General features: G+C 38.7%; 4 protein-coding genes, 1 long non-coding RNA gene and 2 other non-coding genes across 10 annotated transcripts; 4 read left to right on the top strand and 3 right to left on the bottom strand.

Annotated features, from left to right (window-relative positions):
* Window positions 1-23,924: 23,924 nt before the first annotated feature.
* On the bottom strand, window positions 23,925-29,152 carry LOC121756568. Of its 4 annotated transcripts, none has more exons than XR_006040964.1 (11): window positions 28,811-29,152; window positions 28,613-28,731; window positions 28,303-28,395; window positions 28,135-28,201; window positions 27,591-27,743; window positions 27,412-27,504; window positions 27,073-27,131; window positions 26,611-26,655; window positions 25,878-25,949; window positions 25,696-25,777; window positions 23,925-24,857 (listed from the first exon to the last, which is right to left on the bottom strand). It is a non-coding gene; the product is annotated as an uncharacterized LOC121756568 (long non-coding RNA). The 4 variants fall into 4 exon arrangements; XR_006040962.1 differs by having other exon boundaries at window positions 25,696-25,783; window positions 28,811-29,151; XR_006040963.1 differs by having other exon boundaries at window positions 25,696-25,783; window positions 28,613-28,701; window positions 28,811-29,151.
* A 10,705-nt stretch (window positions 29,153-39,857) lies between these two features.
* LOC121756497 lies at window positions 39,858-43,240 on the top strand. The gene is made up of 7 exons (XM_042152051.1): window positions 39,858-39,937; window positions 40,292-40,358; window positions 40,445-40,503; window positions 40,590-40,679; window positions 40,872-41,011; window positions 42,484-42,541; window positions 42,815-43,240. Exons 2-7 carry the CDS (start codon window positions 40,292-40,294, stop codon window positions 43,016-43,018), a joined length of 618 nt encoding a protein of 205 aa, XP_042007985.1. The 5' UTR covers window positions 39,858-39,937; the 3' UTR covers window positions 43,019-43,240.
* Window positions 43,241-43,908: 668 nt separating this feature from the next.
* LOC121754306 lies at window positions 43,909-44,701 on the bottom strand. Its single transcript, XM_042149686.1, has one exon. It carries the CDS (start codon window positions 44,646-44,648, stop codon window positions 44,073-44,075), a length of 576 nt encoding a protein of 191 aa, XP_042005620.1. The 5' UTR covers window positions 44,649-44,701; the 3' UTR covers window positions 43,909-44,072.
* Window positions 44,702-50,235: 5,534 nt separating this feature from the next.
* Window positions 50,236-51,556, top strand: LOC121753832. The gene has a single exon (XM_042149090.1). It carries the CDS (start codon window positions 50,391-50,393, stop codon window positions 51,375-51,377), a length of 987 nt encoding a protein of 328 aa, XP_042005024.1. The 5' UTR covers window positions 50,236-50,390; the 3' UTR covers window positions 51,378-51,556.
* Window positions 51,557-51,626: 70 nt separating this feature from the next.
* On the top strand, window positions 51,627-51,847 carry LOC121756704. The gene has a single exon (XR_006041077.1). It is a non-coding gene; the product is annotated as a small nucleolar RNA U3 (small nucleolar RNA).
* Window positions 51,848-52,552: 705 nt separating this feature from the next.
* Window positions 52,553-52,633, bottom strand: TRNAL-AAG. Its single transcript has one exon. It is a non-coding gene; the product is annotated as a tRNA-Leu (tRNA).
* Window positions 52,634-62,297: 9,664 nt separating this feature from the next.
* LOC121756241 (26S proteasome non-ATPase regulatory subunit 8 homolog A-like) lies at window positions 62,298-65,754 on the top strand. Its single transcript, XM_042151735.1, has 6 exons — window positions 62,298-62,492; window positions 63,396-63,474; window positions 63,579-63,681; window positions 64,164-64,427; window positions 65,013-65,124; window positions 65,250-65,754. The coding sequence occupies exons 1-6, from the start codon at window positions 62,388-62,390 to the stop codon at window positions 65,388-65,390; spliced, it is 804 nt and encodes a 267-aa protein (XP_042007669.1). The 5' UTR covers window positions 62,298-62,387; the 3' UTR covers window positions 65,391-65,754.
* The last annotated feature ends 6,335 nt before the right edge of the window (window positions 65,755-72,089 follow it).

Raw genomic sequence — 72,089 nt, 5'->3', positions numbered from 1 at the left:
CTGCACATTTTGCCAGTACACGGGCCGGATGTTATTCTAGGAATGGATTGGCTGGAGTCCCTGGAAAGGTCGCTGCGGATTTCGCAGGCAAAACACTGGAATTCAAACACGGGGATAAGTCGGTAGTGTTGAAAGGAATGCTGCCGCCTCCCCGCCGCTCTAATCCCTAGTTTTTATCCTCGCTTTCGTCTTCGGGTGACGACGTGGAATGCTTTGAGATACTGCTACTACAGCCCGAACAGCCTGCATCAGAACCGGAGAGTAGAGACGAGTTTCCAGCGGGTCTGCCGCCTGGGGTGTTATCAGTTTTGGAGCAGTTTCGGGGCGTTTTCGGCACTCCAGTGGGGATGCCACCGGTTAGACCCTTTGATCATCGTGTGCACTTACTGCCTAGGACACGACCGGTGAATGTGCGTCCTTACAGATACCCTTACTTCCAGAAAAACGAGATAGAGAGGCAGGTCAAAGACATGCTTGACCAGGGTATTATTCAGAGAAGCAACAGTCCGTTCTCGTCACCAGTGCTCCTCATTCGCAAGAAAGACGGCACTTTCCGCTTCTGCATCGACTATCGTGCGCTGAACAACGCCACGGTGCCGGACCATTCTCCTATCTCCACGGCGGATGAGCTTTTTGATGAATTGGGTAAGGCTCGTGTGTTTACTAAGCTGGATTTGCGATCGGGTTACCATCAGATCAGAATGCATGATGAGGACGTATTTAAGACCTTTTTTTGCACCCATGACGGCCACTTCGAATTCTTAGCGATGCCTTTTGGGTTGACGAATGCACCTTCTACTTTCCAAGCGGCAATGAATTCGATTTTTTAGCCCATGTTAAGAAAGTTTGTCATTGTGTTTTTTGACGACATACTAGTTTACAGCCCATCGTTGGAGGTTCATGGTGAACACTTGTCCGCCGTTTTGAATGTTTTGCAAGAACACAACTTCTTTATCAAGTTATCAAAGTGTTCTTTCTGCAGCTCCACCGTCGAGTATTTGGGTCACTTGATTGGCGATGGGTCCCTTAAGGCCGACCCCAATAAAATTAGTGCTATGATGGCTTGGCCTACACCGAAGAATGTGAAGCAACTACGCGGGGGCCTAACAGGGTACTACCGTCGCTTCATAGCCGGGTACGCCGTGATCGCGTCCCCTTTGACGGATCTATTGAAGAAGGATGCTTTTGTGTGGACTCCGGAGGCAGATTCTAGTTTCTTGGATCTGAAGGGCGCCATGACAACGGCACCTGTGCTTCGTCTGGCCGATTTCGATAAGACTTTCTGCGTAGAGACGGACGCCTCTGATACGGGTATTGGCGCGGTTTTACTCCAAGATAATCACCCCATTGCCTTTTTCAGTAGAAAGCTGGGTCCTCGCCGCCGCGTCGCTTCTACATATCATAAGGAGTTGTACGCCATAATGGAGGAAGTTCAGAAATGGCGTCAATACCTACTAGGGAGAGAGTTCATTATTAGGAGCGATCAGAAGAGTTTGAGGGAATTGCTCCAGCAGATAGTACAGACGCCGGATCGGCAGCTTTATGTGCGAAAACTCATGGGCTAAAAGTTCATTATCGAGTATAAGAAGGGGAGCACGAACCGAGCAGCTGACGCGTTGTCACGCCGCGAGGATACCGACCAGCCCGACACGCAGGAAGCCGCAGCATCGGACGCCGAGGAGGGCCCCGACGCAGAACGGAGTGGCGCGCTACTCGCGGCAGCGTCGCACCCTATTCCGCAGCTGTTGGAATTGCTTCGGCGGGAAACCTGTTCATCCCCGGAGATGAGGGAAATCACGGCCGACATAAAGGAGGGGCGGGCCCCACCACACTTAACTTTGGTGAACCTGCTGGTGTACTACAACCGCCGTATATTTGTGGGCTCTCGATCGTCGGCCCGGATGCCTATATTGACCGAGTATCATAGATCGCAGTCGGCAGGCCACCCCGGGTTCGAGCGTACGCTGCGTCGCGTGGCGGCGGAATTTTACTGGCCGAAAATGAAGAAGGAGGTAAAGCAGTTTGTGGAAGCTTACGTTGTGTGCCAGACGAGGAAGTACTCTACCCAGAAGCCTGCAGGGTTGTTACAACCGCTACCGGTTTCGTCCCAAGTGAGGGAGGACGTTTCCATGGACTTTATTACGGGCTTGCCTCAATCCAGGGGCTACACTGTAATCATGGTGGCCGTGGACCGTCTGTCTAAGTATGCACATTTTGCCCCATTGCCGATGAATTTTGATGTGCTAAAAGTCGCCCATGTGTTTATTAATACGGTTGTTCGCCATCACGGTTTTCCAAAGTCGTTGGTCTCTGACAGGGACTCGGTGTTCTTAAACCAGTGTTGGAAGGATTTGATGCGGCTTAGTGGCACAAAATTGAACTTTTCAACGGCTTACCACCCGCAATCGGACGGTCAGACGGAGGTCCGGAACAGAGGATTGGAGCAGTATCTGCGAGCTTTCACTACCGATCGTCCATCCAAATGGTCAAATTTTTTCCCGTGGGCGGAGCTGGCTTTGAATTGTTTCCATCATGCGGGCTTAGGAATGTCTCCATATAAGGCCCTCTATGGCTGGGACCCGCCGAGCTTGATTTTTGCGGCGCCATCGAGGTCGACACCGCTGGAAGCGGCAGACTTGATACGCCAACGGGGGGCGTTATTGGTGGAGTTACGCCGGAATTTGGAGCGCGCACAACAACGTATGCGCGAGTCTGCCAACAAACATCGTCGTCATTTGGAGTTTAAGGTAGGCGACTTGGTCCTTTTGAAGCTACAGCCGTATCGGCAGCACTCGGTGGCTCGTCCGCAGGCGGCCAAGCTGGCACGTCGCTACTATGGCCCGTTCGAGGTGTTGGAGTGTATTGGACCAGTCGCATATCGGTTGTACTTGCCGGAAGGGAGTAGGATTCACAACGTCTTTCATGAGAGCCTCATTCGCGAGTTTGTGGCAGGCGGTGACTCGGGACCAACCATGGAGCTGCCATCGGGGTTTTTTGGAGGCAGGCCGGTGGTCTATCCTGTCCGGGTATTGGACAGGCGAGTATTGTGGCACGAAGATCGACCCCTTGGAACATGTTTTGGTTCGTTGGTCCGATGGGATGGAGTCACCAACGTGGGAACCACTTGAATTGGTGCAGCGCACGTTTCCGAATGTGCTCCTTGGGGACAAGGAGATTGTTATGGAGGGGGGAGTTGATACGATCCCCGTACAGGATCCGCATCAGCCGGTCGAAGAGTCCGCACGCGAAACCGAAGGGACGAAGGAGACGCCGACAATTATGGAGAGGGACATGCAGCCATCGATCGCCACAACCAAGGGAAGAAGAAACCGACGGCCGCCCGACTTGTTCGGAGATTACGTTCCAAAGTAGTATTAGGAGTATTTATTTCCTTTTATTTGTTACTTATTTTTGGATATTAGCTTATTTTGGTTATTTATTTATATTGAACAGTCGAACGTAATTATAAGCTCCGTTTCGGGTTTTCTTTGTTGGTTCTTTCCCGAAATGCATTAGGATTAGGAGTCGAACCAACCCTAGGGTCCCTAGTCTGTAAATAGGGCTATGTTTATTAATTTACTCATCAATAAAATTCACATTATTTTGCCCAACCGAGAAAGCTCATACTTCTAACCCTAGTTGCCGCTGCCCGACGGAGAATAGCCGCGCACAGCCTCAACTAGAAACTGCCGCCGATCCTGCTGCAGGACGCCGGGAGAGTCTCTGATCGCCGAGCCAACCAGCCGCCGATCTCTGTTAAGGACTAAGACCTTAACAGAACCCCACTGATTATTAGAAAAATAAATTAATTAGCAAATTATGTGAAACTTAGATAAGATAATTTATAAAATCAGTAAAAAAAAGTGAACTACAAAAATGGTTTATGAACAATATAAGATGCATATTTGCGATCCTTCATAAAAATAAATTGCATATGGGGTATCTTGACAAAACCTCTAATTCATTGAGGTACATTTTTTTAATCACATTCTCTATATGTTGTACCTTCTATTCACGAAAAATGAAACTCATTAAAATAATTTTAGAAAATGTGTAGGATCATGTACATGAAATAAAATAAATAAATAAAGTTACCGCCAATGTACATGAAGAAAGAGAGAAAAGGTTGAACTATTATGGCTCGTTTAATAACTTTGTAATACCTAAAAATAGATATGTATCTTCATACTCCATCTAAGTAACACATTTTTTTTGTTGGGATAGCAATTTGGCCTCTATGTACCCATAAATAGGAAATTATAGTACCTTTCTTACCCTTTGCCAATCCTTCTTCCCATAAGCGTCAACCTTCTTCCTCCGTCCCTAACTCTTCTCCACGCAATTCACACCAACAACTCCGAAAGTTTCATTAGGTGTGTATTTTTTTGTTGTCATATCTGTGTTTGATATTTTTTAGGGGAGAGGGGGACCTACAGCTCACCGACGACAAAGGGTTTCCAGTTAGGGGGAATATTTCTGCGAGTTTTTTTTTTGTGATTTTGTTGATTGCAACGGTAATTAGCTCCACTTAAGTCAAGCTACCAGTCGTCATGTTTTTTATGTGGTTGATTTTGAGCAATATGTTTCTCCCTTTTAGATTTATGGAAGAGGTGAATTTTTTTTATGCTACATATGTTTTCCCTTTTAGCTTCATATTGGAAGGAAACCAGCTTTACCTTTCACAGAACAATGCAAGAGATTCTTCAATTTCAGTCCAGTACAAGTAGCCACTACGAGGAAAACTTGGGGAAAAAAGTGAGGGAGGCCTTCTCTTCTTGGTTGTTTCCCACATATAGGGTAGAGCAAGGGCACCTTAGACCATGTTTATCAGAGAAAATCGGGTTTATAGGGTACTTTACGTTTAAAATAACGTAAATGTACCCATTTTGTTATCTCTTCCATATATGGGAAAAACGTCACCCACATTGGCGTGTTTTTAAGTAAAAACGCCACCCGGATTGGCGTGTTTTTAAGTGAAAACGCCACCCGTACTGGCGTTTTACAATTTTGAACCGTATGTCGTCGTATTTTATGGAAATACAGGTAAGTTAAAAACGCCGACGGGGTTGGCGTGTTACGGAAAAAACGCCACAGCCATCTGCGTGTTTTATGCCTAAAAACGCCACACATGTAGGCGTGTTTATACCCAAAGACGCCTATGGAGTTGGCGTCTCAACCATAAACACGCCTACCCCGTCGGCGTGTTTGGCTGGAACCAGTTATCAGTGGAAACTCTCCCATAAGCGCGAACCCTAATCACTTTCCCTTCTCCAAATGCGAAAAACCCTCCCCAAGGGGAAAACTCGTTAAGAAAACCTTTGCTCGGGTCGACCCGGTGGTGGATTTGAGCGTGGAGATTTCGATTTTGGCTCATTCTTCCAAACATTAGTCTTCCTATTCGGTTAGTATGTTTAATTTTTGACTCATTCTTCCAAACATTAGTCTACCAATATTTGATGGATTGTTATGCTAGTATATATTGTAGCGTAATTTATATAATTATTTGATGGATTGTTATGATAGTATATATTATAGTATAATTTTTTACCAATATTTGATAAATTGTTATGATAGTATATATTGACGTGTACTTAATCGAAATATTTTGACCAATTTTTTGCTCACTCTACATAATGATGAATGTGAAAATAAAACATATTTATTTGTGTTTTACATTATTGCAGATAATATGACGTGGTGTGTCAATTTATATTGGGGTGGAAAGATAATTCCCGGACCAGTTATTTCATATGATCCTCCTTTTGCAAAATGATTCATTATGTTGGATGAAAGTATTTCCTACGATAAGCTTGTGGAAACAATTTGTGAAAGAATGAGGATAAGCATATTTGAAAACAAAGGTCAAATAGTATGGAGACGTAATATATTCTATGGATCTTCATTCATGTTTATAGGTATGCTACTAGAAGAAGTATGCATGCCACTAATGTTTAGTGAGAGTATGGCTACAGGAGGTCAAATTGAATTATATGTTGAGTATTCGGCAATTACTCAACAAAATAGTCATCATCTCATAAGTTATGATGTTGGTACGTCTACGAGAGGCCAAGAACCTTGTTTCGCTGCAACACAACATTTTGATGTTGGTACGTCTACGAGAGGCCAAGAACCATGTTTCGCTGCAACACAAGATTTTGATTTTGGAGGCGTGCATTTAGGGGACAATGACAATTGTGATGTGGTTGAGGACATAATAGGTCCCGATAAAACTGACTTTCTTGATCCACAATCACCTTATGATTCTGAAGATGTCGACCCGGATAGTACAGACTCAGATATGAGTATTGCTACCAAAAAGCGCAAGTTTAAGAACAGGCGCCGTTTACTTCGAGACGCCAACAACGAGGCTTTGCAGTACCTTGATGCCGTGGAGTTAGAAAAATGGAATTTGGCGTATGACAAACACAAAAGATGGGGTGAGGTGACCACTAATATGGTGGAATCTTACAACAATGTGTTGAGAGGTGCAAGACAACTCCCAATTAAAGCTTGCATTGATATGATATTTTGGAGGACAATAAAATGGTTCAATGACCGGTCAATTGCATCAATACAGTGTGCCACACCACTTACCCCGTGGGCGCATGAAAAGGTGTGCAAAAACGATGTAAAAGGTCAATTACATAATGTGAGAGCACCAAACACAATTGCAGGGCTTTATGTGGTTCGAACAAAACGTCAAATTGGTGGAAAGGGTGGTAATAAGTGGAAGGTAAAGTACTTGGAGTCATTCAGTAATGCCCGTACTTTTTAAGTACTAATTGTTACAATAGCTATCTTAATCTTTGTTGGAAATGGGAACGACGAAATTAATTAAAGTTTTCCGTGAACTTTAATTAATAAAAAGACATGCGAGAATGTAAAGTATATATATACTTGGGCTTCTCAAATAAAATTTGAGTCCAAATGTTTTTATAAAAATGACTTTGGGCCATGACAATCGAAAAAGTCCAACAAATAAATAATTATACAAATTTGGGCTCTACAACTAAATGAGCCCAAACAATTTAATTAAAGTTCTGTGAGATACTTTTGAGCCCAATTTCTTCATAGACTTCTCTTTTTTTTTCAAACCCAATCCCTCCTTCACATGAAATGGAATGCCAACTCCATGAGCTTCCATCTTGAAGGGGCTGGCAGCGGAAGCGTGCGTTCAAAACTGATCACATGAATTTGATCTATATAGCAGATTATTTAGACAAAATCTATTCGCGTAATTATCACATGTATCATGCTCATAACTTGAATTAAAACATGCTTTAGCACATAAAATTCCTAAAACATGCTTACTACGGAATTAGCCAATTTACCTCGTTGATTCAATCAAGAATCGATGATGGCTTGCTCCGTCTCCACGTGAAGATCTTCAATACAAGACCTCGGATCTTCTGACTGGTGTCCCGGACTATACGCTGATATTTGTGTGGGCAAATCTCACCAACGTACTAGGACTCGAATAATGGAAGACAGAACTCAGCTCACGGAAGGAGCACAATTTTCGAAAACTCTCTCAAGAGGGGGGGACGAAAATTTTGTAAAATAATTGTCGTGTTTTCTGTCTCCTTTATTCTCCTATTTATATAAGTCACACATTGGGCCCAGTCAGGGATCTAAGGAAGAATCTGGAACAGGCCTCACCCAATTAGCTTTTTACTAATCAAATTGAACCCACAATTTAATATAAGCTTATACTGGAATATTACGAGCAGCCACTACAGAAGTAATATTGCACTGCCTTCCAAATCCGAAATTACAAGTATTCCGGGTTTCCTTTAATTGTATTTAATTTATTTCCCGCGCTTAAGATGGAAACATCCATTAATTAATTAATGTCTGCTATAGACTTAATTAATTAACATATTTCGAATTCCAAGAGTGGACTTAGCAAGAAACTCTTATTTATTATTCATAGAGTAATCAAACTCCAACTAGCTAGGTTCCGAATAATAAAACCTCGTTTCGAGCTCCTCTTGTGGATGTTATCAAACGAGACTCTCCTCGCGCACGTTTCAACATAATAGCAATCCTAGCACCTCTAGATAATGATCACCACTGCCCAATATACCTGGATCGTTGGGTTACGAAAAACTCGCACCTTTGGTAAGTCAAAGTAGTGGATCCTCAATATAGTATGCTCAATGCTAACGTACATTGATTAAGAAATTAATTTTCAAGACCTCGTCTTTCAGTAGATAGCATAAAGACTCGTCTTGCTGTTAGATCCATTCAGTGATATACCACACCAACGTCATCTTATTTCAATAAGGTTTAGAAATAATCGGACTGACATTGCAACCTTTCGCGATAGGTAGTCTAGGCCTATCTAGGTTGTGAAATTCTTATTTTTCTTTGTTTAGAACTTACCGTGTTACCTTAAATTGGACGACGCCCACAACCGGTCTACTAAAACAAAGACTTAGACTTTGTTACGTTTGCTCATACATTTAAATATGCAATAAACAACCATTAAATGTAAAACATAACAACATTATGACAAAAATAATCTGTTGCATTTATTGGAAAATAACCATTAGAGTTTTACAGTATCCAATCACTCGAAAGGTGATTTCTAGTATACAAAACCCTAACAATCTCCCACTTATACTCAAAACAGCTTTCGAGTATACAAAATAGTAGTGTACACGTCTAAATTTCTCCCACTTATACTGAAAGCGAGTTGAGGTCTTGAATGAGTCGAACTGTCATCCCTTCAACGTGGCTATCGAACGGTTTTACCGCCAAAGCCTTTGTAAAAGGATCTGCCAGGTTGTTCTCTAACGCAATCTTGACCACTTTTATGTCTCCTCTCTGCACTATATCTCTAATGATATGATACTTCCGCTCTATGTGTTTGCTCGCTTTGTGAGCTCTTGGTTCTTTCGAGTTTGCCACAGCACCAGAATTGTCACAATAAATGGTGATGCTCTTGGGCAGATTCAAAACCACACCTAAATCCATAAGGAAGTTCTTGAGCCATACAGCCTCTTTTGCAGCCTCCGAAGCGGCCACATACTCGGCTTCCATGGTCGAGTCCGCGATGCATTTCTGCTTCACACTCTTCCAAATTACGGCTCCACCTCCTAAGGTGAACACATATCCTGAAGTAGATTTTCTCGAGTCCTGATCAGCTTGAAAGTCTGAGTCAGTATATCCCAAAGGACAGAGCTCGGCTGCATTGTAAACTAGAGCATAGTCCTTAGTCCGTTTAAGGTACTTGAGTATGTTCTTTACGGCAGTCCAATGTCCTTGGCCCGGATTCGACTGATATCTTGCCACCATGCCAACAGCAAAGCAAATATCTGGTCTAGTACAAAGCATAGCATACATGAGACTTCCAACTGCCGAAGCATATGGAATCCTTCTCATTGCTTGTATCTCAGACGGCGTTTTAGGACACATCTCTTGAGATAAATGGATGCCATGTCTAAAAGGTAAGAAACCTTTCTTGGCATCCTGCATGCTAAATCGACTAAGTATTGTTTCGATGTAAGATTCTTGAGATAAGCACAACATCTTCTTATCTCGATTCCGAAGAACCTTGATCCCGAGGATGTGTCCTGCGTCTCCCATATCCTTCATCTCGAACTGGTTTGATAACCATGTTCGAACTGATGACAACATCTTTTTATTGTTTCCAATTAGAAGAATGTCATCTACATATAAAACTAAGAACACCACATTCCCCTTATCAACTTTCTTATACACGCAGCTTTCACTTGGGCACTTTTCGAATCCAAACTTGGAAACAGTTTGATCGAAACATTGGTTCCACGATCTGGATGCTTGCTTGAGGCCATAAATGGCCTTCTTAAGCTTCCAAACCATGTGTTCTTTGCCCTTTATGGCATATCCTTCGGGTTGTTCCATGTAGATGGTCTCCTCAAGACTGCCGTTTAGAAATGCAGTCTTAACATCCATCTACCATACATCCCAATCCATATAAGCTGCAATAGACAACAGTATCCAGATCGATTTGAGCATGGCCACTGGGGAGAAGGTCTCATCATAATCGATGCCTTCCTTTTGGGTATACCCCTTGGCCACTAGTCTTGCTTTGAAGACTTTAACTCGTCCATCGGGTCCACGTTTACGTTTATATATCCACTTGCTCCCAATGGCAGTACAACCTTTGGGTAGGACGGACAAATCGTAGACGTCTTTGTCTATCATAGATTGTAGTTCCGAATCCATTGCTTTTACCCATTCGCAATGATCGATATCTGCCTGCGCCTCTGCAATGTTCCAGGGATCTAATACATTGCTGTCCGAGGAGTGATCCATAGATTCTCCCAAACCAATGTATCTGTCGGGCTCATGTGAGACCCTCCCACTGCGGCGCGGCACTACAATATTTTGAGTAGAAGTTGAAGTTTCGGGAATTGTTTGTACACTTGGTACTTGTTCTTGGTTAATGGAACTTGTGACTGAAGTTAGCTCATCAAGAGCCACTTCACTGCTGGGTTTATGATTCATTATATAGTCTTCCTCTAAGAATGTCGCGTGAGTGCTCACAATGACTTTCTTATCTCGGAGACTAAAGAATTCATAACCTTTCGTTCCTTTGGGGTATCCTATAAACAAACATACCTCCGTCCTAGATCCTAGCTTAGTTGGATCCTTTTCCAATACATGAGTCGGGCAACCCCAAACCTTGAGATGTGCTAGATTGGGCTTACGCCCAGTCCACAACTCATATGGAGTTTTAGGTACGGATTTTGATGGTAAATTGTCTAAAATGTGACTTGCGGAAAGCAAGGCATGTCCCCAAAACGAAATAGGCAGACGTGCATAACTCATCATCGATCGAACCATGTTTAATAAGGTCCTGTTCCTTCTTTCAGCCACGCCGTTCTGCTGGGGCGTGCCCGGCGCAGTCAGTTGGGATTGAATTCCCACTTCCGATAAGTAGTCCAAAAATTCGGCACTGAGGTATTCGCCTCCACGATCAGATCGTAGGCATTTGATATTCTTCCCATGATACTTCTCCACAAGAGTCTTAAAGTCATTAAACTTGTCAAAAGACTCTGACTTGTGACGCATCAAATAGACATATCTAATTTTCGAGAAGCCATCAATAAATGTGATGAAGTATCGAAAACCACCTCTTGCCTCAGTTGACATTGGTCCACATACATCGGAATGAACGAGCTCAAGTACTTCCTTGGACCTATTGCCCTTAGCCTTAAAAGGCCTCTTGGTCATCTTGCCTTCTAAGCATGACTCACACTTATGAAAAGGTTCCTCCTCTAGACCTTTGATAAGATCTTGTTGAACAAGAGAATGGATCCTCCTTTCATTGGCATGACCAAGTCTAAGGTGCCACAAGTACGTTTCGTTCATTGAATTTGAAGGTTCTTTTCGTTTCTTTGAAATTTTCGATGTTGTATTGAGTTCTGATTTGCGATTATTAAACTGTGTAGAAGTGATTGTGTACAGATTGTTTTCCATGATACCACGACAGATATAAGAACCATCTTTCTTAATAACGCAGTTGTCATTAAAAGAAATCGAATATCCATCATAAACCAATTTAGAAACTGAAATTAAATTTCTTCTAAAAGAAGGTATCAACAAAACATTCTTCAAAATCAAAAATCTATCACTACTAAAACGCAAATAAATGTCTCCCACTGCAACGGCCGCCACTTTGGTAGCGTCGCCCAGCTGGACTTCGATCTCACGATCATGTAGCCGTCTTGTCACCTGCAATAAGTCAGGATCAAAACAAATATGATCACTGGCTCATGTGTCAATAACCCAAGTGCAAATTGATGTCGAAGTCAAACAAGACTCGACAACTAGAGCCTGGTGCATACCTGTAGCCTTGCCCCTTTTAGGACAGTCTGGCTTCCAATGCCCCTTTTCTCCACACTTGAAACACTTCCCTGTGAGCTTCTTGTTAGCCCTCTTCTTCTTCTTTCCCTTAGCTATCCTGGCCGGTCCTGAGTTCGGTGCCTGCCTTTTTCCTTTGCTAGGCTTTAAGCCAGAGGAACGAGGCGCCGAAATCATCATGGCCGCCTTAGCCTGGACCATAAGGTCCTCTGCCGACTGGAGTTCAGTCAACAGCTCTGCCAAGGTGTAATTCCTTTTGTTCATCTCGAAGTTGAGCTTGAACTTTTGGAAGCTAGGGAGAAGACTTTGAAGGATTATTGTTACTTGGGACTCGGGATCGATTGTCCCTCCCAAGACCTCAATTTGGTTGAGGTGGCCCATCATCTCGAGGACGTGGTCCCTCACAGACGAGCCTTCCTTCATTGTCTTCGACATGATACTCCGAAAGGCTTGAGACTTCGCCGTTCGATTCTGAGTACCAAAAAGATTTTTGAGATTCTGCATAATCTCAGCGGCTGTTTCCATGGCTGAATGCTGATGCTTGAGTACTGAAGACATAGAAGCCAACATGTAGCACTTAGCCATCTCATTCGCCTTATGCCACCGTCTGTGTGCATCTCTGACTCCTGCCGCAGCGGTAGCCGCCGGCACTGGAGGTCGCGGGGTGGTGAGCACAAAGATGTACTCATCTGCTGTGAGAACGATGTCCAAATTTTGTTTCCATTCTATGTAATTTTGGCCCTAGAGTTTATTTTCTTTGAGAATTGCGGAAAGAGGATTGAATGACATTGACGATTTGATTTGCACTACAAAACAGAGTATTTTACTATTGTCATAAACTTATGTAAGAAGTTTGATTAGATTAACCATAAAACTTTTCAAAATCTTACAACTGTAAAATTAAAATTTTGTACCCTCCAGAGGAAGTCAATACGCATTAAAAACTTACAATTTTACTGGTCACACCGACGAATAGTCCAGAGACCACAGAGTGGCATGGCCGCCTAATGTTGCCTAAGCGAGACCACCAAATTTAGCATTACAGAGTCTCATTTCTACAACACACTCCCATAACAATGCTTGTGTGCTGCTAACAAGATCAAGCTATCTCATAAACCCTGTGTGAACTTCTGAATCTCGCAGTTTCTTAGGATTATTGTCCCCACAGAGCAGGTGGCGATAATATTGGAAACTACATTCTAGTTCATACTATTTATATTTGAGAAGTCCGCCCTCATGAACTTGCTATTTTCTTAGGATTATTGTCCCCACAGAGTAGGTGGCGATAATATTAGAAAAAAGCTTCATAAATTGCAGACCAATTGATGGAGACCATATACAAACGTTGAGTTCGTAATTATAGCTTAGATATTTTGGGTTATGGTTTTACTTTAATTATCCTTAGCCTTGAGGCAGTTTAAGGCTTAATTAAATTCTGTTGGTATTTAATCTACTGGATAATTAAATCTTTTATTAATTGGTATCTTCCATTAGGAAATTATTGTTCTAGAATATAATTCTTATTCATATCTACTATAAGGTATGTCTAAAATAAATAAATTATTTAATTCTTAATAAGACATGAAAAATTAAATTCAAATTAATTCCATGTTCAAGATTAGGAAGAGATATTTCATTATTTAATGTATTCATACATATCTATCCTTTTTAGGATCTTAGATATATAAATATTAGGAAACTATTAAATTATTCTTATCCATATCATCTAGAAATCAAAATATTATTATTTATTTCCATAGATATAGAAAATAATAAAAGTATTCCTTAAATCTAGATAAATATTAGGAAACTATTAAATTATTCTCATCTATATCATCTAGGAATAAAATAATATTATTTATTTCCATAGATATAGATAATAATAAAATTATTCCTAAAATCTAGGTAAATCTTCCAAAAAGATTTTATTTCCATTAAATAATAATATTTTAATGATATCTTTTAATAAAATAATTAAATAATCATTAAAATAATCTTTCATCGTTATCTCATCGTACGAGGTTCGCACGAACGATGAACGACGAAAATCCGACAAGTTCTTCGTCGGACCACGACGCACGAAGCGTCTCGCGCAGGTGGCGCGCCAGCGTCTCGGCCGCCTGGCTCGTCGGCTGTCGCAGCTTCTCAGCCAGGCGCGTACACGGCGGCACGCGCCTCTCGGCCAGGCGCGTACACGGCTGTCTCGGCGTCTCGGCTCGTCGGGTGCCGACGCTTCTCGGCCAGGCGCTCGCACTGTGGCGCGCGCCTCTCGGCCAGCGTCTCGGCACCCGGCTCGACCCTCCGAGCCGTCGGGTGTCGCGAGCTCTTGGCCAGCGGCGCGCACGGTGGCGCGCCCGCTCTCGGCCAGCTCGGACCTTCCGCCTAGGGTTCGGCCTGGTGTCTCGCGGTGTCTCGGTGGCTCTAGGAAGAGCCACCACTCCGCGCCAGTCACCGCCGTGTCGACCTTGACCCGGGTTCCGTCTGGTGCGTGTGGTCTCGGCCGGCGGCGCGCACGAGTCCCCACTCGTTCGCGCGTCACCCCGTGATCACGGCTCCCGGCTCCCACTGTCTCGACATCCCTATCTCGATCGCACGTGGTGCGTTCGAGCAATTCAAGTTCTTTGATTCGATAGTTTTTGAGTTCATCATGCATAATTAATTAAACAAAATACCAAGAACATGCTTCGCAATCAAATAACACATGCATACATCAATTTCGAGAAATTTAAATCCAAATAATCAGAGCCAAAGACTGGCTCTGATACCAACTGTAGGGGCTGGCAGCGGAAGCGTGCGTTCAAAACGGATCACATGAATTTGATCTATTTAGCAGATTATTTAGACAAAATCTATTCGCGTAATTATCACATGTATCATGCTCATAACTTGAATTAAAACATGCTTTAGCACATAAAATTCCTAAAACATGCTTACTACGGAATTAGCCAATTTACCTCGTTGATTCAATCAAGAATCGATGATGGCTTGCTCCGTCTCCACGTGAAGATCTTCAATACAAGACCTCGGATCTTCTGACTGGTGTCCCGGACTATACGCTGATATTTGTGTGGGCAAATCTCACCAACGTACTAGGACTCGAATAATGGAAGACAGAACTCAGCTCACGGAGGGAGCACAATTTTCGAAAACTCTCTCAAGAGGGGGGGACGAAAATTTTGTAAAATAATTGTCGTGTTTTCTGTCTCTTTTATTCTCCTATTTATATAAGTCACATATTGGGCCCAGTCAGGGATCTAAGGAAGAATCTGGAACAGGCCTCACCCAATTAGCTTTTTACTAATCAAATTGAACCCACAATTTAATATAAGCTTATATTGGAATATTACGAGCAGTCACTACAGAAGTAATATTGCACTGCCTTCCAAATCCGAAATTACAAGTATTCCGGGTTTCCTTTAATTGTATTTGATTTATTTCCCGCGCTTAAGATGGAAACATCCATTAATTAATTAATGTCTGCTATAGACTTAATTAATTAACATATTTCGAATTCCAAGAGTGGACTTAGCAAGAAACTTTTATTTATTATTCATAGAGTAATCAAACTCCAACTAGCTAGGTTCCGAATAATAAAACCTCGTTTCGAGCTCCTCTTGTGGATGTTATCAAACGAGACTCTCCTCGCGCACGTTTCAACATAATAGCAATCCTAGCACCTCTAGATAATGATCACCACTACCCAATATACCTGGATCGTTGGGTTACGAAAAACTCGCACCTTTGGTAAGTCAAAGTAGTGGATACTCAATATCGTATGCTCAATGCTAACGTACATTGATTAAGAAATTAATTCTCAAGACCTCGTCTTTCAGTAGATAGCATAAAGACTCGTCTTGCTGTTAGATCCATTCAGTGCTATACCACACCAACGTCATCTTATTTCAATAAGGTTTAGAAATAATCGGACTAACATTGCAACCTTTCGCGATAGGTAGTCTAGGCCTATCTAGGTTGTGAAATTCTTATTTTTCTTTGTTTAGAACTGACCGTGTTACCTTAAATTGGACGACGCCCACAACCGGTCTACTAAAACAAAGACTTAGACTTTGTTACGTTTGCTCATACATTTAAATATGCAATAAACAACCATTAAATGTAAAACATAACAACATTATGACAAAAATAATCTGTTGCATTTATTGGAAAATAACCATTAGAGTTTTACAGTATCCAATCACTCGAAAGGTGATTTCTAGTATACAAAACCCTAACACATCTTCCATACTCTTTATCTTCCATCTTCCACATTCAATTCTAAAATCAAAGGTCACACATTAATCCCTTCATGTATCCTCTCCCCTAACTCCTCACAATATACTTTACAACAAGAACAAAGAGAGAGAGAAGAGGGAGCCGAGAGAGAGCCGAGAGAAGAAGAAGTGGCTGCTATTCTTTCTTCCCAAACCAAGTTCAATTCTTTGAGGTATAAACTCTACCCATTTTCAAAAGCACAAATTTTGTTAGCATGTATCTCATCACATATTTCATACATCCACCTCCCACAAGTAATTCAAACAAATCCAATCAAAATCAATAATCGAACACCCGTTGTGTTTAAATACGCAAAAGAACATAATTTGGTAATGAGAACTTATCTTGCGGGTTGAATCGGGGTGGTTCGGATTTGTTCCGGGCCTGTTCGGAGTGGTTTCGGGGGATGGCACGGGGGCAGCAAGCAACGGCGTCTGACGGAGGCGGTGAAGGAGCCGATGGCAGCAGCGGCCAGCACAGCAGCGGCGTTCTCCCGGTGACAGCAGCGTCATCTTCCGGCGAAAATCAAGGGAGAAGCCGACGATTTCTGTCGGTTGATTTGTCGAAGGGAGAAAGAGGGATAGGGAGAGAGAGAAAAGTATGGAGATGGTGAAGTCGGGAGAGAGGAGGGGCGCGAGATCGGTGCCTCACCGGAGACGCCAGAGCTGACCCGGACTGGAAACCGAAGGGAGATGGTGCCCGGTGGCTGGTGGTGAATTGGAGAGGGCGACAGGAATTGAAAAGAGAGAGGAAGGAAAAAAGATAGAGAAAGAACAGAGAAAGAACAGAGATAGAGGGAGCGAGAGAGAACCGAGAATGGGGGAATGGGAAAGGAATTGATGCTTTGGGCTTTTGTTTTAAAACCAAAGTTGTGCCTCTCTTTTATTTTGTTTGGGCCTTCTTAATTAATTTGGAAGTATAAGGTGAGGAAAATAATTAAGTCTTGGGCCGATAATTAATTGTGGTGAATTATTTAATTATGTGATTGTATAATTTTGGAAATTTATTCCTACACCGTGGTGGGAAATAGGGGAGCCAACGGAGGAAGTATTGGCGTAAGGGGCCGACCGGCGTCGCCCGCGACGCCTTGGGCGGCCGCCGAATAATAAAAAATGCACGAAAACTGAGAAACGAGATAAAAGACTTTTATTAGAGTGCATCAAGTACTCAGCCCCTGCATATGTTTCCCTATGTGCAGGTTGAGTGTGGACGGGGGACGGAGGATGTTGAGTATTTGGACGAAGACAGTATTCAATAAATGTTCCGGTTGCTATTGTGTCTTCATACATAGTAGTAGCCAACTCTCAAATGCTTCCGCTATACCAAGTTTTAAAACTCTGATGTTTCTGTATTCTGTCGGATTATTTTCTTATGAACTTGATACTTCGTGATTTCAACTATTATCTGGTAATAAAGTTTCACCTTTTGATCTACATGTCGAACCCGTTGATTGTTTTCCCCTTCTTCCCCGCTTCTTAATTTCCCCATTAGTCGCGACCCACCGTGCTTTCTATCCTTAGAAAGTGCGGTCGTGACAGAATGGTATCAGAACCACTTTTCCTTCCGCTCTGGACCGAGAGTCTCTTATTCAATCTAGTCTAGACTCGTTTCGCTAGAATAAAAGAGTATTCATTGAAGGCTCAACATTCCGTCTCGCCGCGCTCAACGAAAGAGAAGGTAAAATATTTTGAAATGAGAAATGTTTATGCAATTGATGTTGGACGTGATAATGAATGGAGTATGATTGATAATATTATGAGATGTAGACTTCAAAGGCCTTAGATGCAGGCTAATTGTATACGCGCGGACTATACTTTCTTTTAAGGCAACATATTTATCGATGGAACGAATGAGGCATAGAGAAGAGCGAATTCCAAGGGATGATGAGATGACGAGACAACGACAACCCTGTGAAGCACGACTTGTTCTAGTTTGAAAGATTGACGAGATTGCAAATTACTACGTTCCATCATACCAGGGCGAAATGCTCGAACAAAAAAATAACGCACGAAACATCTATCCTTAGATGATAACTTTAAAAGAAAGAATCATTTGGGTGAATAGAGAATTGGGACTATGATGTGCTACAAATATGGTGGAGTTGGACATCTTGCCAAAGAGTGCCCGAGCAACAACAATGCTGGTTATGAGGAGACTACATGGGAACTCGATGATAAAATGAAAAAGAAGTACCCGGTGCTGTTTGTTAGAGATGAGCAAATTTCGGGACGAAATTTCTGTTAAGGTGGGTAGAATGTAACGCCCGTACTTTTTAAGTACTAATTGTTACAATAGCTATCTTAATCTTTGTTGGAAATGGGAACGACAAAATTAATTAAAGTTTTCCGTGAACTTTAATTAATAAAAAGACATGCGAGAATGTAAAGTATATATATACTTGGGCTTCTCAAATAAAATTTGAGTCCAAATGTTTTTATAAAAATGACTTTGGGCCATGACAATCGAAAAAGTCCAACAAATAAATAATTATACAAATTTGGGCTCTACAACTAAATGAGCCCAAACAATTTAATTAAAGTTGTGGGAGATACTTTTGAGCCTAATTTCTTCATAGACTTCTCTTTTTTTTTTCAAACCCAATCCCTCCTTCACATGAAATGGAACGCCAACTCCATGAGCTTCCATCTTCCATACTCTTTATCTTCCATCTTCCACATTCAATTCTAAAATCAAAGGTCACACATTAATCCTTCATGTATCCTCTTCCCTAACTCCTCACAATATACTTTACAACAAGAACAAAGAGAGAGAAGAGGGAGCCGAGAGGGAGCCGAGAGAGAGCCGAGAGAAGAAGAAGTAGAAGAAGTGGTTGCTATTCTTTCTTCCCAAACCAAGTTCAATTCTTTGAGGTATAAACTCTACCCATTTTCAAAATCACAAATTTTGTTAGCATGTATCTCATCACATGTTTCATACATCCACCTCCCACAAGTAATTCAAACAAATCCAATCAAAATCAATAATCGAACACCCGTAGTGTTTAAATACGCAAAAGAACATAATTTGGTAATGAGAACTTATCTTGCGGGTTAAATCGGGGTGGTTCGGAGACTCGGAGTTGTTTCGGGCCTGTCCGGAGTGGTTTCGGGGGATGGCACGGGGCAGCAAGCAACGGCGTCTGACGGAGGCGGTGAAGGAGCCGATGGCAGCAGCGGCCGGCGACAGCAGCGGCCAGCGACAGCAGCGGCCAGCGACAGCAGCAGCGTTCTCCCAGTGACAGCAGCGTCATCTTCCGTCGAAAATCAAGGGAGAAGCCGACGATTTCTGTCGGTTGATTTGTCGAAGGAAGAAAGAGGGATAGGGAGAGAGAGAAAAGTATGGAGATGGTGAAGTCGAGAGAGAGGAGGGGCGCGAGATCGGTGCCTCACCGGAGACGCCAGAGCTGACCCGGAGTGGAAACCGAAGGGAGATGGTGCCCGGTGGCTGGCGGTGAATTGGAGAGGGCGACAGGAATTGAAAAGAGAGAGAAAGAACAGAGATAGAGGGAGATTGAGAACCGAGAATGGGGGAATGGGAAAGGAATTGATGCTTTGGGCTTTTGTTTTAAAACCAAAGTTGGGCCTCTCTTTTATTTTGTTTGGGCCTTCTTAATTAATTTGGAAGTAATAGGTGAGGAAAATAATTAAGTCTTGGGCCGATAATTAATTGTAGCGAATTATTTAAATATGCGATTGTATAATTTTGGAAATTTATTCCTACATCGTGGTGGGAAATACGAGGAGCCAACGGAGGAAGTATTGGCGTAAGCGGCCGACCGGCGTCGCCCGCGACGCCTTGGGCGGCCGCCGAATAATCGAAAGTGCACGAAAACTGAGAAACGAGATAAAAGACTTTAATTATAGTGCATCAAGTACTCAGCCTCTGCATATGTTTCCCTATGTGCAGGTTGAGCGTGGACGGGGGACGGAGGATGTTGAGCATTTGGACAAAGACAGTATTCATTAAATATTCCGGTTGCTATTGTGTCTTCATATATAGTAGTAGCCAACTCTCAAATGCTTCCGCTATGCCAGGTTTTAAAACTCTGATGTTTCTGTATTCTGTTGGATTATTTTCATATGAACTTGATACTTCGTGATTTCAACTATTATCTGGTAATAAAGTTTCACATTTTGATCTACATGTCGAACCCCTTGATTGTTTTCCCCTTCTTCCCCGCTTCTTAATTCCCCATTAGTCGCGACCCACCATGCTTTCTATCCTTAGGAAGTGCGGCCGTGACACATTCAAACCATCCAATATGCTAAATAATAATTCAGCACATTATTTCAACTCAATTCACAACCCATTACAAACTCTAGCGAACTATCCAACAATTACTCTAATAATGTAAAAGATAAGTATACTAACCGAAAAAAATATACGAATTTGGGGAAGAATAGCACCGATTGATGAATGGACGGCGAAATCACGGAGAGGAGGGCGAATTCGCGACGAGAGGCGCTGCTTTGGATAAAATCGCGAAGTGTGTGGTGTGAGTTTTTCGCGATTCGGGGGAGGCGAGGCTGCTATAACAGTCTGTATAAACACGCCACTCGTGTTGGCGTTTTTCAATTATAAAACGCCATCCGTGATAGCATCTTTATGTAAACACGCCATTCTCTTCAGCGTGTCTAATTTACTAAACACGCTAACCCGAAAGGCGTTTTTTACTTATACACGCCAACCAAGTTGGCGTGTTTTAACGTAACAGTATTTGGAGAAAATACGAGTAAAATACGACGACATTATAAAACGCCAACTAGGCTGGCGTCTTTACTTATAGACACGCCAATGCGGGTGGCGTTTTCCCCATTTATGGAAGAGATAACAAAATTGGTACATTTTCGTTATTTTAAAGGTAAAGTAGCCTATATATCCGATTTTCTCATGTTTATCAGCCGTCACTCAACCCAACCCAACCCAACCCAACCATCTACTTTTTTAATATTTAATTAATTTTTATCTTCTCTGCATTATCTTCCACATCATTAATATTCATCCAACCCAACCATACATTTTTTTTATGTTTTTATCAATGACCACTCAACCACACCATTTTATATTATTTTGTAATAATAATATTAATAGATAAATTATTTATTATTGGACAATAAAATTTATAAAAAAACACAATAAATGACAAACTAAAATTATAAAAATAAATAAATAAAAATGTAAATGACAATAATTAAAATACCAAATTAAAAATAAATAATTGGTGCAGAACTATAGTAAAGGAAACTAAAAAATACTCCATGAAATTGTATCAAAGAAGGATTAGGAGGAGAAAAGATGATATTTTTTTATGCAAAACTATAGCAAATGTGGTCACTATTTATAGATGATGAAAACTTATAAAATCTGATATAATTTTTGGATATGATATATAAAAGATATTTTAATTTAGAACAAAATATTTATCAACCAATCTAATTGGCGGATGTAATATGGATGAAGACCAGGTGGTATGTGGTTGCCCTCAAAGGGACCAAGATCGAAGAGGGAGAGAGACCGTAGGTTTCAATTTTTTTTTTAAGTTAACATATGATGTGGCGGTCATCTATATCCAACCGATAAACATGGGACCATGTTTATCGGTTGAGGAGGGTCGACCGCCACCTCATTATGTATTAAAAAAAAGTTGATTGCAAGGATTTGTCTCTCTCCTTGAGCTCGGTCGGTTTATAAAAAAACACAATAAATGACAAACTAAAATTATAAAAATAAATAAATAAAAATGTAAATGATAATAATTAAAATACCAAATTAAAAATAAATAATTGGTGCAGAACTATAGTAAAGGAAACTAAAAAATACTCCATGAAATTGTATCAAAGAAGGATTAGGAGGAGAAAAGATGATATTTTTTTATGCAAAACTATAGCACACTATTTATAGATGATGAAAACTTATAAAATCTTATAATTTTTGGATATGATATATAAAAGATATTTTAATTTAGAACAAAATATTTATCAACCAATCTAATTGGCGAATGTAATATGGATGAAGACCAGGTGGTATGTGGTTGCCCTCAAAGGGACCAAGATCGAAGAGGGAGAGAGACCGTAGGTTTCAATTTTTTTTTTTTAAGTTAACATATGATGTGGCGGTCATCTATATCCAACCGATAAACATGGGACCATGTTTATCGGTTGAGGAGGGTCGACCGTCACCTCATTATGTATTAAAAAAAAGTTGATTGCAAGGATTTGTCTCTCTCCTTGAGCTCGGTCGGTTTGGAGGCAACCACCTACCACTTGGTTGGTCAACTTATTTAATGATTCTGCCAATTAGATTATGTCAAATGACACATTCTCAATGGTTGATAATTTCTTTTTAAAAGTTTATATATTTCAAATATATTGTATTAAAAAATTATACCAAAATTCATATTTTTTCATCCTGTATGAATAGAAACCACATTTCATATTGTTTTGCACAAAAAAATCCCATCTTTTCTTCTCATATAATCCTTCTTTGGTAAAATAAAAAATCTCATATTTTATCCTCTACAAATATTGTAATTTATGTTTTCTATTTATTTGTTGTTATAAGTTTTAGTTTCTCATTTATTGTGGTTTTTTTAATAATTATATTGTGGAATAAGAAATATTTCATGTGATAATAATATTATTAAAAAATAAAAGTATACAAATAAATATATAATGGTGTTGTCGGGTGGTTATTAATTAAATATCCAAAGGTATGTTATGGTATCATTTCTAGCTTATAATTTTTGCTTCCTCATTGCATTCTCTATGTTGCATCACTGAATTTTCTATATAAAAAAATTGTAATTATTTATCTATTTTAAGCACTCTTTTTGTGTGATTATTATGGTCCTAATATGTGATCTTACCAGAAAAAAATGACGTATGGAATTTACCTTTCTCGATGATTGACATCCTAACAATACTTCTGAGTCATCAAAAGACCAGTGAAATAGGAAGTATATGGGCCATTGTGACTAAAATAAAGAGTGAGTGACGCAGGGATGGAAGATGTTGATGTTGACGTTGACAACGAGATGATAGCGGCATCCAATAAAACCAACTACTAGCAAAAAATCTTCAAGATACAAGAATGCAAATGGTGTAAATGGTTAAAATTGGCATGACTCCATAAGTAAGAAACAAGGATAGAGAATTTCAAGAAATTTGTGTAAAATTTTCTAATTGGATTTTTCTGTTTTCTCTTTGCATTAAGTAAATATATGATACCTATAACAAGTTTTCTAATTTTTCCATACCTAACTTGGAGTTGTTTATCTTTTCATAAAATTATTACACAATATAAAGTTAATATGATGAAAAATCAATGAGTCGTGCAACGCACGAGGTTGATACTAGTCTATCAATATCTAAAGTGAGAGTTTTTTGGGAACTTTTATAAATGCCAGTTTAGCCCTTTTTGGCGGGAAACTAGGCATTATAACAACTGTATTTTTATGTTTTTTGTATCAATTTTGTGTTAAACGTCATAAATCCTGTTGATTAAAATCTTATACCAGTTTTCTTTGTATGTATCGAGAATTGTGTGGGGTAGGGTGCAGCCTATGTGTTTTATACTTGCATAGGCTTTTGTACGAAAATACTATTATATTACACAATATATATATATATATATATATATATATATATATATATATATATATATATATATATTATTCTTCTAGATTATCTTCTCAATCCCTGAAAAAGTATTAATAATATGTTAGTACTCATACTTAAAACCTATAATGTATAGGTTTGAAATTATGAATGAAATTGTACCTATGATATCATAGAGGCAGGGAATAAAATCACAATTTCATTCATGTGAAAAATGAGAATAAAATCATAATTTTAGATCATGAAACATGAGACATACAGGGAGAGATAGGCCAAGAGACGCACAAAGACGGAGGGTGACAAACTATTAAATGTACAAAAATCTTCACACAAAGACGGAGGGTGACAAACTATTAAATGTACAAAAATATTTCCTGCAAGGCAATAGCAATTATCTATTTCCAATTCAATTTATCCTTGAACAAGGTTAAATAATATGTTAGTTTTAATATTTAAAACCTATATTTAGAATTATCAATGAAGCAGCATCAGAGAAATCCAGACTGAGAGAATATAGTCACAATTTTAGAACATGATAAAAAAGAAAAAGAAAAAGAAAAAGAAAGAGAGAATGAAATTAAAATTTTAGAACATGAAAAATAAAAGAGAGAGAGAGAGAAAGAGACAGAGAGAGTGGGACAGAATATAAATTTATAAATCTGTTGTAAATGAACAGATACCATATTAAATGAAAAACCTATCAAGTAGTATATATATTTTAAAAACTAAGTACTGTATTCGTTTGTGTAAAGAAAATTGGAGACATAATACACCCTATTAAATAAATAGATGATAGGATTTGCAAAGCATTCTAGAATTAATATTTGCAAAGAGTAGTAATTGTATTTGAAATCTGACTCTAATAATCTCTAATACCTCATCAACATTATGCTCATGTAAGTTAGATATGACTATGTTGTCAAATATAGATACAGGACATAGCTCGAAAAGAAAGAATTACATACCTTTTTTTTTATATGGTGATGTCTTGATTCAGTAGAGTAGGAGTAGGAGTAGGTATTGTAGCCGCCCATGCTTGCAATGTTATCTTCTCTTTATAATGATTGCATAGTGAAGAGAGAGAGGCCGCTTTTCTTTTCCTTCTCTTTCTTTTTTCTGAAGAGTTGAGAGTGAGAGGCGGCTATTATATTTTTAGGGTTAGGTGTTTTTTTTAACTCAATAAGTCACCTATATATAATAGTACAAGTGAAGGTAATAATTGCTGAAATGAATTGGGTCTTAAATGACCTTATATGGTTGCAAACTTATGAAATTAAATAGGCCGAATTTATGAGAAATGAATCTGTAATATTTAACTTATATTCATATCAATATTAATATTAATATTAATGTATGAGACATGAATCTATAATATTTAACTTATATTCATATTAATATTAATTTTATATTCGTATTAATATTAATTAATAATAATACTAATATGAATATAAGTGTAAAAGACTTTGTATTAATACTTGGCATGCAAGTTGTTAAAGTATTTTAAGTCTGAATATTATTATCAGATATTTTTTATAAATAGAAAATAGTTGTTATGCGGAAGGTCTCTCATGATTATGTTTTTTTGGGAACATGCATAATTTTCCAACAAGCATGTTGAAGAGGTGAGCACTATAAATACCCCTGCCACTCACTCCTTCAGTGACTCACTAAATTCTCTCAACCAAAATCATTCAGCAGAATCATCATCAGAAACAGTTCAGAACCTTTCTTCTTCTTAATTCATCTATTCTCATTTAAATCACTGCTCATTTATTGTTTATCTATTCTTCTATGAATCTGCATTCTTTATTCTTACTGTATTTCTTTCGGTTTATGCTATTTCTGCTTTATCACTATTTTTTTCTATTTTAGTTTCATATTGTCTTAATGTTACTTATGTTTTTAAAAGTTTCCATAACTACTTAGCACCACCCTATGAAGGTAGTTTTCTAACTTGTATTTGTCATTGCTGTGATGCACCTCATCTGTGAAATCTTGAGTGCCATCTCTCATTCATATTTTGGATCACGAAGTTCCTGCAACTAATGAATGAAATTATTTGTTCCTGTTTCTGAACTTAATACACAGTCGTATTCAATTTAAGTGATCTGTTGATTCTCATAAAAAGGCACTGACCTCATTTTACAATTTCTGTTCAATGATTTGCCTTTTTTGCCACTTCTATTTGCAATATATTGGGATCATTTACTGCACAAAATAGGTTGTTAGTTTAAATACTGCATACATTCTTTAAAGTTTAAATTAGTCACTGATTTTTGAATATTTCTTTTCAATAGCAGAAAGCATTGTATCTCAAACAATGGCACCATGCATTAGTTGCAGGACAATCTTCTACCTAAAGTTACAACTCTACCATCAAGGTCGGTTGCATCCGTGTTTATGAATACAATTCTGGAGACAATAATGATAGCACTTTGGAAGTAGTATTCCATGATAGGCTGGTATGTTTACCAAAACAGAATACATGAAATATAGAAAGTTTTATATAATATATATGTTTCTATTTACTAATTTTTTGTTTATAGGGCACCAGAATTCAAACTTCTCTTCCAAAGAATGCATGCAAGAAAATTGGTTCACAAATATAGGCTCATAGATATTCCAAGCATGCATCATTGTATTCAACAGCACATGAATCAGGCAAAGTAAATTATTTGTTTTCAGAATTTGCTTATGCTTTCTACAAACAGTCATTGACACCACATGAATCATCAATCATGCAAAGCAAAATATTTGTTTTCAGAATTTGCTTATGCTTTCTACAAACAGCCATATTGACACCAAAATGACAACGTTATCACAGTTATTAGCAAAGTGTGGCATACACATTAGGTAATTTAATAGTTACCTTGACTTCACAGCATTAATTTAGTCCTTTTGCACTCAGAAAACACTGCAGAATATGACAGTAAAGTTTATATGTTAATTAAAAAAATATTTGAACATACAAATTACGGTGTTGATAAAATTCAGATTATAGTATATTTTCTTTTAAAATATCAATTGCAGTTTATTATTTTAATCAATAGTTAAGAATATTATCTATTTTGGGACCAAACCACAAACTTCTAAAGATCAGCCAAGCATGGTCATATATATTGCAAGCTTGCATGAATGCATTTAAAAGCACATGATTCGTGCAAATTTAATTCTTATTTTTCAGAATTTGATGCATGCTTAAAACAGATACATCCGTATTGACACCAAATCACATTATCACAGATATTAGCAATTACCTTTAATGCACAGCACCAATTTTAGTAATTACATATTAAGTTACTATTCTAAGTGTAAGTAATTACAAAATTACCTTTAATGCACAACACCAATTTTAGTCGGTTTGTACTCTTAAAACCCCATTCTCTTCCTCTGCAAAATATGAGAGTAAACTTTAATATTAATGGGAATTGATATTGTGGGAATGATTTTGCAAATGAATTTCTCAGATTTATTACTAATGAAGCTCAGATTTACCTAATATATAACATCTATAATTACTATTTATTAGTATCATGCCCGGAGAGCTACTATTTCCATGCCAACTACAAGGCCCAGGTGAATAGATTTCTTTATATAGTCTCAAAACAACAATACAACATCAGTGACACCAAAAGTAAACAATTACTAGAAAACAAACACAGTATCTCACCTCTAAATATATGTTTGAATTGCCATTCATTTCCATGTGTATCCCTAGCAATCAATTCCTGTGTCGGAAGCTCAGAATCTGTTGGCTCGTATTCTGATAGGAGATCAATCATTGTCAGCAAATATAGGAAACTAGTGAGTACATTTGTATATAGCTAAAGGAAGCAGATAAATAGTTACCAATGGGGGAAGACACTCATTTGCATGTTTATGAAAGACAGAAAATCCACCATGTGTGCTGGTATCAGAAGCAGTAAAAACTTTGCAGGACGATTGAACTGCAGGTCTAGGAGTCCCATCAATAGGACTATCCGGACTTATTGGCTCGCTTTGCTACAAACAGATTTACCCAGTTACATATTTAAGTTGCAAACCAAAAAGATGCCTGCTTGATTTTTGAGCTAGGCACAATGAAAGAACAAACATGATTATTTTTCCAAAATCAAGGAGCAAGCGAAAATCTATTAGGTTTAGTACCCCTAAACCCGACAAAGCCATGAACATTCCCATATGTATTCCTACAGTGAAGAAATTGTACCTTTTTCCTAATGCACGGCTCACTATTTTCTTTAATTTTATTCTTTTTAAGCTACATATTATTTGATTATCTGATTCTGGATTTAAATTTTTGTCCTGAAGCATTGAAGAAGTTAATGAAATCTTTAATACTTAAGAGTTGTGCATCAGAACAGTTAACTCTTTCAAGTTCAGATACAAAATATACCTTACAATCGTGTTACTGTTGTCCTCAGCATCTCTAGCTGTTCCTTTCAAACTTTTTCGTACATGTTCTGTTCGGCCATTTGAAATTATCATTAGCAGTAATATAAATATATAGACATTATAGGCATAAAATTGTGTTTCAATAATTTCAGTTTTGTAAGTATAGTACTTATACGCTTATCGGATGAACTTCTTGGCATGCTTCTTTCTCTCGCCCATTTAAGCTTTGACTTTGATTTTGAACTGTTAATCATGGCATTTCCTGGTGAAAACGAAGTACTATCAAGTCAGATTAGGAAGAATGCTATATGTTAATATTTTTGCACATCTGTTCAATAGCAGTTGATTAAGTTCTCTAATTTTGCCACTAGATAGTCACAGATTCGTTTTTTTTCCATCTTTGCAGCGATTAAATTGAATATTTAAACATGCAAAGAAAACAACAACAGAGTACATGTCTGCGGTGAAGATATCTTTACCTTTTTCATTTTTAGAAATTTGAATAGCTGCACGACTCCCTTCGATTTCTCAACCGTTTTCTCAATGTTTTGGGACATTTGCCAAAAATCTGACGAGGAAGAGAATTTTTGCCTTAGATCTGTTAGGGTTTTGACCAATTTTTGAGAATCCTGTCGAAAAAATAATTTCTCTAGAGTTTTGAAAGGGATTCCGATTACCTTTTCGTTGTTGAAGGTCGTCGCTTATTGCGCGTTCCCACCGTAAGCTCCACTGACGTTGCATCTGCGCTTTCCGGAGAAATGGTGGAGGGAACGTCCACACCGGCGGCGGATTCGTGAGGGCGGATCAGATAGATCTGAAGAGCCTCGACGATCAGATCCACCGGCATCTCATCCACGCAGGGAGAGATGACGAGGCTGAACAAGAAATGAGAAATGGGCAGCGGCGACTTCTGGAATACGGCGGTTGTATCCCGGCTTGAAGGTGGCCACCGTAAATGAAGAAAGATAGAGATGGTTAGAGATTGAGCTGCAATAACCGAGAAGTCACCCACTACTTTTTATTTTTTCTTATTTCTAATTTTAAAATGGACTTTTAAATTTTATTTCTTTACTTTTATTATTCCATACTAAATCAAGTAAAAATTCGTTGATTATTTCTTGATTTTTTTCTAAATTTAGTTCCATAATTTAATATTCCTTCTATCCCACAATAGGAGTGGCATTTTGTGTGAACATGAGTTTTAAGAATTGTAAAAAATAGTGAGTTGAAAAGTAAGTGGAATATGAGACGCACTTTTTATATTGGTTTTGTAATAAAATGTGATCAAGAGTGAGTTAGTGGAATGTGAGACATACTAATAATTTTGATGAAAGTGAATTTATTCGTTCAAATAATATTTTTTTTGTATTTAGAAATACATTTTTCTTTATTTGTATATCTTATTCTATTTAATTTACGCATGTCTTTTTTTGTTATTATTTTTTATTTTATGTTACTACACCTATAATTGATGGTATTAAAATTGTACTATAATCAAATAGTATGCTAAGTATGAAATGTATTATTACAGTGTGTTGAGAGAACTACAAATGAATTTTTTTACATTCTCGAAGAAGAATATGTGTTTTTGAGAACCTTTCTATTTTCTTCTGGTTCACTGTTGAATAGATCTTGTGAGTGCATGAATAGAGCTTGAGTGGTGTTGGTGGTGTCGTTTGTGGATGATGCACTTTATTTAGAAACTTACTGAATTCTATGGTTTGCATATCCTCGAAGATAATCGATTCTGACGATTTTCGACAGTAAAATAGCTAGATTGAACTTTATAGTGTTGGTGGTATCGATGTTTTTTTATGTATTTCGTGGATTAAAAAAAGTTTTCTTTGAATTATCAATTGGTATGTGCTTGGTAGAGGCAGTGATTATGTTTTAGGGTTTTCAGCTTTGATTTGTTTGACTTTTTTTGTATAATGTAATTTTTTAAATGTTTGTGTGAGGTTAAATTCACAACTCATACAAAATGTTTCATCTTTATTCTTCCTCCACTCAACTCACAAAATAAAAATGTTTATAATCTCTTTCCATAATACTTTATTTGAAACTCTTATGGCCCGTGCATAGCACGGGTGGTAAAACTAGTATTGATAATGTGGAAGATGATGTGCAGGAGATAGAAATTAATCAAATATTTAAAAAATGGATGGTTAGGTTGAATTAGGTTGGGCTGGGTTGGATAGTTGCTGATAAACATGGTCTTGGAGATTATGAACATTTTAGAAGGATAAATATGTAAATATTTATTGTTATCTTGATATAAAAATTTGGCACCGACTTATTTAGATTTCTTGTTCCATCACTGGGGAGATAATAGTGGAACAAAAAATTCATATTGGGTATGCAATAAATAAATAAACTGACTTTAAGATTTACAATTAAATCGATTTTTTTTCGTATGTTATTTCAGTTACACCCTTCGTTCGTTCATAGTTGAGATACTTCTTTTTTACACCAACTTTAAAAAATGGATGTTCAATAGGTTAAATATGTAGGTGATAAAGTAAGAGACAGAAAAAAGTAAATAGATTAAAATAAAAAAGTGAATAAAGTAAGGAAAAAGATGTTAGTTAATTATTATACATGTGTATATAAACGACTCAATTATATAAAACATATACTACTATTATTTTTTAGTGTTATTACTTCAAATATTTTTACTATTTGAATGTCATTAAATATGTATGCATATAAGAAAAAATATTAGTTTAGAAAAAAATTTAAATATTTAAATTAAAATAAAACTCATCACATTTTCTTTATAATCTCATGTATGAGCATAATAAGAAATCATAATAAAGATTATATCCAATATTATATGGAGTAGAAAACAAAAAAGAGAGCAAATAATAAATTATACCAAATATTTAATTAAACATTAGCTCATTATAGGCAAATCCACATAATGATCGTATCTAATCGTATGTAACTACAGTATAATAGTAGCAATTAACAAATTTAAAAAAGAATTCAGGATACACAATAATAGCATAAAATATGAACTTGGGTTCGACATCCATACAAATGAGCATTTAATTTTGGGCTAAGAGCATCCGCAGCGCTGAGCAGGACGTTGTCTGTCCGTCCGTGCTAGCGGCACGACACCGTTGTCCGCCGCTGCGCTCTTGCCGCTGGCGCGGCGCTGCTCGATGCATCGAGCACGTCCGTGCCAGCGAGCAGCTGACGTAGCACGTTCTGATTGGCCAACGGCATTTCCGTTGGAAATTCAAAATTTTTTTTAAAAAAATCGAAAATAATACCAAAAATTAAAATATATATATATATATATATATTCAGAATCCCAAAAATCTGGCCGTTTTTTTACCGTTTTCTGGATTTTTTGATTTTTTTAAATTTTTACTATCCCCAAAATCATCTATAAATACAAACATTCATCATCCATTTTTCACATCAAATCATCTCTCATTCTTATTTTTTTATACAACTTATATCTACATCTTCCTCTCTCACACAAACCCTCAAATGGATTTCACCCATCTCATTGCGGAAGCGGAGCGCGAAGAACAAGAATACTATGAACAACATCGTGCCGCTTATGTCTCAACGAATACCCCCACCCCTCCTCCTCAACCAACTAGATCAACTCGCCTATACATTCATCGTGACCGGGAGGGAGCCAACGAAAGGCTCGTTGCCGACTATTTTTCCGACCAGCCACGGTTTCCGGAAGATTACTTTCGGCGCCATTTTCGCATGTCAAAACGCTTGTTTATGCGTATTGTCAACACATTGTCCGTCCGTGTTGAATACTTTCAAACAAGTACAGACGCAGCCGGTCGGCAAAGTCTCTCGGAGTTGCAGAAGTGTACGTGTGTCATCCGACAACTTGCTACTGGGAAAACGGCTGACCTCTTCCACGAGTATTTGCATGTCGGTGAGTCCACTGGAATCCTTTTCCTTAGAATTTTTTGCGAGGGCGTTCGTTCAACTTTCGGAGATGAATTCCTTCGGGCACCCACCATCGATGATTGCCAACGGTTGCTCGTAAAGACGTTGAAAGAGCTTTTGGGGTCCTTGTAAAAGCTAGCCGACGAAGGACCGAGGGCGGCTAGCTTTTACGACGAGGATGAAGAAGGAAGCTCAACCGCGAGGTCTCCCCCACGCCGAGGTGTGCATACGACGGTGGGTGAGAGGATCGAAACAAGGCACACAATGCGCGATACCTGAACCCACTTGAGATATAAGAAGACCTAATCAAACACATTTGGGCGAAATTCGGCCACGATTAGTGGGTTTTTTAATTTTTTGAATTTAATTATGTAATTTTTAATTTTTAAGACTTTAATTATGAAAATTTTAATTTTTAGGATTTTAATTATGTAATTTTTAATTTTTTTGTAATTTATAATATTTTTCGGGTTATTTTTAATGGATTTTAATATTGTGGAAATGTTTTTATTTAAATTGAATAATAGAATAGTGGGACCCTTGAGCTTGTTCTTGCGGAAGAGCACGGATGTGGGTGTTGTGCTCTTGCCTAAGAGCAGGGAGTAAAAGTGGGTCCGGGCCCACATCCGTGCTCTTGCCAACGAGCACGGATGTGGATGCTCTAAGGGTTTGTCAAGTTCTACACCATAATCAAACTTGTCGGACTTGAAATTTGAAATACATGATAATTTGAAGGTACAACTTCCTCCCTATCCTTCGTTCTCTCAGGGTATCCACTATGGGACCGCCGAGGCATGCACAAGGGTCGGAAACCGCCGGTTCCGGGCCCGAACCGGCGGGTCAAGGGTCGAGATATCCATGAACCTGAACCGGCCCGCCTAGCTCCCGGCGGTTCCGGTTCCGGTTCAAAAAACCGGCGGTTCAAAACCGCCGGTTTTCGACTTGAACCGCCGGTTCCGGGCCGGTTCGACGAATTTTTTTTTTTTTTTTTTGCATTTTTCAACTTTTCAATTTTAATCAAATTACATTACACTTTTCAAGTTTGTTTTTGTATGAAATGTGAGTAAATAAAATTGAAAAAAATACGGCTAAAGTTGCAATTTTATTGAAATTGCATGTTTACAAATTACACGTTACAAGTTACAACAATTACAAATTGAAAACATAATGCGGTCTTGAAGTCTTAAACAAAATTTAAATACAAATGAGACTACTAGTGAAGAACTAATTACAAATGACAAGAAACGACGTTGAAGTTCTTAAACGTATAAGTGTATTATATATATACTCTTAACCGGCGAAGAAGATCTTTCTACATAACTAAATTAAGGACACCTTTACAATTCAACTTTAAATGTTGAGTTTCGTCTAACAATCAACAATTATAGTAGAATTGTCAAAAGATTCCCTCATTTAGCCGTATAGAGAAATATACTTCATCGACTAGAGTATATACAAATACAATTATGTAATTGTATTTGCATATTTTTAAAGTAGGAATTAATGGGAAAAAAAAAGAAATAAAAGAAAAAGGACTTGAGCTCAACTTAAATTAAAAATTTAAGTTGAGGTGCCTACGTATCCCAATTGCTCATTTGCATTAGGGAATCAAAGTCCACGTAGTTCTCTTACCTTACTTACCTATTTGGCTTGGCCGGCGGCGGTTGACGGTTGGCCTAATCTTCATCCCCGGTGAATTCATCTTGTGATCCCTCTTGACGATCATTCCAATCATTTTCTTGTTCTCGGACGTCAGCTTTGGCCCAATCATCAAGTAACATCACGGCTTCCATATTTTTCGTCGAGAGCTTACTTCTTGATTCATCCAAAACGCGCGAGCCAACACTAAAAGCGGACTCGACGGCGACGGTGGAAGCCGGAACAGAAAAAATCTCCTTGGCCATTGAAGCAAGGATGGGAAAATCTTTCCCGTGGGTTCCCCACCAATCGAGGACGTCGATTTGGGCGGGAGGAGTAGGACCTTCATCACCAAAGGAAAAGAGTGATTCAAAATATAAATCTAATTCACTGACCATACCTGAGGACCTTCCGCCGGTGCTGTAGTTGTACAGGTCGGCTAGTTGGGATTGCGCGTTGGGGTCATCATAATCGGCTTGAAATGCAAAGCCATAGTTATGTTGTGGAGGAGGGGGTCTTCTGACTTGGTGAGTGGTGTTATACTTGGTTTCATATTCGGTGTAGAGAGAGCGCAAGTTATACTCGAGGTTTTGTTGCACAACTGACCGGTCTGGGAGGTTTATTTGAAAGGTTTCTGAGAGGTCGACTCCAAATTCGTCGCTGGTATCCGATTGGATTGCTTGAAGGGGACCAAGATCAATTGAACTCAAATTGTTATAATAAAAATCTAAAATTCTAGTGGTACCTGCTAATTTCCATTTTGGATCCAATACCTTTGCAATCAAAAACACGTTAGGAATCTCACTGAAATACTTGAGCCATTTTTCAATCATGTAATACAAAACGCACATTAACTCGGGAGAAGAGGAAGTATTTTTCATTGCAGTTTTAAAACCAAGGGATATGTACATGCAATGCTCCAAAACACGAACAGCAGTGCAATAATAAACATCCGACAATTCAACAGTAGCATTTTTGAAATATTTGAACAATTTAAATAAAGCCAAACTGTTATCCCAACAACTATGCGAAAGATATAAATCACGGTAGGGGTTAGTTCTATAAAAATCACATAAAGCATCTTTATGTGTCAAAGTAGAATTCAGACAATCATATGTCGAATTCCATCTATGAGACACATCTATATTAAAATTCGTGTACCTGACATTCTTTTGATGGCAATATTTCTTCCATGCTTTGCCAATAGGTGGCTTTTGATGGATTAACCTAACTGCATTTCTAATAGGAGAAACATGCTTTTGCCATAATTCAAGTGCATCCTGTACACATAAATTTAAAATATGGCAAATGCATCTTTGATGAAAATACTTACCTCCAATTACCGGTGTACAAGCCGCAATCAAATCGGCAATACTTGCGGTGTTAGCAGTTGCATTATCAAAACCAATAGAAAATATCTTGTTGCATAACTGAAACTCATTCAACACTTGTATAATCAAAAAAGCAATTTCGGGTGCAGTGTGTGGACTTTCAAATTCTCTAAAACCAATTAAACGCTTGTTCAAAGTCCAACTGTTGTCCACAAAGTGAACCGTAATACCCATGTATGAATGACGGTTAAAACAATCCGTCCAAACATCTGAGCAAATGTTCACCCTGTGGCCCATGTTAACTAAATAACGTGATAATTCTACCTTTTTCTCCAAGCACTGCCGAACGGTAGATCGTTGCACGGTCATTCTACCTATTCTTTTGATTGCTACATTCAACCCACTTTGCATAGTAACCTCAAAACTTTTGTCATCAAAAACATTAAAGGGCATATGCTTCATAGCCGCCCATCTAGTCATTGTATCATCAAAATTCTTTTTATCATATTTAAATAGAGGCGCACCTGACGAACCCGAGCCGGCGGGTTGGAAGTTTAGTTGGCTTTGGGTAGAGGCAGTGCCGCATTCTACCGGATGCTTTGCCACTAAATGGCGATGGAGGGTGCCATATCCACCACCGGCGGACCATTTGTACACTTTATCGCAATAGTTGCAGTAAACATGAAAGTCCGAAGTCTCTTCTTGAGAGTTCGGATCGTGAGGACTTGGAATCACCACCGGGACCTTCTTGTAGTGTTTGATAAAAATGTCCGATTTCAAAGCTTTTGCCGTGTTAGTGGGTGCAGGGGGAGGCATCTTCTCATTTCCGCCGGTGCTAGAAGGAATACGAGAATGCGATCTATCCTCGTTGTTGTCCGAGTCCGACGATATAGTAACGTCGAACTCCTCATCTTGTTGGGAACGACCTCCCCTACCCCCACCTTGTTGCATTTCAGCAAGTAGCATGACGGTCCTATGATCTTCTTCCATCTACAAATATTATGTACGTAGAAGTTAAAAGTATGAACGCAAAAAAATAAATGAAATTTTGTGCATGTGAATTGGAAAACAAATTTTTCATTACTTACTTGCATGCGTTCGGCTGCCAATCGGGAAACCTCTTCCATAACATCTCGACGACTAGGTCGTCGAGATTTTGAGGGACGCGTAGTGCTTTGATCTTAGGCTATTCCCTTGCCCCGATCACCACGTCCCGATCCACCACGAGAATAAGACATATTGAATATATTGATAAATGAAAAGTAATATGGACTTGGAATGAAATATGTATGAAGTATAAAAGAAGTGGTAAATTATGAGCACAACAAATATAGTAGTGAGTAGAAAGTGTAGAATTAAACTTGCGCAATTAGAGAGAATGAGGAGAGAATAGAGAAATGGAGATTGAGAATGAAATTCCGAAAGTTCAAGGAATGGGGCAAGGAATAATGAAGGAGAAGTGGGGTATTTATAGGAGTAAAATTGGATGAAAAAAAAAAATTTGAAATTTTGAATTCTGCCGTGAACCGCCGGTTTCCGACCGAAAACCGGCGGTTCAACCCTAAACCGGCGGGCCGTCCACGGTTTGCGTCAGAAAACCGCTGGTTTCTGACCAAAAACCGGCGGTTTATGACCGGTTTTGCAGGCCTAAACACTGACCCTACGACCTAGCCTCTGAAAAGTTGCCGGAACCGTCGGAAACCGGCTCCCGAACCGCTGGTTTACCCCGACAAACCGCCGGTTTACCCCTCAACCCGGCGGTTTACCCCACAAACCGCCGGTTCCAACGGCTATCCTAAACCCCTACGCGAACCCTACGAATCCCTAACCTACGAAACACTGTTCGACCCTTTGAACCGGCGGTTCGAACCGCTGAACCGCCGGTTCACGGTTCAATATATTGCCGAACCTGAACCGGCCCTTCCGACCCTTCAACCCGCCTGCCGGTTCAAACCGCCGGTTCCGGGCCGGGTTCCGGTTCATGAACTGGCGGGCCCGAACCGGCGGTTAACCGGCGGGCCGGGCCGGTTTGTGCATGCCTCCGCGCCTATAGCCCCAGCGGGGGCGATCCCGAGGCGGATTATAGTGTAGGCGACGTCCGCCCCGGGGTGGACGAGAAACTGGGGGCGGATGGTCATTCGGCGAAACCGGGGCGAGGACGCGCCGGTCGGCCTTTCACCGCGCCTATAGGCGCGCCGGCGCCCCTCGAATTTTTAATTTTTAATTTTTTTAAATTAACTCTATAAATACCACTCCTCCACCACCCATTTTTTCACCATTTTCACACACTCTCCCTTCATTCACTATCTACACTTTCACTCTCTAAAAATGCACGGTGGAGATGACGAATCACCCGACTCGCAGGAATCGGGCTATGGCGGCAATCCTTCACAGCTGTCGGGCGGCTATCCTTCACAGCCGTCGGGATATGGCGGCTATCCTTCTCAGCCGTCTGGATATGGCGGCTATCCTTCTCAGCCCTCGGGATATGGAGGGTCTCCGTCCCAGCCGTGGATTTGGAGTTAATCTCCCCCGCCGTGGGCATCGTGTCCAAAGCTTCCTCCATCTCAGTCGCGGAGGTCTTCTCCAACGCCCCAACCTTTTCAGTGGAATCTAAGTCGCTCGGGGTTTGAAGATTACAGACCCAACCTCGACGCGCTTAGCCAGCCGCGTCCGGAGTCCCCTTTCCTATCCAGCCAATCTCCTTACACCGAAGCAGATCAAGACGCTCTGGATACCATGATGGGTCTGCTCAGTTCCGGCAGCCCAGATACGCCTGCAGCACAGGTGGAAACGCCCGTTCCGACCCGAAGCAGTGCCGGGGGCGGTGGCGGTAGGGGCGGCGGCCGCGGCCGCGGTTGCGGTGGCTTGGGCAGCGGCGTCGGCAGTGGCGGTGGCGAGGGTAGCGGCGTAGGCAGTGGCGGTGGCGAGGGCTCCAAACGGGGCAAGCTCTACACCAAAGCGGAGTCCATTGCCGTGGCGAGAGCGTGGGATGCCATCACATCGGACCCCATAGTGGCACCGATCAGACCGAGGGGAGCTTTTGGAAGCGCATCCTGATGGCATACAACGAGTTCAAACCTGCCGGCGCCCGAGAGCGCGACCCAGAACAGATCTGCAAAAAGTGGTCTAGGATTCTGCCGGCTGCGGTTCGCAAGTATATACCGGAACAACCTTCTCCACGCTGAGAATGGCTGAAGCGAAGCCGACATGAAGGCCCTGTCGATGGGCCAATACAACACGGAGGGCTAACAGAAGTTTACAATGTGGTATCTAGTCCTCGCGGGTTGTCCGAAATTCAAGGACATCTGCGCGCAAGAGGTCACTGGAGCTCCTGGGCCGAAGCGTACAAGGCACAACCTTGCCGGGGACTACAGTAGCGGAAGCGGCTCGCACTCGTTCGAGCAGAACGACGAGCAAGTCGAAGAGGCTAGAAATGCCTCCCGCCCATCGTCGGTCGCGTCTGGATCGCGCATCCCGCAGCCCTCCCCATTCGCACAGCCCATGGTTCCTGATCCCCACGAGGTCTTGAGGGAGAACCTCGATGTGCAGTTGATGCAACAACTGCAGGACGTCTGCAGAAAATACCTAGCCACCGATGACCCGTACATCAGGAATATATACCAGAAGCTCATCACTCGGATTGAGCGTCGTCTAGGGTTGGCTGATGATGCTCCTGGGGCAACCGCGGCCGGCAGCAGCGAGAGAGGAGGAGGAGGAGGAGGAGGAGAAGAAGAAGAAGAAGAAGAAGAAGAAGAGGAAGCTGACTCCGACACCGAGTAGACGGTGGCGGAGTTTTTATTTGTATTTTATTTTAAATATTCGTTGTATAATTTTACAATTTTCAATACAACGAATATTCGGTCACAATTACCTCGTTTTCTAATTATTTACATTGCGATGATTTTAATTATACCTGATTGAAACTAAAAACATTTTAAAATGAAAATTGATTGTAAAATTTGAGGGCTATTGAAAATGTGACGGAAATAAGGGTGTCCACTGTAAGGCGGACACGCCTAATAGCCCCGCCCCAGTTTTTGTCCATAGCCTCAATTTTGTTGTCTATAGCCACAAAATTCTATTTCCGCCACTATAGTGGACACCTCCAATAGCCCCCAAATTTTATAATCAATTTTCATTTTTAAATATTTTTTAGTTTCAATCAAGTGTAATTTAAATAATCGCATATCCGCCAAAGCCCACGGTGGACTCGATGCCCACGGTGGGGGAGATTGATTCCAAGTCCAAGGCTGGGACGGAGGCGCATATCCGCCAAAGCCCGACGGCTGAGAAGCATATCCGCCAAAACCCGATGGCTGCGAAGGATAGCCCCGAGGGGTTTGATGGATTGCTGCCATATCCCGATTCCTGAGAGTTGGGTGATTCGTCGTCTCCTCGGTGCATTTTTTAGAGAGTGATTGTGTAGATAGTGAGTTGAGGGATTTTGTGAAAATGGTGAAAAATAGGTGGTGGGGAGTGGTATTTATAGAGGAAAAAAAAAATTGAAATTGGCGCCGCATGCGCGCGGCGGTTTCTGCCACTATGGTCGCCGCGCCTATAGGCGCGGCTATGCCCCCCCGCCGCGTCCTCGCCCCGCACCCGGCGACCGCCCGTCCGCCCCCCATCGCCACGCCTGCCGAGTCCACCCCCGGGGCGGACAACCTTCCCACTATGGCCTGCCCGCCGCCCGCCTATAGCCGCGTCCACTTCATAGTGGATACCCTAAATTTTTGGACTATGGACAATAATTTTGGGGCTGTGGACAAAAACTGGGGCGGGGCTACAGTGGACGCTCTCAAAACACCGCCTTTGTTTTAACCTTGTTTTTCTCACGTGGTTTTGATTCTTTCTGCTCGTACCCTAATTCAGATTTGTTCTCCACAACTCACCATCATATTCGATCACCAGGTTGCTTATTCTTTCTTACTGTTACTAACCTACTTCCGGATTAACTGTATTATATGTGCGATTCTGGTCAATTCCTTGATTCAAAGCTGCGAGCTGAGTTTTTGGATTGCGATATTGTTTTATGATGTGGAATTAGGTCTTTCAAACTTCGTTTACCAATTGTTATATATTGAATGTTCGCAAATTGAGTTGATGAGCGACTAATTTCATTTTTTTTAGTTTGAGGGGTTGGAATAGGAAGAAATTGTATAATTTGATTCATTGATGGACATTGTTGCCTTTTCCCCCTATGTTAGTTTTCTTGGGGAATATCTGCCTTGTCTAATATGTATGACCCTTTTTTCGCATACACAGATGGCGGCTGAGCCCCTAACAAGTGAGGCAATAGCTCTTACAGAGAAGAAAATGGATATGTCATTAGGTGTAAATTTTAGTACTAATAAGATATTCTTACTGGCTGCGGTTTCATGTTGCATTCCCTTACGATTTTATTCCGTTTAACTTCAGATGACATCATCAAAATGTCCAAGACTCGTGCTGTGAAGCCGAACAAACAAAGAGTTTCTGTAGGACCCATCACTTGACACTTCTGTTTTAGACATTTTCTTCTTTTTTTTATCCTTTCTGAAACAAATGGTTTCAATACCTACAGAATAAGGATCAGAAATCGTTCAATAATGCTTCCCAAGATAGAGGTTTGAAAGTCAAAAGATTTATGGACACTAGAACTTCCCTCAGACAGGTATGGCAAGTAACTATCGAAATCTACTTATGGTGTTTTAGATTTGTATCATCTGTAAGTGTTGAAACCTCATCCCTCCTGCATGAGTTTTTCTTTGGAGTGTGGTGGAGGAAGGCATGGTGTGGGCTGCAGTTAGTTAACATAAACTGTAATTTGCCTGGTTTATGACCATTTTTTGTTCTCTTCTGACAGGGTGGCCTTGCTCAGAGGAGGTCAAACTTTCAGGGAAATCAGTTCCCTTTGGCATCTGAAGCTGCTAAAAAGGCTGCTGTTGCTCCTATTCGAAGCAGAGCTTCAAATTGGAGCAGGCCATTCAATGTTAATAAATCAAGGTAAACAACTGTTTATGCACATCTATGCTTCTAAATTATGGACTGTTTCAATTTCTTATAACATATGTTGATGGGGTTAATTCCTCTTCTGCTTTGATGCAGGTAATTGGTGGCTCTTATTGGGACTTTTCCATGAACTCCAATTGTCTATTTCTCAGAGCATGTTGATGTTTCTTTCATTTAGTTGGATGATGGCTTAATCTGGGCACTTTTACATGTGTTGTTGAAACATGGCTTTTCAATCTTATTGAGTATCATCCTGGGAGTTGGCATTTGGGTGCATCATGCGTGGGATGGTTTAACTGATTTTTGTTGTCCATTTGTTGCCGAAGAAATGATACTTTGGTGTGATATAAGTGAAACATACTAATTTGTTTGTGGAAGTTAAGAGTAAATGGAGTTATAAGTGCCACGTAGACTGTTAGCTATGGTGTGCTAATATCATAAATCGGCCCAGCTTGAAATTTCTCCTACAAATGTATATTCATGCTGTTGTTGACTAGATTTATTCCAGTTGTGGCATTCTAGACTCATAAAATGTTCTAAAGGTCTGTCTTCTTAGATGATTGCTCCAGAATTTCCTAACCTCTGATGGGTATTTGGCCAAGCCTGTATGGTTTTAGGGGGATAATTAAGTGGATATGCTCTCTCTCTTGGTTTGGGCACCTCTTGTGTTCTACGGGATTCTGCCCTACACAGTTTCAGTCTCTGCTCTATATTTTGATGGTTAGAGGAGTGAATTGGGCGGCATTTATTTATTTCGTTGTTTAACAAAGGGTTGTTTAGACCAGCATTGTGATGTGAACCAGCTTGTTTTTGAATAAGTGTTTAGAGGCCTTTAGGGCAGCATTGTTGGTTGGATTAAGTGTTTTGGGCTAGTGATGCGAACCAGCTTGTTTTGTTTGTGATCTTTGCCTGCTTAAGGGATAATTGCAGCTAAGGGATAATTGCAGCTTCCTTGGTTTTCTACCAATTTATTGGCTATCCGAAACCCAATTAAGCTTATGGTGTTTATGTGGGTTATTCACTGTTCGGCCCAAGGTTAATTATGTTTCAATGAACCGGGGAACACCTTTTTCATTCTCTCTAAAGAAGGGGTTATTTCCATCAGTCTTGGCCATAACCCGTACTGAATTTTTGTAGTGTATTAAGACTTATAAGTTGATAATGAGCATCAGATAAGTACAGGTGTATCTTATTTTATCCTACAAAGTGTCATATAGAATAAAAAAGGAATGATGAAGATAGCAAGTCTCAGATATGGTCCAGTATATCTTACATTATCCTCGCTGATTACGAAGTATCAAATAGTATAAAAAAGATACACAAGTTGGCCATGTTGCTTCTCGATCGTGGTTGATTGATCACTTAAGCTGAAGGATCATTCTGACTCTTGATGCCTGTTTCTGGGAAATGTTGTAGCCCGCATTTTACATATACTTATTTGATTTTGCTATGTTATGTTTTTGCAGGGCTGGGGCCTCGACTTTCAAGAATAATGCTGCAACTGGATTTGGCTTCATTGTGAAGGTATGTGTACCCCCTTCATTTTAACACTGAACATCCTAAGCTTCCATTTTCAGTCACTATATCTATTTTTTCTTATTTTGATCTTGTTCTGTGATTTCCATAAAAGAGTTCTTGTTAAGTTTGAGAATTGAGATGCATAAAGTTCTGTAGTTAGGATACTGACTATCAGATGATAGTTACTTTAAAGTAGAGTGATAAATGCAACACAATGAGAAGGCTCTGCTTAGCTTTTGTCGCAATGTTGATTAATCGGTGGTTATAATTTATTTGCAGAAACCACAACACAAACCAGCGCAGCAAGCCTCTCTGAGCCCCAAACAGAAGTCTCAAACCTTGGACTCGCTATTTGCTAACATGAAAGAAGAAAGAATGAGGGTCTTGTCTGGACAGAGCAACGAGTCAAGAAGAAAGGGAAGGAACCAGCCCGGAGTGCCGTGGGCGAGAGGATATAACAACCAACACAGGCAACACTGGTAGCTCCTCCTCCAGCTTAGATTGCTTTAGAGAAGTGTAGTTAACCTGATGTTTTCCAGTGAAGCTAAGGCTTTTACTCGTTGACTGGGGTATGAAACCTATTGCTCGCTTATCCAAATTTTCCTTCCCAGAAATATCTAATCTAGCAATTTTTGTACAAAAAATTTAATTCAGCCAGCAACTACAGGGAGATGTATGCAATTTTTACATGCATTTTTTTTAATAGATTTGCAGCGTGTTAGACGATCCAATTATAAATCTCGATAAGTGAGAGCAGAGGGCTCTATCATTATAGTTGGAGATTAACAAAAATAATGATTAACAATCCAATTATCGAATAATTAAGCAATTGCAATATGAACTGGGTTTCCCTAATTTAATTCTAGCATGGGATCAATAAAATCTCAACACAAACGTATTTATTTACATTTAATTAGTTTTAATTGGGTTGGATGTGTTAAAACAAGTGTTAGTGAGAGCGTGGAGGGGGTGTAGCTCATATGGTAGAGGCACCTCCATTTTAATTTAACTTTTCCCTTTTTTTCCTTCAATTTTGCCTTGTTCAAAGTTCAAACTGCGATATACACATTTGACATTTCTTTCTCTAGTGTTTTTCAGTTGAGGTTGTGGATGATTAATTTATAGAGGTAGTGATTGTCAACCCCACCACCACCACCACCTAAATTGGGTCCACATCTTTTGACCATTCTTCTTCTTGTAGCATAAATACATTATATTGATAGGACTTTTTTCATCTTTATAAAATGAAAATGGAAAATTAATAGAGAAAGTGTAACAAAATTGAAGGGAAGCAGGAGTAGATTGATCTATCAATGTAGGACAATAGAAGTGTGCGTATATTCCCGCTTTTTCCACCTCATCACATGAATTAGTTAATGCGGAAATCCCTTTTCTGTTTATATTTTCCAATGCTAATCCCGAAGAGGAACAAAAGCCAGATTTCTCGCTTCTGCATTTCCTAAACTAATAATTTCCATATGAAATCCAAAACAAGTGATCTACTAATATTAATTAATTACCAAAAAAAGACAAGAAACTAACAGTGGAAACCCAAGACAGATCCATCACTGACAGAAACCGAAACCCTGCAGTCCGCGCGGGCCCCCACGTGATGATTAAACAAATGCAACACCCGAACCCGGCCCGCCAGCTCCATCCTCGACTCCACCTCCATGCTCGGCCCGACCCGGACCCCAATCTCCTGCTGCGGCAGAGCCAGCTCGACCGGGAACGACTGGACGGAGAAGGTGGCGGCCATGTACTGCGTGCGGGCGGCGGCGATGTTGCCGGCGGGGATGAACATGAAGCCCACCTGGCGGCCGGCGTGGAGGAGGCGGATGGAGCTGTCGTAGTGGGCGAAGGCGGCGCGGTTGGGGTTGGTGACGGTGGCGTACTGGGAGAAGGTGAAGGAGGCGGTGGAGTTGGAGAGGGAGAATGCGGGGAGAGTGACGGCGTTGACGGTGAGGGAGGGGTCCTTGGGTTTGAAGATTGTGAGGTAGACGATGCAGGCGATGATGATGAGGAAGATGAGGAAGATGGTGGCCACGATGCACGAGGCCAGGTTGGTGCGGCCGCTCGGCCGCTTGTGGAGAGGAGGGGGCGGTTTGGCCATTTAGAGAAAGGGAGAGATTGGGAGTGTGAACTGGGTGTGTTTTTTTTGTTGGATTGCTTTTTGAGTGTTTTGTCTTTGGCTGCTTTCACATTGGATACTGATTTTTTTTACTCAATTTCAACACGGTAATTTGTTGGAGTATTTGACAGTTTTGTATTTTTTGATCATCGTATAGTATCCATTTTAGGTCCGACAACTTTTGAGAAAATTTAGTGCCGAGTTTTATATGATCCACACAAAATTATTGTTACAGTTAATTACTCTCTCAGTCCAACTTAAGAGCATCAGCAGTGGCGCGGAGCTCCCGGCGGAATTCATGGCGGAATTCTCAAAAACACCTCATGCCACGTCATACGGACTTCCCACTGCACTGTCACGTCATATGGACTTCCCACTGCACAGTGGCGGAATTCCCGACGGACTTCCTACAATAAAAAAAATTCACAAATTCACAAATTAAACAATTTCCGGAATTAAAATTTCGACACAAATAGGGAAAAAAATTCCATTAAAAAAAGAAAAGTACATTTCACCAAATTAAAAAAAATACATTTCAATAATTTAAAACTACATCAACGACGACCCCTCCCCTGCCATACTTCTTCAATAATATCATTCTGGAGTCGAACATGAGCTTGTTTTTGGCGCATGGCGGCAAATACAAGTGGTGCGAATGAAATAAAGTTCAACGGGATGTATTTATAGAAATTAAAAAAAACATTTAATTCAATAGACGGGAATTCCGCGCGGATGTCCGTGGGAGTCAACGCAATGGCGGACGTCAGCACAGAATTCCCCATGTAATTCCGCGGAACGCCGCGGAACTGCGAATTCCTCGACGGAATTCCGTATCCGTGCATGCCATGCACTGTTAGAGTTTAGTATACTGAAAGCATCTTTCGAATGCTTGTATATGTAATAACTCTTTTATCCATTTGTTACCATTTTATGAGAAAGAATATTTTGTTACAATGTATTTTGCTTATGTATTTATGAGATGTTAAAATGCGGTTTTCCATTTAAATACATAGTTTAAGCAAAATGAGTCTAAGTCTTCTGCATAGTAGACGAGTTGTGAGCAACGTTCACAGTAGGTAACTTGTCGGTTCTTGCAGAAGGAAAATTGTTTCACAACCTAGATAGGCTTTGACTACCTATCGTGAAAGGTTGCGACGTCAGTCCGAAAGTTTCCTTACCTAAGGAAATGAACGACGTCGGTGTGGTATAGCACTGAAAGGATCAAACAGTGAGATAAGTCTTTCTTGGCTATCTACTGAAAGACGAGGTCTTGGTGATTATCGTTTCTTAATCATTGTTGACATAACATTGAGCATACGATATTAATTGAAAACTACTTTGACTTATCAAATGGTGAGGGAATTTCGTTGCCCAAGAATCCTGATAGATTGGGTAATGATCATTAATGTCTAAGTGGTGCTAGTATTGTTATTGCAATGAATCGTGTGCTGGGAGAGGCCAGTATGATAATATCCTCAAGAGGTGTTTAGGAAAAGGTTTTATTATTCAGAAAACTGGCCAGTTGGAATTTATTCCATGAATAATAAATAATGTTTCTAAACTAGACCACTCTTGGAAAAAGAAATTAATTAATAATAGTCAGATAGCAGACTTGATATTAATTAATGGATATTTATATCTTTAACACGAGAAATGATTTAATTAAAGAGGAAGTCCCGGAATACTCGTAATTTCGGTTTGGACGGGCAGTCAATATTATATCTATAGTGGATGATAATAATATTTAAGTTTGGGCTTGAATTAAATTGATTTTAATTTAATTAGTGAAAGCCTGAACTGTGGCCCAATCCAATCCTCCATAGATCCCTGGTCTGGCCCAAAATAATTAACTTAATAAAAAGGGGGAAGAAGAGAAGAAAGAATCGATTCTTTTTAGCGTAAAATTCATTCTCTGCGATTTTTTTGTAGAGATTTCTCTCTTCAAACTCTTCTCCAGCTTTTAAGGGTTTGACAAGCTTTGCCCACACAAAGGTCAATTCCGAGTTAAAGGGAACATATCAGAAGATCCGTGGTAGAGACGATTGAAGGAGTTCCAATTCAATTACTTGAATTCATACGATAAATCGTTGTATTTAATTGCAAATATATTCAATATGATCTGAGATTATATGTTGATAAACATGTTTCTAGTATTCAATCAGATAAAAGCATGTTTAGATGTAAATCTTTCAATCAAACTAAATAGATTTCCGCTGCAAAACCAACATTCACAATGGCGGACGTCCGCCACGGAATTCCCGCACGCCGGAGGGAATTCCGCGGTGACGTCTGCCACTGCTGATGCTCTAAGAGTCCTAATTAGTTAGGGCATGAGTTTTAAGAAATGTAAAAAATAGTGGGTTGAATAAGTTGGTAGAATATGAGTCTCATCCTCACGTATTACTTTTATAATAAAATATGAGTGGAATAAGTTGGTTGAATGTGGGGTCTACTTATCATTTATGGTAAAAGTGAAATAGTACTCTTAAGTTGGCACAGATGGAAATGGCAAAACAGGACTCTTAAGTTGGGATGGAGGGAGTATATGATACATTCTCCGTACCAAAAGAATATGCAGTTAGGTTTGACACAAATTTTAATGTAAAATTGATAATTAAAGTGAGAGAGGAGTAGAGAGAAAAAGTAGTACTTCATCCGTCCCACTAAAGATGATTCACTTTCCTTTTGATTTGTCCAAATCAAGATAACTCATTACTAAAAATGGACTCTTTCTCCACTTCTCACACAAAATAAAGTTGCACGAATACACGTGCCGCACAAGAAATTAATCATCCTCGTTAAAGAGTAATTAAAATATTGTTAATGAAGAATTTTAATGTGACGAATTAAAAAGGAAATAGTGTATATTTTATAGTACGAATGAGTATTTTGAATTGCATATCAGCGTATGCATCAACAAGTGACACTAAAAAATGGGACCATAGTTATATGTTTGGTCTTTTAATTTGGGGACTATATTATAAGCAACTATATCTATATTATTGCAAGAAGGGGTGCATTATAATGATAACCTCAATTTCTGTAATAACCCTATAACTAAATCTGGACCACACATTTTTAAAATCACGTGATCTAGATTCAAACTTAGTTTTCCTTCATAAAAAAGGCGCAGAGGGTAAATATGTCATTTCGCTTATTTAATTTCTGAATTTCACTCATGATAAAATTTACGTATCCAGATTTCGCTCATTTAAATACGTAAAATCTTATTTCCCATGATATACAGATGTATGAGGTTCAGTTACACGTATGTATGAGGTTCAGTTATACGTAAAATCTTATTTCCCATGATATACAAATTTCGCTAATTTAAATACGTAAAATCTTATTTAAGTATAATTTTATCATTTTATCAGTTTATCAGTCAAAAGTATCATTTTATCAACTCAGAGTATCATTCTATCCGACAAAACTATCATTCTATGCAATAAACCTAACATATATCATTTTATCATTTTACGTGATATTTGGCGAAATTCAGAAATTAAATGAGGGAAATGACATATTATCATTTTATCAACTCAGATTATCATTCTATCCGACAAAACTATCATTCTATGCAATAAACCTAACAAATATCATTTTATCATTTTACGTGATATTTGGCGAAATTCAGAAATTAAATGAGGGAAATGACATATTTACCCCCGCGCTTTTTTTATGATGTAAATCTAATTTTGAATCTAAACCACAAGATTAGAAAATATGTGTGGTCCAGATTTGGTTATAGGGTTATTACGTGATTTGAGGGTTATTATATGATCACAACTCATTGCAAGAATAATATATTAATTATAATAGGAGGATATGTAAATGATGCCCGGAATTAAATAAAAATACTTTGATTTGATTATACAGCCTTCGTCAATAATTAAATGTCGACACGAATTCTAAGATATTATTTGACTTTAGAAAGGAAAATTGATAAAAACTAATGTTGTTGAAATGAGTCATACTTTTATATATTAATTTAATAATAAAATATTAATGAAGTAAGTTAATGAACTTCAGGGTTCATTGACCAAATATAATAAAAATAAAATAAAATATTCAATGATGGACGGAAGAAAAAAAAAGAAATATGAAATATTTAATAGTAGACAAACAAAATATTATAAGCAAATATAATACTCCGACGTCTCATAAAAGTGGAAAAATTTGAGACGACCTGAGTTATTTGTGAAATATTGATGTGACAATTTTTATTTTATTTTATCTAGGAGTAGTTTTTAGAGTGTTTCCAGATTTGTGAACACTCAAGAAAGCAACAATCATTCAATCAACCAAAATGATACTGGAATTGTTAAAATCTTCCTTCCAAATGAGATAAAACACTCAAAATAGGATTTATAATAGTGAAAGTGGTAAAATTTAGATAAAAATATTTTTATTAGCAAAAAGATAGAAGGTCAAGTCACGAAAATGAGTTTAATTATCTAGTTTCTTTTATTATATTTGTTGATTAAGTTCGTGGAATATATAAAGAATAAATAAGTCATTCTTTCTATGTTACTGCAATAAAAAAATCAGACAAGCACACTTTTAATATTATTAAAGATGTTAATTTGTGTGTTTAACGGTTAAGAATGGATTCCTTAACCGACACTGGCAGCACTAAAGATCGGCGGTGAGAGGGGTTCCGGCGCCCTGATTCAGGGTCGCTGAGATCGGGTAGAGCTCTGCGTGTGGGGGATTCCCGTTAGACAGAAACGTGTCTACCGTTTGTAGAGCTTGAAAATATGATAGGGAAAATACTTCTTATTAATTGATTCAATGAATAAAATGATAACAATTTATCCTATTTATAATACTAGAATACTACTCCTAACTTATCGAACAAGATAACAATATATGTAAAGATTTGGTGAATCGAAACAATAACTAAATACTATGATATAGGGATCATATCACTAACTATACCACCAACGCTTTATAAAAGTGTTGTCAGTGCTCCAACTAAAATTAGGGGACACAAGTAGAAGCATCCTTAAAAAGCAAAGAATTAAGATAATTTGCCCTCAACTGAGTAACACTTTCTTTAAAAAAAATCAAGCGCTAGTAATTGAGTCTCAATTTTTATGTCACTAAAAGATAAGTTTTTTGTAGTGTATTTTAGATTGTATGATAGATCTATGGCAACATATATATAATTAAATGCAAATTCTAAATATTGTATAAACTCATTGTCAACACAGTTTTAACATATTATAAAATTTTAAGATTTCGATGTTAGCACAGTGTCAACTGGGTGTGTTATAAAATTTTAAGATTTCGATGTTAGCACAGTGTCAATTGGGTGTGTTATAAAATTTTAAGATTTTGATGTTAGCACAGTGTCAACTGGTTGACAATGTGTTGATAGTATGTTGAAATATTAATTCGATACGCAAGCTAAAATAGAAATAAAATCATGTAACTTAATTTGGAAAAGAGTTTAACATCACAAAAAGAATAATAGATTAATTAATAACGAAATAAAGATGAACGTGTTCTCTCACTCACCACAACCATAGCTCTTGTCTTTGTTCCAACTTCCAAGTTCCAAAATGGACTATTCGGAATCACATCACCACAAACAAAACTTAAGGCCACAGAACACTACTACTACATTAAAAACAAGATAATGAAAAAGATAAAGCCCTCCTCCACCATCCCACCACAAAATCGCCCCTCAATAATTTCCCCTCGCATGCCACCACAACAATGGGGTGCGCCTCATCCAAGCGAATCGACGTCGCCGTCGACGCCTACCGCCCTCCCCCATCTTCCTTCGCCGTCTTCGACGTGAACTCCATCGAGGAGCCCTGGCTGAAGCCCTCCACCGATAACCCCGACGAGCCCTTCCTCGACGAGAAGCCGCCCCCACTCCTCGACAAGCTCAACGGCGCCATCGACGGCGCCACCCCCCGCTCCTGGGACGAAGTCAGCAAAGCCCTCGAGGATCTCAAGCCGAAGCTCAACTCCCCTCCCCCGCCCCCAGCTGAAGAACAACCGCCGCAGATCTGCAAGAACTTCTCCTTCCACACGTTAGAAGAGCTGGAGAAGAAGAAGAGCGCTTCGTCAACCGATAGTCAACTAGTTTCTGGACCCACACCTGGACCGGTAGTGGCGGTAGCGAGGTCACTGAAGGACAACATATTCATACAGAAGGACAGGGAGGAGAGGGAGAAGGGAGGGAAGGGGGCGGGGTTCGTGAAGCGGGACCCGCTGGGAGACTTCCCCGAGATATGCCCGCCGGGTGGGGAGGAGGCGGTGGTGGTGTACACGACGTCGCTGGGAGGGGTGCGGCGGACGTACGAGGACTGCAACCGCGTGCGCCACCTCATGGAGACGTACCAGGTGGTGTTCGACGAGCGGGACGTGGCGCTGGACGGGGGGTTCCGCGGCGAGCTGAGGGACCTTCTAGGGGAGGAGGGGGCGGCCGTGCCGAGGGTGTTTGTGAAGGGGAGGTATATCGGGGGGGCGGAGGAGGTGGTGGGGCTGAACGAGACGGGGCGGCTAAGCCGGATATTGAACTGGGCAAGGGTGGAGAGGGGGGCGGGGAGGCTGGGGTGTAGGGGATGCGGTGGGGCCAGGTTTGTGCCGTGCTTGGGGTGTGGGGGGAGTTGTAAGGTGGTTGTGGGGGCTGATAGGGAGAGGTGTGGAGAGTGTAATGAAAATGGTTTGGTTCATTGCCCCATTTGTGTTTGACTTTGCATCTTGTGTTTTGCTCACTGCTTTCACCTGTCTATTGTGTTGTGTTGTATTTTGTACACATACCAATGTTTTTTTTTAATACTTCTCTCCATACTAAATAGTAAATCGAGTTTTTATAATTACATGGGGTCTGTGTTTCTATTTTTTCCTAATGAATAAAGTTACTTTGTGTTTCTATTTTTCCAACATAAACAGTCAAATGGTTTGATGCATAATTAGGTGTGACATGCTCTATAGCTAGGAATGACCGTACTTGAACATGATCTTTTCTATAGGCTCGTACTTCTGTTTTCTTGATATCTAAAGAGACAGAAAACCAATTTAGAGGATGAGCCATAGCTGCTTGACCAAAGCGTAATTAACCGACCATTGGCTCAATGTCTGAGCATCTAGTGTAGTAGAGGATCGTTCTCGAATTGCCTTGTGAAGTTGGTGTGGTCTTGCAATGGGGAGTAATGTAAATTTTATGAAAAAGTTAACCATTTGCAAAAATACAACAATTGCAATGTATATTATTACTTTCAGATAATTTAAAGTATCCAATTGTATGTCACGTAGATAAATTAGATAAAAGAACTTAATTAAAAACAAAAGAGTTTGGAATTGGATGAGCATGTGTCACGAGTGATTTAATAGATAAAGTCTGAAGATATTAGTATAAGTTAATTTATGCCTCGAGTCCCTTGACTAATTCTGAGCATGTATCCTAAGTTCCTAGCACACAAAGTATAGTAATTGACATACTATTGGACCAAAATTGTCACAAATTTATGTTGTCGTTCTAAACAAGTATTTTTTATGTAGTAGAAGTATCTTAAATATTGGCCACGATGGAATTAGCAATGGATATTCATTTTTTGCATTTAAATAAAATTCTTATAATCATATGAATACATATTGCATGTAAAAGCACATATTTTCTTGAGCATATCATGTGTAAAAAGGCATATTTTCTTGAGATGTCATGTGTTAAAGATATTTTGTTGGCCTACCAGGATTATGACCATTGACTAGATATGAGCAAAAGTGCGAGTATGTTTTAAAATAAAAATTGTATATTTATTATATTCACGTACCCGGTTAAGAAGTCTTGAATTATTATGGACTATTGCAAAAAATACGAGAAAAACGGGAGGAAATCAATAAAATGATTTAAGAAAAATGTAATTTGTTGAGAGTGGGATTTGAACCCACGCCCTTTCGGACCAGAACCTTAATCTGGCGCCTTAGACCAACTCGGCCATCTCAACATATGTTAATAATATTTATACATTGAACAATATTGGAAATACAGAACTATCAACAAACTAGCCATAAATTTCCTACGTTATTTTGTAACAAGTATCTCCCCCGTGCTATGCACGGCAAATTGAAAATTTTTAAATATATATTGTTCTATTTCTGTAATTTGAAATTTTTATATTTAATACCAATAACAACTTAATTGAATAAAAATGTTGGTATAATAGTAAGTGTGAATAAAATAAAAATATTATAAACTAGATCACAATTAATAATTCTAATCTCGATTTAGAGTAATATAAGTAATATTTTAAACACAATTATGCAGTTTAAGTTCAAAGCATGATTATAATATTTAAAAGAGGGAACATCATTTTTGGTCCACGAACTTTGCCAAAGTATCATTTTAGGTCCGTGAACTTTGAAAATATCATTTTAGGTCCGTGAACTTTGAGTTTGTATCATTTGAGGTACTTTTTACTATTTCCAAGTTTTTTTGGATGAAAATACCCTCAATACCTTAAAGTGTATATATTTTTAATAAATTTATCATATACTCATAATTTTTTAGAAATATCTTTACAATATATTTTTGACAAATTTTCTAAATATAATTTGACCTTAAATATTATCACTTAATTTTGTGACATGCAAGTAAAATTGCTTCTTCAATTTTTTATATTAATTTTTTTAAAATTGAATAAAGAACTTTTCTTTAATAATAAAAAATTGAATAAAGATCTTTTCTTGCATGTCACAAAATTAAATGATAATATTGAAGGTCAAATTATATTTAGAAAATTTGTCAAAAATATATTGTAAAGATATTTATAAAAAGATCTTTATTCAATTTTTTATTATTAAAGAAAGTTCTTTATTCATTTTTTTAAAAAACTTAATATAAAAAATTGATGAAGCAATTTTGCTTGTATGTCACAAAATTAAGTGATAATATTTAAGGTCAAATTATATTTAGAAAATTTGTCAAAAATATATTGTAAAGATATTTATAAAAAGATCTTTATTCAATATTTTATTATTAAAGCAAGTTCTTTATTCAATTTTTTTAAAAAATTAATATAAAAAATTGAAGAAGCAATTTTACTTGCATGTCACAAAATTAAGTGATAATATTTAAGGTCAAATTATATTTAGAAAATTTGTCAAAAATATATTGTAAAGATATTTATAAAAAAATATGAGTATATGATAAATTTATTAAAAATATATACACTTTAAGGTATTGATGGTATTTTCGTCCAAAAAAACTTGAAAATAGTAAAAAGTACCTCAAATGATACTAACTCAAAGTTCACGGACCTAAAATGATATTTTCAAAGTTCACGGACCTAAAATGATACTTTGGCAAAGTTCGTGGACCAAAAATGATGTTCCCTCTATTTAAAATTATAGTAATACCCCATTAAAACAACAAAGACACATATTAAATAGAAATATTTTGATACATACTACTTACTACAAAAAGATATTCAATTTTAACAATGCATAGTGCAATTTAATACCAAAACACCATTAATATGAAATTATTATATACAATTTATAATAATCATAGAAAATAATAATCATAGAAAAATATAATAACAAACTATATAACAAATAAATATATAGAATATAATCTGTTCATATTTCATCAAATTCAAAAATATAATTGATTAAATTAAACAAATAAATTTATTAACATGAATCCAATTAATCGAATAGATCCATAAGGTGTTTGTTACATCTATATGTTCCATAAAAAATTAATTTGTAAATTCTTCACCAATCATGTCCTGCACTTTCCTTGTCCTACAATGGCACCATCTTCTCCATCAGCCAATGTGCTTCCACTATATATAAGAAATCCAACTTAAAATCAATTATTGACTTTATATTACAATTTCAACAAATATTTATGATTGAAGGCTTAATCTGACCAAAAAATGTGTTTTAGGTTGTTCTTGAAGATGCTCTTAGCCATCAGAATAAATCACTTCTCACATTTTTTCTTATCTACCAGAAAAAATCTCCATTTGTTGTCGCCAATCGCCGCCTTATCTTATTATCTCCTTTTTCCCTATCCGCTTTCTCCCCGGAGCCCCCATACACATATCAAGCACAAGGAAAGAAACACGCTTTTGATTAATAGAATTGGTTTTTATAGAAGTTTTGTGACCGTTGGCATTCTTCTTCTTTTTTATTACAATATCATTGATTCTAAAAACCTTTTCACTTCATCTCCTCCAAACCCATTAATAATAAATCATACACAATAATTTTTTAACTTTTACGTGGCTTTTCAAATTGGAGCCTCTTCATGTTTCTTTTATGTAGGAGTATGAAAGTAGACATATATAATTGCTACTATCACATGAATAAAAAAGATAATAATATTGATTGAATTTGCATTCAAGGATTCAACTATACGACTTGTCATTAATATAATTCGAATTAATAAACTTTATATGCATTTACTTAAACTTTTAATATATATATTTAGAATATTAATAATAAATACACGGTTCATAGAATATAATTCACTTCATCTTCTTCAAAACCATTCACTTCCCCATTATTATGATAATAACAAAAAAAATTGACTTCTCTAAATTTATGATATGTAATCAATTATTTTGATTTATAATATCATAATATAATTAAAAATATCATAATGGCATTTCTGTTATTTTCTCTAAATCTCGTCTTTTATATATGTTTTATATATGTATAGATATAGATATCAGTTGATTAATTATTAGACTAAATATAAATGTAAAATGTAAATAAAACACCAAAAAGCCACGGTATTATTGGAGATGACACGAGCGATGGAACATCACTTTTCGTCAAAATTGTGTTGATGCCAAGGTGGTTGAGTAGTTGTGTCTCCCGTCTTACGGAATCATGAGGCATCCGGCTGGCGCGATCCGGTGGTAATTGGACGACAAATTGAGATCGAAGGAGAGCCTCGAGGACGGTGAGAAGTCGGTCTTGATATTGGCCTTGGCGCCGTGGTGGGACATAGCGGCACTGTCGTAGGCAAGGGCGGCCTCCTCAGGGGTATCGAAAGTGCCAAGGCAGACACTTGTCTTCTTCCATGAGTCGTGGATTGTGGGCACTTGCAAACGCCTCAGTGGTGACCTTCGTGCATGGAGGTCATGCCAAAAATACATAAGTCATCATTTTAATAATTCCAGCAGTCGCCATAATAAAATTTAGTCGAACTAGCTAGAGTCAGTGTACTTAGTTTAATAAAATTTATGTTTTTACATGAATTAGTCTTTGTTATTAAATTGTATTGTGATGGTGTGACCATGCAAATGGCTGACTCGTTTTTAGCTGGGAGCCACTGGGCTCAGTGAGGAGAGGCAAAGAGTGAGCCCGGTGCATGAGGATCAAACTAGCCGTTGTGAACGGTTATAACAGATTTGCAAAGCTGGAGTTAGTTAGTGAATCTTATTCTCTTTATCTCTCATATATGTAGCTCGATGAATCAGAGAAAAACACACAACACATACACATTCTCCTATTCTCAGTTTTCTTTTTATAGTTAGCTCGACTTGTGATTAGCTTGAGCATTTCAAATTGTAGTGAGGATCTCATCCTTCTCCTTCACGTTTTGATCAATAAACTCCGTTGAAATTTCTCCGTGGACGTAGGCAAAATCAATGCCAAACCACGTAATTCTTTGAGTGTGTTTTACTTTCTTCGCCATCGCCATAGTTCTTGTTGTTTCTTGTTTTGATCAGAGCACAAACCCTTACAAGTGGCACCGTCCGGTGGGAACAAGATTGGGACGAATCTCCGGTGAATTGAAGTTTGTAGTTTCTGGTTCAAAGTGATTCTTGATCACTGCACTCCAGCCGTTTGAAGAATGTCCACAACAAAGTTTGATGTGGAGAAATTCACTGGCTGAAATGATTTCGGTTGTGGAGGCTCAAGATGAAGGCCATCTTGATGCAACAAGGTCTCTGGGAGATCCTCAATGGAAGCAGCAGTGAAGAGAATAAGGCAGAGCCAGATGAGAAGGAGAAGCCAAGATTGCAAGAGATGCAATACAAAGCATACAACGCTCTGACTCTGAACCTGAGTGATAGAGTGCTCAGGGAAGTGGCCAAGGAAGACACGACCTCAGGTGTGTTTCGAAGTTAGAGTCATTATACATGACTAAATCTCTTGCAAACCGGCTGCATTTGAAGCAGAAGTTACTGACATTCAAGATTGTAGATGGCAAAAGTATACTGGAGCACCTTGAAGAGTTTGGCAAGTGCATTGATGATTTAGAGAACATTGATGAGGAAATCAAAGATGGAGATAAAGCTCTGATGTTGCTGAATTCCCTTCCTAAGAGTTATGAGCATTTCAAGGATGCTATGTTGCTTGGAAGAGAATCCTAGATCAGCTATGAAGAAGTGCATTCGGCGCTGAAACTAAAAGATACACAGAGGTCTTCTACAAAGCCAACTGATCAAGCGGCTGGAAGTTTGTATCTCAAGAATGATCAGAAGAAAGGCCAGAAGAACAAGTTTCAGAAGAAACAAGAAAAGGAAAAGAATGAGGGAGGAAAGGAAACAAGGAGCTGCCATTATTGTAAGAAGCCTGACCATCTCAAAAAATCATGTTTTGCTTGGAAGAGAAAGCAAGAACAAGAGAAGAATGGAGGAGCTGAGACTGCAGACATTACTCAGGAGGTGTAGGCTCTTGAGGCTCTGAACATACATGATGGAGCCACTATTGAGGAATCCTGGATCATGGATACAAGATGTACTTACCATATCTGTTCTCACAAGTCTTAGTTTCATAACTTGGAATGTAGTTAGGGTTCTGTCATACTTGGTAATGATCAGACTTGTGAAGCTAAGGGCATTGGGGATATTAAGCTAAAAGTGATGGATGGGAGCATCAAGATACTGGCAGAGGTAAGATTCATACCCAAAATCAAAAGAAATTTGATATCACTCGAGCTACTGGAATCAAAAGGTTGCAAGTTCAGCTCTGGATCTCGGATTTTGAAAGTAACCAAAAGATCAAGGATCATCATGGAGGCCAAGAGGAAACATAGTTTATATTACCTCATGGCTGAGACTGTTATTGGATCTGCTAATGTTGCATAGCATGAGAGTTTGAGTTCATGGCATAGCAGATTGGGTCATGTTGGTGAAAAGGGAATTAGAGAGCTAGCTAAGCAAGGTGTTATCAAGATAGATGTATCTGAGGGTCTTAAGAAATGTGAGCCATGCATCTTAGGAAAGGCAAAGAAGCTTCCATTCACTTCTAGAAAGCACACCTCAACCGCACCTTTTGCCTATGCTCATAGTGATCTCTGGGGGCATCTCAAGTAGAGTCTATGAGTGGAGGTAAGTATTTCATCTCCATCATAGATGATTATTCTAGAAAAGTTTGGGTCTACATACTGAAGAATAAGTCTAAAGCATTTGAGAAATTCCAAGAATGGCATAACAGATATGAAAATGAAAATGGGTCTGTGTTGAAATGATTAAGAACTGACAATGGCATGGAATTTCGATCTTCTGAGTTTGAGGGATTCTGCAAATTGAAAGGGATCAAGAGGCATATGACAGCTCATAGAAATCCTCAACATAATGGTGGTGCAGAAAGAATGAACCCAACTCTTCTTCAAAGAGTGAGATGCATGTTGTTTTCTTCTGGTTTGCCTAAGAAATTTTGGACTGAGGCTGTATCTACTGCAGCTGTGCTAATAAATAAATGTCCCTCATCTTCTATATCAAATGAGATCCCAGATAAAAGATGGTATGGAAGTCTTGGTGATTACTCTAGTTTGAGAAGTTTTGATTGTGTTGCATATGCACATATGAAGCAACGCAAGCTAGAGCCAAGAGCTAAAAAGTGTATTATGTTGGGATATCAAGATGGTGTGAAGGCCTACAAGCTCTGGAATCTAGAAAAAGGTGATTAGAAAATTATCATTAGTAGGGATGAGAGCTTCAATGAAGCTGAAATGCCTTTCATGAAGGAGTTTCCTGCTGATAAAGTTAGCCCTGCAGACCTGCAGAGTTTTGAGATTGGTGAAGGATCTAGCAGGCTGGATTCTGATGAAGAAACTGAGGTCATAGAAAACCAGGAAGACGGTGGAGTTCAGCCACAATCACCTCAAGTGATTACTCAACAAGATGCAGCAGAAAGTCAGATGCCAAAGAGAAATCCAACAAGAAACACTAGATAGCCCAGCATATTTTCTAATTATGATATGAGTTTTTTTGCCTTGTGTGTGGCTGAAGTACTCATGTGCACAGAGCCATCAACATATGAGGAAGCCATAAGGAGCAAAGAGAGTCGGAAATGGATCAAAGCAATGAGAGAAGAGATTGAATCTTTGCTTAAGAATGGTACCTGGATTTTGGTGAAAAATCCAGAAACTCAAAAATTGATCAGTTGCAAATGGATTTTCAAGAAGATGGTGGAGGTGGGAGAAGTTGAGACAACACGTTTCAAGGCCAGATTGGTAGCAAGAGGCTTCACACAAGTGGAAGGAATTGACTATACAGAAGTTTTCTCACCAGTAGTGAAGCACACCTCCATCAGAATTTTGCTCGCACTCACTGCCTATTTTGATTAGGAACTACATCAACTTGATGTGAAAATTGCATTCCTTCATGGGGATCAAGAAGAAACGATCTACATGATGCAACCAAAGGGTTTTGAGAAACCTGGGGAAGAGCAGAAAATTTTTTTTGTTGAAGAAGAGTCTCTACGGACTTAAGTAGAGTAGCAGGCAGGGGAACCTTAAGTTTCATGAACATATGGAAACTATGGGGTTTGTGAGATCAAGTTTTGATAGCCGTGTTTATGTGAAGAGAAAAGGGGAAGTGATAGTGGCATATCTAGTGCTGCTGTATGTTGATGATATTCTGTTGGCAGGTTCTTGCAAAAGAGAAATTTAGTTAGTTAAGGATGATCTCAAAGTAAAATTTGAGATGGAAGATCTTGGAGAAGCAAGAAGGATCCTAGGCATGGACATTCTTAGAAATAGAAAGAAAAAGGAATTGAGGTTGGTTCAGGCAGATTATGTGGATAAAGTTATCAAGAAGTACCAGATGTCAGATTCAAGATCAGTGTCTATTCCTCTAGCCAGCCACTTCAAGTTGAGCAAGGAGCAGATGCCTAGAACATACCAAGAAAGATTAGAGACGAACCTGATTCCTTATGCAAATATATTTGGCAGTGTGATGTACTTAATGATTTGTACAAGGTCGGATGTTGCACATGCCATTAGTGTGGCAAGCAGATACATGTCTGATCCGGGTAAGGGGCATTGGGATGCTCTAAACTGGATTCAGAAGTATATGAAGGGATCTAGAAATATTGGTCTGCATTTTGGAGGTGGAGCATGGTCTGTTGGTGATGATATTTTGGAAGGATTTTGTGATTCAGACTATGCAGCAAACCTGGATAATAGAAAGTCTCAAAGTGTATATATTTTTATATTGTTTGGCACAACCATAAGTTGGAAGTCTAATCTACAGTCTGTGGTTGTTTTATCTGCAACCGAGGCTGAGTACATTTCACTGACTGAGGCTGCAAAAGAAGGCAAATGGCTGCAGGGAATACTTCATGATTTTGGGATTCAGCAAGGTGCTGTGAAGATCAGCTGTGATAGCAATTCTACTATTTGTTTAGCCAAACATAAAATGTTCCACGAAAGGAGCAAGCATATTGATGTCAGAAGGCACTTCATTAGAGATGAAATCTAGAATGGGAAGACAAGTGTGGTGAAGGTCCCAACAGAGGAGAATGCCTCAGACATGTTGACAAAAGCTCTACCGGTTTCCAAGTTCGAACATTGCTTGGAATTGGTAGAGGTTGTGGAATGCTAGAGATAGTAGTAAGGTAGAGAAGGGAGTTAGATGTTGATCAGATTTGCAAGGTCAAGGTGGAGATTTGTGATGGTGTGACCATGCAAATGGCTGACTCATTTTGAGCTGGGAGCCACTGGGCTCAGTGAGGAGGAACAAAGAGTGAGCCCGGTGCATGAGGCTCAAACTAGCCGTTGTGAACGGTTAAAACAGATTTGCAAAGCTGGAGTTAGTTAGTGAACCTTATTCTCTTTCTTTCATATATGTAGCTTGATGACTCAGAGAAAAACACACAACACATACACATTCTCCAATTCTCAGTTTTCTTTTGATAGTTAGCTCGACTTGTGATTAGCTTGAGCGTTTCAAATTGTAGTGAGGATCTCATCCTTCTCCTTCACGTTTTGATCAATAAACTCCGTTGAAACTTCTCCGTGGACGTAGGGAAAATCAATGCCAAACCACGTAATTCTTTGAGTGTGTTTTACTTTCTTCTCCATCGCCATAGTTCTTGTTGTTTCTTGTTTTGATCAGAGCACGAACCCTTACATGTATTGTTTTAGTAATTGCATTTAATTATTTCTTAGCTATAAGACCTTTCCTTATTTAAAATTCAAATTACAGTACTTAGTTTAATTATTAGTCTTGTGGATACAATACTTGTCCTAACTTTAACCTATAGTACTACAGTAGCATTGTTCACTTACATTTTGTTTTTATTGTTAAAAAATGTGTATCATGGTGCAAGGATGGAAAGAACCCCGAACATAAATATACATGAAGATGTAGAAGAAAACTTAGGAAAATATAGGTGTTTTTGTTTAGCTTTACAATTTCATAGATATCATTGTATACTTTCACCGTCTAAAATAAAAGATATTTTAGGGTCGGCACAAATTTATTAAATTCGTACAATTGATAAAGTAAGAGATATCGAAAGAAAAAATAATTAGAGTAGGAGAATGGGGTTATCTTATTACTGGAAAAAAAATTACCAAAAATAAAAATTGACAATTTTATACGATGAACTAAAATAGGAAGAGTCTCTATTTTTATGAGACAAATATAATATTTAATTTCATAAAGGCTTAAAATCCTTTCATAAGAAATAGTAGCAAATATTTCCCTCTCATTGTATACCACCCCGATGTCGTTCATGAAATACTGTTACTTAAATTATACTCCCTCCGTCCATGAAATATTGTCCAAGTTTGACTCGGCACGGTTATATATTAGTTTTATAAAAGAATGTGAGTGTAAAGAGTTAGTGGAAAATGAGGTCCATTTACCAAAAATAGAAAGAAAAAAAGAACAAAGTGGGCAACTTTTCACGGGCGGGCTAAAGCAAAACTGGACAACATTTCACGGACGGAGGGAGTAATTGTATAATAGTAGTATATATTTTCAACAATAATTATTTTAAATATTTTTTATTTATAATAATTCTTTTTTATATTCGACCCTTCGAATTTATATTTCTTGATCTGATCCATCACTAGTTATTACTGAAACGAAAAAAAAACTTATGTAACAGCTGAAAAATGAAGTTATAACTGAAATATATTTAGATTATAAAGTTTCAATGGGGATGAAATTTTCCAAGAGTTATATAAAAAAAACTTTAATTTTTGAATATTAGGGAATTCCAGCAATAAAAGAGAATTTTATCTTATTTATTAATCAATTTATTCTCACACGAAATAGTACAAACTAAATTATCGGTGGAAAACCATTTTATCAAGTTGGGCTTGGAAATTACTATATCGTGAACAAAATACGGGTCATGGATGATCCGAACCGCCAAACCCGATTTAAATCTGGTATATGTAGACTGTAGTTCAGCTTGCTTTCTTGGGCAGAAAGAATCTACGCGAAACCTACAAAACGGAATCCGGCGAGAAGATATATCATATATCTTGAGAGAGAAATGGATCCGAAAACCACAGAGGTTTCCCAGCTCTTCGAGCGATTCAAAGCGGCAATTCTCCGCAAAGATTTTGATACTTGTACCAAACTTCTGTTTCAGCTCAAGGTACATCTCAATTCCTCGAATTTCATGGAGATTTTTTATGATTGTACAGAATAGATATAGTTGTTTACGCAAATTATGGTCGTTTATCTGTTTTTCTTCATTATGATAGATTATTACTATAGTAAAACTTAAACCCTAGTACATCTGTTCAATTTTTTTGTTCGGGAGTTAGATAGGTTAGGATGATTGGGGGAAATCAATTTTTATGTCGATAGTGACCTAATGTTGCTCAGTTCTTCCTGGTTTTGGAATTGCTGGGATATTGTCAATTTGTCATATTGGAACATGGAGTTAGGCTGATTGGAGTGTCGCATGAGTGGTTTTATGTACTCTTGTTTAGTAGATTTGTCAAACACACAACATGCAGAAGGAAATCACCCGATAACTGTTGGTGCTCTCTGAGACATGCCGGAGTTAAGCATTGAACATTATGAGGGAGTTAAACAACAGAATTGTTCCGTGCACTCTCTTTCTAACTATTTTCGTATTTCACAATTATATAGAATGGGGAAGAGGTTCTCTTTAATTTTAATCTAAATGGAAAAGAAAGATGCCATATAGTGGTGAGTATGTATATTTTTTGGTTATATAGTCATATAGTGTGAATATGAGAAAGAAGGCATTTGGTGATTAGGAAGTATTGACTTTTGATGATTTAGGCATGAATATAACCTATTGTTTGTGGAGTGGGATCCTTATTTGAGACACATATTATTGGTGTAAAACTCTGTTAGGTTCAATTTACATCTTAGTTAACCAGAAGTTTAGCTAGAAGATTGTGTTCCTCTTTGCATAGTCAATGCCTAATTTAACTTGGTCTTTGTGTAAATATAATGCAAAATCACTGATCAAAATTGATATTTTGTAATATGTCTTGTTATTAATATACATTATGTATGCTAGATTGCATTGACAGGATTCAAGAGTCTGCCTCCATTATTTGAAAAAACTCCAAATGCTGTCCATGAATTGACACTCGCAAGTAATTCTTTCTACCTCTCATTCATATCTTTGTATAGTTTATACAATTCATCTTTTGGTGTCTTTCCTATACTCTTGAGTTTTTTTTTTGCCCTCTTTTTGCAGGGGACATTTATGAGCATGCAGTTATCCTGAGCGTGAAGATTGAGGATCAGGATGCTTTTGAGAGAGACTTTTGCCAACTGAAGCCTTATTATACAGATGCCGCGTAAGTATCTGTCTTTAGTTGTTTCATAGACTATCTAGCCCCGTATTTTTTCTTTTGCTTTAAAATAGACTAAGACAACTATGACTTTTGTTTTTAGTGCTACATGTTTCATGAACCATGGTGTATGGGTCACTCTATGAATCTATGATAATGTAGCTGATCATAAGCATCTTCTTGTTGTAAGTGTTTTCTTGAGCAAATTAGGATTGTAGTACTTGTTGTTTATGAAACAGAGGCATTATCTTATGAATGATATTTAGTATTGAAGGTATATAAAGACTTACGATAAACATGGCAAGATGGAGTGCTTTTAACCAGGCTCGGGATACAATTAGGGCATCATGAACTTCTATGTGGTTGAGCAGCAATTGTAATTTGTTGTACTAGTTTCTATGTACGCCTTGGACTATATATATCCAGTCTACAGTTGTGCATTTTAGTTCCAAACAATGTCCTAACTCTTATTTCATGTAATCGTGCAGTAGTCGTCTCCCACCTTCTCCCCAGGAGTACCCAATATTAGGTCTAAACCTGCTAAGACTCCTTGTGCAAAACAGAATAGCCGAATTCCACACTGAGTTGGAGTTGCTTTCTGCTATCGCTTTGGAGAACCCTTGTATCAAGCATGCTGTCGAACTAGAACAATCCTTCATGGAAGGAGCATATAACAGGGTGCTTACTGCTAGACAGGCTGTACCTCATGAAACATATGTCTATTTCATGGACTTGCTAGCAAAGACAGTCAGGTAAAATTTGTAGTCATACAGATTCCTGTACCATCATTGTCATGCATATATGTGTGTTTTTTTCGGAACCATGTGAATTGCTTTGTTTGTGATTGTTGAATTGATTTATACTGTTTACACCTTTCTGATTTTTCCATTTTAAAGATGAAAAACTGATTTGGTCTATCTGATACTTTTGCGTTATAGTAATAGTTATTACTTGAATTATGTTTGCAGCGTTAGAACTCGTTCATGTACTTCACAAAGGTTGGCATTTTGTTTTGGAGCTAAGTGTATGTCATTGTGTCTGCTTAGATGCAGCCTTACTGTGATGTTATGCTAGCTTAGGAAGGACTGTGGAAAGTGGAAGAATTAACATGCATGTTGGGAGCACGCAGCTATTTTCTATCGCGTTGTTCGATTAATCTCCAGTTGCTTTATTGCTTTTGGTGTCGTGCTTTGTGTCTGATCTAGGCTTGGTCACCTCCTTTATGTTTGATCTTCTTTTATGTTGACATCCTGATTCCATCCCATTCTGGATCTTGCCATAGTGCTGAGTCCGTATTCTTCCTGGTCTTATTTTAATGTTTGATCATTTGTGGGTAGAGATGAGATAGCTGGGTGCAGTGAGAAGGCCTATGATACTCTTTCAGTAAATGATGCACGTCAAATGCTGCTGTATTCGTCAGACAAGGAAGTAATTGAATATATCAAGGAGGTAAAGTCTGTTGCATCCTGTTACCTCCTACTGCACTATTCGTAAATTGTAGGATTGAGTAAAAGTAGTATCTCTTCTGTTGGCTTAAACAAAACTTAGTTTTACTTGGCATTCGGAAATTGCAGGAGCATCCTGAGTGGGAGGTCAAGAATGGGTTTGTGTTTTTCCAAAGAGCTAAGGGATCTGTACCTTGCAAGGAGATTCCGTCATTGCAGCTGATCAACCAGACCCTCAGTTATGCGAGGGAGTTGGAGCGCATTGTGTGAGGGGCCTATACGAGCAAATGCAACCCTTATCCGTGCTTCTTTGCATTTAATCTTCTCCATTTTGGTTTCATCAACCGTACTCTCAAAAATTAGAAAGAAAAAAAAACTATGGTTGATGACAGCAACCTCTTGTACCGAGGGATTTCATTTGCCAACTGCCTACATCTCACTTGACTTTGCCTTTAGCTAAATTTTCATATTTGAAACCATGATCTATTTCCTTGTTTTTGTTCAATGGTGCAAGCAAGTACTGCTTTGGTTGCAGTGTAGCTATAAAAATATGTTTAATTTATGACAACTTTGTTTCAATCTTGTGTATAGCTTGCAGATTTGGACATTTAATTTAGATTTCTTTTAAACTAAATTAGTATGCCATGGAGTACTACTATAAGTTGTATAGTTTTATGCATAAAAACAAGTAGTAGTACTACTATTTTCTCTATTATTTGGTTTTAATAGATTAAGATAGCCCTATCAATATAATCTATACAAATATGGAGTATTAAAAAGAGTTTTTGGATAAATTACTGGAAAGGCATTTTGAACTGGACCATCATGAATGACGCTTGGGCATTGGGAATGTGATATTGATAGATAGACTGAGAGAATATTTAATGAAAGGATTGGATACTAGTACTCCCTTATTTTGTAGTTGATGATTTTATTTTATCAAAATAGAAGAAATTAGTTTTAAGCATATTCTCCCGTATTAAATTTTTTTTATAATACTATAGATAATTATTTTCATTATTTATTGTTAACATTATTTCGTGAATAATATACAATCATTAAATATAATTAGGCATGCACAAGGGTCGGGAACAGCCGGTTTCGGGCCCGAACCGGCGGGTCAAGGGTCGAGAAATCCATGAACCTGAACCGGCCCGCCTAGCTCCCGGCGGTTCCGGTTCCGGTTCAAAAAACCGGCGGTTTACGCGGTGGTTCAAAACCGCCGGTTTTCGGCTTGAACGCCGGTTCCGGGCCGGTTCGACGGTTCGACGGTTTTTTTTTTTTTTTGCATTTTTCAACTTTTCAATTTTAATCAAATTACATTACACTTTTCAAGTTTGTTTTTGTATGAAATGTGAGTAAATAAAATTGAAAAAAATACGTCTAAAGTTGCAATTTTATTGAAATTGCATGTTTACAAATTACACGTTACAAGTTACAACAATTACAAATTGAAAACATAAGGCGGTCTTGAAGTCTTAAACAAAATTTAAATACAAATGAGACTACTAGTGAAGAACTAATTACAAATGACAAGAAACGACGTTGAAGTTCTTAAACGTATAAGTGTATTATATATATACTCTTAACCGGCGAAGAAGATCTTTCTACATAACTAAATTAAGGACACCTTTAGCAATTCAACTTTAAATGTTGAGTTTCGTCTAACAATCAACAATTATAGTAGAATTGTCAAAAGTTTCCCTCATTTAGCCGTATAGAGAAATATACTTCATCGACTAGAGTATATACAAATACAATTATGTAATTGTATTTGCATATTTTTAAAGTAGGAATTAATGGGAAAAAAAAGAAATAAAAGAAAAAGGACTTGAGCTCAACTTAAATTAAAAATTTAAGTTGAGGTGCCTACGTATCCCAATTGCTCATTTGCATTAGGGAATCAAAGTCCACGTAGTTCTCTTACCTTACTTACCTATTTGGCTTGGCCGGCGGCGGTTGACGGTTGGCCTAATCTTCATGCCCGGTGAATTCATCTTGTGATCCCTCTTGACGATCATTCCAATAATTTTCTTGTTCTCGGACGTCAGCTTTGGCCCAATCATCAAGTAACATCGCGGCTTCCATATTTTTCACCGAGAGCTTACTTCTTGATTCATCCAAAACGCGCGAGCCAACACTAAAAGCGGACTCGACGGCGACGGTGGAAGCCGGAACAGAAAAAATCTCCTTGGCCATTGAAGCAAGGATGGGAAAATCTTTCTCGTGGGTTCCCCACCAATCGAGGACGTCGATTTGGGCGGGAGGAGTAGGACCTTCATCACCAAAGGAAAAGAGTGATTCAAAATATAAATCTAATTCACTGACCATACCTGAGGACCTTCCGCCGGTGCTGTAGTTGTATAGGTCGGCTAGTTGGGATTGCGCGTCGGGGTCATCATAATCGGCTTGAAATGTAAAGCCATAGTTATGTTGTGGAGGAGGGGTTCTTCTGACTTGGTGAGTGGTGTTATACTTGGTTTCATATTCGGTGTAGAGAGAGCGCAAGTTATACTCGAGGTTTTGTTGCACAACTGACCGGTCCGGGAGGTTTATTTGAAAGGTTTCTGAGAGGTCGACTCCAAATTCGTCACTGGTATCCGATTGGATTGCTTGAAGGGGACCAAGATCAATTGAACTCAAATTGTTATAATAAAAATATAAAATTCTAGAGGTACCTGCTAATTTCCATTTTGGATCCAATACCTTTGCAATCAAAAACACGTTAGGAATCTCACTGAAATACTTGAGCCATTTTTCAATCATATAATACAAAACGCACATTAACTCGGGAGAAGAGGAAGCATTTTTCATTGTAGTTTTAAAACCAAGGGATATGTACATGCAATGCTCCAAAACACGAACAACAGTGCAATAATAAACACCCGACAATTCAACAGTAGCATTTTTGAAATATTTGAACAATTTAAATAAAGCCAAACTGTTATCCCAACAACTATGCGAAATATATAAATCACGGTAGGGGTTAGTTCTATAAAAATCACATAAAGCATCTTTATGTGTCAAAGTAGAATTCAGACAATCATATGTCGAATTCCATCTATGAGACACATCCATAGTAAAATTCGTGTACCTGACATTCTTTTGATGGCAATATTTCTTCCATGCTTTGCCAATAGCTGGCTTTTGATGGATTAATCTAACTGCATTTCTAATAGGAGAAACATGCTTTTGCCATAATTCAAGCGCATCCTGTACACATAAATTTAAAATATGGCAAATGCATCTTTGATGAAAATACTTACCTCCAATTACCGGTGTACAAGCCGCAATCAAATCGGCAATACTTGCGGTGTTGGCAGTTGCATTATCAAAACCAATAGAAAATATCTTGTTGCATAACTGAAACTCATTCAACACTTGTATAATCAAAGAAGCAATTTCGGGTACAGTGTGTGGACTTTTAAATTCTCTAAAACCAATTAAACGCTTGTTCAAAGTCCAACTGTTGTCCACAAAGTGAACCGTAATACCCATGTATGAATGACGGTTAAAACAATCCGTCCAAACATCTGAGCAAATGTTCACCCTGTGGCCCATGTTAACTAAATAACGTGATAATTCTACCTTTTTCTCCAAACACTGCCGAACGGTAGATCGTTGCACGGTCATTCTACCTATTCTTTTGATTGCTACATTCAACCCACTTTGCATAGTAACCTCAAAACTTTTGTCATCAAAAACATTAAAGGGCATATGCTTCATAGCCGCCCATCTAGTCATTGTATCATCAAAATTCTTTTTATCATATTTAAATAGAGGCGCACCTGACGAACCCGAGCCGGCGGGTTGGAAGTTTAGTTGGCTTTGGGTAGAGGCAGTGCCGCATTCTACCGGATGCTTTGCCACTAAATGGCGACGGAGGGTGCCATATCCACCACCGGCGGACCATTTGTACACTTTATCGCAATAGTTGCAGTAAACATGAAAGTCCGAAGTCTCTTCTTGAGAGTTCGGATCGTGAGGACTTGGAATCACCACCGGGACCTTCTTGTAGTATTTGATAAAAATGTCCGATTTCAAAGCTTTTGCCGTGTTAGTGGGTGCAGGGGGAGGCATCTCCTCATTTCCGCCGGTGCTAGAAGGAATACGAGAATGCGATCTATCCTCGTTGTTGTCCGAGTCCGTAGTAACGTCGAACTCCTCATCTTGTTGGGAACGACCTCCCCTACCCCCACCTTGTTGCATTTCAGCAAGTAGCATGGCGGTCCTATGATCTTCTTCCATCTACAAATATTATGTACGTAGAAGTTAAAAGTATGAACGCAAAAAAAAATTAATGAAACTTTGTGCATGTGAATTGGAAAACAAATTTTTCATTACTTACTTGCATGCGTTCGGCTGCCAATCGGGAAACCTCTTCCATAACATCTCGACGACTAGGTCGTCGAGATTTTGAGGGACGCGTAGTGCTTTGATCTTGGGCTATTCCCTTGCCCCGATCACCACGTCCCGATCCACCACGAGAAGAAGACATATTGAATATATTGATAAATGAAAAGTAATATGGACTTGGAATGAAATATGTATGAAGTATAAAAGAAGTGGTAAATTATGAGCACAACAAATATAGTAGTGAGTAGAAAGTGTAGAAAAACTTGCGCAATTAGAGAGAATGAGGAGAGAATAGAGAAATGGAGATTGAGAATAAAATTCCGAAAATTCAAGGAATGGGGCAAGGAATAATGAAGAAGAAGTGGGGTATTTATAGGAGTAAAATTGGATGAAAAAAAAATTGAAATTTTGAAATCTGCCGTGAACCGCCGGTTTACCGCCGAAACCGGCGGTTTAACCCTAAACCGGCGGGTTCGCCACGGTTTGCGTCAGAAAACCGCCGGTTTCTGACCGAAAACCGGCGGTTTATGACCGGTTTTGCTGGCCTAAACACTGACCATACGACCTAGCCTCTGAAAAGTTGCCGGAACCGTCGGAAACCGGCTCCCGAACCGCCGGTTTACCCTGACAAACCGCCGGTTAACCCCTCAACCCGGCGGTTTACCCCGCAAACCGCCGGTTCCAACGGCTATCCTAAACCCCTACGCGAACCCTACGAACCCCTAACCTACGAAACACTGTTCGATCCTTTGAACCGGCGGTTCGAACCGCCGAACCGCCGGTTCACGGTTCAATATATTGCCGAACCTGAACCGGCCCTTCCGACCCTTCAACCCGCCGGTTCCGGTTTATGAACCGGCGGTTAACCGGCGGGCCGGGCCGATTTGTGCATGCCTAAATATAATCCCTTTGTCCTACTTTAGGAGTTCAAATTTTTTACTTCATCCCACATTAGGAGTTTTAGTTAGAATATTTCATAAGTGGTAATATGCCTTGCATCCCACTAATCTTAGTTCACTCACATTTTATTATAAAATAAAACTAATACTTCCTCCGTCCCCAAAGAATATGCACTTTGGGTTCGGCATGGATTTTAATGCAAAATTGGAAAAGTGCATATTCTTATGGGATGGACTAAAAAGAAAAGAGTGCATATTCTTGTTGGACGGAAGGAGTATATAAAAATGACATGCATATTTCACTATTTTTCTTCACAACATTTATATTTTGAAAACCCGAATTAAATAGACGTTGGGATTTAGAATATTTATAAAATAGTATAAACAAAATAGAAAAATAACTTTGACATATTATTAGGATTACTAATGCATAAAGTATATTGTAGACCACATAGTGCATGCCTGTTCGGTTGCTTCGGCTAAGTCTCACTTCTTGTCTTTTCTTGGACAATCCGTTGTTCGGTTGCTGTTATTGTCACGCTCCGTCGACTGTCGGCCTGTGTTATAGAACTCCAAAACTGTCATTATTAGATTACCCTTAATTGATTTTTAGTTTATTTTTTAAAATCTTGACTTTTAAACCATAAAAAATATATTTATATCATTTTAGGTCATCATTTCTGAAATGAATTAAAAGTAACTTTGATAAATGATCTAAAAATGTTTTTCATAATTTTAGAATAGATTTTCTATATTTAATTAACTGAAAAGGAACTTAATATTATCCAATAATGACAATTCCGCAGTTTTGCATTGATTTATTAACTATAATAACAGTATTTCTGGTCGGACGCGATTTAAGAAATACGGATTGGATCAAGCTATATGGAAGATAACTGAACCGAGTGGATCAGTTAGCAAATGTCGTTGCCACTTGATCAAGGCGTTCTCTCTCGCTCCACCGAAATATATTTATAACTCCCAAACATGCACTACTTTAACAGTAAAGCGGCAAGTACGGGGTCGATCCCACAGAGAAACTGGTGCGTTGAGTGTGTGAATAGTGAACAGGGGTCGGCTGCTGCCACGCTTTAAGTTGGGAGTTTAAAAACTACTGGATTACGCTAGGCAGAATGTAAACTAACTACTGGATCAAGTAACTTATCATGCTGGAAAAGGACTTAACTACCTAAACATGCTTCGGAACTACAAATCACTTTTTCATTCAACATAGCTAAACACAGGATCAAAGATTTTAAAGTTAAAGCTAAACTGAAACAGTAGACAAGATGACGAAAACAAAATAACTCCGTTTTTTATACTCAATGCTCAAAACAGTACTGTGAACATGCGGAATACAAAAGATCAATTCTTTAACTACGGAAAAACAAGGTATTTAACTAAGCTAACTAACAGCTTCAGAAAGTAAGAAAGCGAGTAAAGCCGAGAAGCTCTCAGTCGGAAACTTGAGACAACGCCGAACAAACATTGAATTCTCTGTCGCTCTCCCTTTCGGTCGCTCTCTTCTAACTAGCCATTGCTATTATCTAAATAATCTATCTTTGGAGCTGGGGAAAACTTGGAACTGGGAACTAAACTAAAAAGAAAAGCTAAACTAGAAGCGGAAGGAAGAAGATAAAAAGGAAGATCCAAAAGAAGAAGCTGAAGCTCCCTAACTCCGGTGGCACATCCTCTATTTATAAGCTCTCGCAAC

Source organism: Salvia splendens, chromosome 11 (genome assembly GCF_004379255.2).
Source record: "Salvia splendens isolate huo1 chromosome 11, SspV2, whole genome shotgun sequence".
NCBI lineage: Eukaryota > Viridiplantae > Streptophyta > Magnoliopsida > Lamiales > Lamiaceae > Salvia > Salvia splendens.
The sequence above is the reverse complement of the archived record's forward strand: the minus strand, read 5'-3'. Positions and strand labels throughout refer to the sequence as shown.

What these genes read in the sequence shown, in the direction of transcription:
- LOC121754306 (XM_042149686.1), bottom strand. Translation starts at nt 44,648, where the DNA reads ATGGCCAAACCGCCCCCTCCTCTCCACAAGCGGCCGAGCGGCCGCACC.
- LOC121756497 (XM_042152051.1), top strand. Translation starts at nt 40,292, where the DNA reads ATGGCGGCTGAGCCCCTAACAAGTGAGGCAATAGCTCTTACAGAGAAG. An exon ending in GAAAATGGATATGTCATTAG is followed by an intron (nt 40,359 to 40,444) that starts GTGTAAATTTTA and finishes GTTTAACTTCAG; the next exon opens with ATGACATCATCAAAATGTCC. An exon ending in GATTTGGCTTCATTGTGAAG is followed by an intron (nt 42,542 to 42,814) that starts GTATGTGTACCC and finishes ATTTATTTGCAG; the next exon opens with AAACCACAACACAAACCAGC.
- LOC121753832 (XM_042149090.1), top strand. Translation starts at nt 50,391, where the DNA reads ATGGGGTGCGCCTCATCCAAGCGAATCGACGTCGCCGTCGACGCCTAC.
- LOC121756241 (XM_042151735.1), top strand. Translation starts at nt 62,388, where the DNA reads ATGGATCCGAAAACCACAGAGGTTTCCCAGCTCTTCGAGCGATTCAAA. An exon ending in CCATGAATTGACACTCGCAA is followed by an intron (nt 63,475 to 63,578) that starts GTAATTCTTTCT and finishes CTCTTTTTGCAG; the next exon opens with GGGACATTTATGAGCATGCA. An exon ending in CCTTATTATACAGATGCCGC is followed by an intron (nt 63,682 to 64,163) that starts GTAAGTATCTGT and finishes GTAATCGTGCAG; the next exon opens with TAGTCGTCTCCCACCTTCTC.